Raw genomic sequence first — 72089 nt, 5'->3', positions numbered from 1 at the left:
ATAAATTGAGCTTAGCTTGAATGTCACTGACCACTCGCTGGCTCCGGTGGTCTTTCCCAACCACAAGCCTCTGGTCTCGGTGACAACAGCTCTGCAAAGTGTCAGAATCCAACACAGGCCTGCCAAATGACCCTGGGCAACCTGGAGGTGAGGGAGCCTCTTGCCAACCAGAGAGGGCTGCGCCCACAACGGTACGCTCCCCGAGGAGGAACATTCTGGAGCCTGGTCTCATTCACCCTGTTTTCCCTTACACTTGTTTGTCAACATGATGAATGAGAGGCAAATGGCAGGACCACAGTGTTTCAAACATCTGAATTGATTTTTTCCCTAGGCCTTTGGGTTCACTGACCAGAAGAAAAGACCTCAAATAAAACCGGGTGTTTTCATGAAGTGAACTTTAACTTTGCATATATTACACCCAATTATCAAATGAACAAAAGCTATGTACGGATTTATTTACTGTTTGGCAAACATGCGGTCACTCAATCATTAGTACCATGGAAAATGATCAAGTATAAAATAATCCTCTGGGACTGGCTCAAAGGATTTGTTTTTTCACAAGCAGACGGAAAGAGAAACACACTTGTTGAAAAAGAAAGTGTGAGTTTGGAAGGAACATTTTGGTCACTCAGAATCAACTCAATGACTGTCATTGAAATTTCACAAAAATCCTGGTTCTCAAGTGAATTGGAGACAACTCAAACAGGACAAGCTTGCCAAATTTGAGTTTTTCAATAGAAGCTACATTATTCTGAGGGTCTGAGCCCAGGGCTCTGATGCAAATGGGATTGAGAGGCTAATATTAGCCAGCAGGTTTTGTTGCCGTTCATTTTTGTGAGAAGAGCCTTATAAAGTCAGCAACCCAGAGGTGCTGGTCCAAATTCTGATTCTCACTGGCTGTCTAAGCCATATCACCCTCCCTTTCTGAGCCTTCATTTCTTAGCTCTAGAATAAAGAATCTGGACCATTAGTTCTCATCTGGGGACATGCAGCATGTCATGACTATGGGCACCTAGTCAATAGAGACCAGAGACGCTGCTCAACATCCTACAATGCACAGAAAAGCCCCTCAACAACAAAGAATTATCTGACCCAAAATTTCAATCATACTGAGAGTAAGAAACCCTGGTTTCACCTAGATTTACCTCATTTTCAACAAAGTAACATCCAGCTTAAACATCTTATGGTCCTACAGATAGTTCAGTGTATTTCTTTCATTCCAGATCCTTTATGAAATAAAGGATTTTTTATTTTATGAAATAAAAAAACAATTCATTCCAGATCCTTTATGAAATAAAAAAAAAATTTTATTTCATTTTGTTATTTTATTTTATTTTTTGCGACAGGGTCTCACTCTGTCACCCAGGCTGGAGTGCAATGGTGCAGTCAAGAGCTCACTGCAGCCTCAACCTCCTGGGGTCAAGCAATCCTCCCACCTCAGCCTCCCAAGTAGTTGGGACTACAGCTGTGAGTCACCATGCCCAATTAATTTTTTTTTTTATTTTTGTAGAGACAGGGTCTTACCACGTTGCCCAGGCATGACCTACCATGCCCAGCCTAATTTTTATACCTTACCAAAAATATGTGGATGGCACATAACATGGATATTTCTTTATCCATGTTAATGTATACAGGAAAACAAAAACAACAGAATAAAGCTTCCTAAGACATTGGGAACAAACTTCTCATAAATATTTACAATGGCAGTTGGCAATGATTCAAAGTCTTCCAGGTTATAACCTATATCCAAGCAGTAAAATTAACCTTTTGGGAAGCGACCTTAATAACTGTTTGCATGATGTTTGCTGAATAAATGATTCATCAGATAATACCTTTGGTGCTGAAAGGAAATACGTAAGTCACGAAAGCCTCATACTATGAGAAGTAGGGAGGCAAGGATGTCTGTACGACTGTGGGTTTAGGGCCTACACACAGATTTTAAAACAAAATAAAGCCAAAATGCTTTCCCCACAAAAATGCCCTTTCTCATTCATTTGTTCCAATAAGATCTTTGCTTAGAAGAACATGCATTTTCTTTGCTGACTTCCCCTTACTTCCCCTTAAGCCTGAGTCAGATGCCCCTCCTTGGGACTTCCATAAAACCTGCAATACTTGTACCATCGCACATCTTGTATTTTATTATAAATGTTGGTTAATTTGCTGTCTGGTCCTTTGGACTGTAAATTTCTTGGGGGAAAAGCCCATGCCTTGTTTATTTCTGTATCCTTAGTGTCTAGCCCCAGTGGGCATACAGTAGGTGCATTACAAATATTCATTGACACTGGTTAACATGTGAGACAGCAGACCTGGCTGCTCCTCCCACAGAGAAATGCTGAATAGAACCACTGTGGGAAAGAGAGCTCAAAAGCAAGAAAGGTGCTAGAGTCATAGAGTCATAGAAAGAAACTGAAATCAGAGAGGTGGCTCTTCAGTTTCAACATGATTTGAGCCCATGGGGTGCAGTGAATCCCTTGGCACTGGAGTTTAGTACTCAAGGAGAAACAGAATCTGTGGCCTCAAGCCTGTATGTGATGAGAAGCTGAAACTGAGTTCCCCAATTAAAGCTAAGAGTTGGGGGTAACTCACTCCCAGGAACACAAAAATAAGGGAATGTGAAAAATATTTTAAGTGGGTCTGTTTTCAGAGTTTGAACATATAAAGGAAGCATTTAATGTGTAATATAAGAGTGCAAAATTACATTTAAAAAGAGCAAGGAGATTGATTGAAAAAACACCATAAGTACAAATTCAGCCATTAAAATAAAATGCCACGGACAAGTTAGACTATAAGCCAAACACAACAGAAGGGAAAACTAGTGAGCTGAAACTACATCTGAGAACACAAAATAGACTTTGACCCAGAGAACTAAAGAGATAGAAAATACAGACAAAGTGAAAAGAAATGGAGAAAAGAATGAAAAGCTCCAACTTATTTATGGAAAGATTCCAGTTGAGAGAAAGTTGAGAGAATGGAGAAGAAACAATATTTGAAGGGAAAATCGGTAAAGAATTTTCCATAAGAAGGCTTACCAGACCTCTCTCTTACATCGATGGAGCTGTGTTTCTCTAATTAACCAGGTAGGTTTCATTGCTGACTGCATTACTATGATCTCAGAGACCTAACATCTAGGAGAGTCTAGGGGAGAGCTGCTTCCACGTGATTCTGCTCTGAGCTCTGTACTTTTTCTGATGAGACCAGAAGACCACACCCCCAAGCATGGTATCATAGGCTGTCATTCTTTGGGACTGCTTCCACCATCACAGTGTTAGATCTCTAGATAGAACTCTCCTCCCCATCTAATGCTGGTTTGGTTTCTTTGTATTGAGTAACTAAAGCTTATTGGTCACTTACCAGATGACTAGCTTGGGAGAGACTGAATATACACATGGACAATGGCCAGACTGTGTATAAAGTTAGAACTCTGCAATCAGCCCAAACTGGAGAGAGTGAACTAAGTGCTCTAGCCAACTACAGAGGATGGATGCACCACCGCTAGATAGCCCACTTCCTTCCAGCTTCCCCGGCCAGCAGCCTCCAGTCAGCACACACCTGACACCTTCCCTTTTCTGCTATGAAGCTTCCCCACTCCTCTGCCTGCCTATGAATCTCTGCCAGAACACACGTGATGGTAGTCACAGAGCAAGTTATAGCCCATCTGGGACAAAGTACAGATTCTTTTCTGGGTCAGTACTTGCCCCACTATACAGCAAGATGCTTACTGAACCCCTTTCAGCCCCAAAGCTGCCTATGGACTTTTATATCCCTAATTTAGGGACTAGAGAATCATTTGTATAACTTTAAAATCCAGTGGAATTTGGCTTTATTGTCCCCAATTTATAATGAGTTACTATTCCTATACCTCATTTGATTTTTTTGTCAAATAGCCTTCCATACTATGTAAATGAGTATGACAAGGTTCCCACTATGGACACCAAATCATTTTAGGGCTTTCAAAAATGTCAGCACATCCTATCTTTTTATTTTTCTTATTCTCAAGCTTTTTGTGATTCCATTCAACATTTCCTACTAAGGCATGCCACTACTCCTGAAAATTACTGTGGTTTTGTAATTCACAAAATCACTTCAAATGAGTATGGAGTGTGCATATATGTGGGAATGGCCCTCACTCCACACTGCATTGGAAGGTCTTTCCTTAATACAGAATTCAAACTTCTCATCAGGATAGGTTTGGGAACAAGGGAAGAAGGTGGATGGGAGTGAAGTGAACAATGATGAAAGAGGAAGGCTGAGGCCAGCGAGGCAGAGTGGGGTAGAGCGGGGCAGAGCGGGCCTGCACACTGCTGGAAGACCAAAGTCAGAGCAAGGTCCAGGAAATCGCTGGTGCATACATCATCCATGTCAGTCTAGGACCAATCCGTCACCATGCTTGTTTATCCCTCATCTCTCCCTTCCCGTTCCTTAATGAGGGGAGAGGCAACAAAAGGAAGGAGCGGAGCGAGCCAAGGAGGGTGTGTTTGGTTGGGCTCTGTCTTAATCTGTTTGAGCTGCTGTAACAAAATACCTTAAACTGGGCAATTCATAAACAACAGAAATGTGTTGCTCACAGTTCAGAAGGCTCAAAAGTCCTAGGTCAAGATGCCAGCAGATTAAGTATCTTCTGAGGGTTTCATAGATGGTGTCCTGTTGCTGCCTCTTCATATGGGAGTAAGGGCAAGGAAGCTCACTCAAGTGTCTTTATAAGGACACTAATCCCATTCACGAGGGTGGGGTCCTTGTGACTTAATCACTTCCCAGAGGCCCCACCTCTTAATACTATCACACTGAGCATCAGTTTCCAACATATGAATTTGGCGGGGGACACCAACATTCAGACTATAGCAGGCTTTGTCCCTAGGAATACAGGAGTGAGACTATGAGGGCCCGGAGATTTCAGCGGGAAGCCAATCAGCAAAGATGCTCCCCGCCTTGCTGTGAAGCACGTCACAGAATTACTACTAGATTCTGGAACCCCCTGCCATAGTTTTGTTGGCTTCTAGGGCTGCCGCGACAAAGGACCGCAAACTGGGTGGCTGAAACCAACAGAAATTTATTCTCCCATGGTTCTAGAGGCCAGAAGTCTGGTACCAAGGTGTCAGCAGGGCCATGCAGCCTCTGAAATCTGTAAGGGATAATGCTTCCTTGCCTCTCCCAGCTCCTGGGGTGGACGTGGATCCCTGGTGTTCCCTAGCTCACAGCTGCAGCGCTCCAGCCTCTGCCTGCGTCTCCACCGCCATGTGCATATGTCTCTTCTCCTTGTAAGGACGCCAGGCACATCGGACCAGTGGCCCACCTACCCCAGCAGGACCTCAAGTAATTACATCTGTAACAGCCCTGTCTCCAAACAGGGTCATATCTGAGGTGCTGGGGGTTAGGACTTCAACATATATTTTGGGGGAACCCAACAGTAACCTTCTGTCCTTTTTTTCCATGGTGATAGTGCTTAAAAGCCTTAAAAAGAAAATCCTGTGTGGAAGGAAGGACCCAGGGAGATGAAGTCCTTTGTGTCCATCAGGCTTGAACGAAGAGAATCCCAGGTTATCCCAGAAGAGGCTCTGCTACGTGGCAGGAAAACACAAGCAAACTGATTTCCCCTCGTATGCTCTCAGCACAGCACAGAACACTTCTGTGACCAGATGTCTGGGTTTTTCCCCACACATCAATTCTGACAGTATCTACTGGGAGTTGCCATCCACAGATTAAGGGCCCAGTCCCACAAAACTACCCGTATGATGGCAATTGCAAGGCTGGGCCTCCAGAACTTCCAATGGATCAGCTATAAATCAGGAGTTCCCATGGCTCCCGCCTCAGGTTTGATTCATTTGCTAAAAGCATCTATCTCATGGAACTCCGGGGAACAGTTGACTTACATTTACCAGTTTACTACTAATATCAAGGATATTGTAAAGGATACAGATGAGCACCAGATGGAGAGATACACAGGGTAGGGCACGGGGAAGGGGCACAGAGGGAACCTTCCCTCCCTCCAGGCACTCCCCCATGTCCACCAACCCAGAAGCTCTCCACACCCTGCAGTTCAAGGATTTTTATGGCAGCTTCATCACATATGTGTCATTGATTATTAACTCCATTGCCAGCCCCTCTTCTCTTCCCAGAGGAGATGGCTTGGTCTTTCTGGCGACCAGCCCCCATGCAGGATTCCACCAGGAATGGCTCCATTAGAACAAAAGACACTCCTGTCACCCAGGAAATTCCAGGGGTTAGGAGTTTTGTGTCAGGAACCAGAGTCAAAGACCAAACATCAGAATAAAAGATGCACTTAGCACCCCTATTGCTCAGGAAATTACAGGGTTTTAGGAGGTCTGCGCCAGGAACTGAGGGCAGAGACCAATAGATATTTCTTATTATAGTACAGTATCACAGTCCACCCCCTGTCTCTGGCCACAGATCTCTTAACAGCAAAATGATATACAACTCGAAAGATACTGTCACATGACTAGAATCCCATTCATTCGTTAATAGTTAGTCCAGTCCATCATCATATCTTATGGAAATGTCTCCCAGAGTGGGGTTACTCAGATTTGCAGGCTTCCACCCTGTCCTGTAGGTCTTCAAAAGCAGGAGTGGCCTCAGCAAACACATAGCTTTACCCTTCTGGGCATCTGGGATAATTGAGCTAAGAGGCAATGATATCTCTTGCTCTGAAGCATTTTCAGTGTTAATATAATACGAGACTTCCCTCATTATAGGAGCCTTTTATTCACTCCTTTACCCTCAGCTATGATTTCTCCTTCTCTTTGTTTAGACTCAAATGTTTCCACCCTTGGAAGGGACCGTCGGATAAGCCACTGTTCTGGTCTAGATTGCTGGGAGCATTACTGGTCTAGCAAGTGCCTCCCCCTGGGTCCACTCCATTCAGACCGGGTACAAAGCAGTGGGCTATATTTACCACCAAACAAGATAGCTTCATTCCGTGTTAACCCCAGTTTGCCAGATGGGGTGAAGGCACAACCCATCCCCGTCAGGCCCTTGTGAATTCTGACACAAGTTTTAAAAACATAGTGACAATCTCCTGCTTAGGAATCATCCCTGCTGTCAGCACTTATAATTGCAGCCCTGGGCCTATGACCCCTGCATCAGGTAGGGGAAAAAAAGTTAACGTGATGTGGAGAGGGAAGGAAAAAAAAAAATTGCAGTCATTGTACCTGTGTACTTCTCCCTTGGCAAGAACTGCATAGTCATACCAGCATCCTCTCACCCCTCTACCCCAGATCCGCCAGGAAACGGAGGAAAGTGTTGGGGGAACACGCCTTTAGCCCCACTCATGGTGAGTGTGCACTACACTTGTGAAGATGTGCAAGCCAGCCCTTCATGTCTTCATCTCCCCCCGTTTAGGACAACTAATGTTTGAATTGCCTGTTCTACTTTTCTATCAAACTATTACCCTGAGGAGGCTAGCTCTGCCCATTGTTGGACATTACAGGCTGTACAGTGTGTTCCTTGGTCTAAAGAAATGTGACTGGGCCATCCAAATTGGTGCAGTATCTTCTGTTCTGGCTTTTGAATGGCACGGTGAGCATTTGCATCTTCCACCGGGTAAGCAAAGCCCAGACCAGAGTCAGTGTCTATACAGAACATGTCTAGATTCAGCCCATCTCTGCACTGCTGCAGCTACCAACTTATTTCATGGACCCAACTGCCCACTTCAGGGGAGGACACAGGGATAACTGCTTGTTGACTCCAGTCACCTTTGGAATCTGGAAGGGAGTTCTGATGAGCATTGACTTGTTTTACTTTAATGCACCCTCAGATTTCCACAGGGCTGTGCTCCATGGGGTTTTCCTTTTAATAACCAGGTTTCCATGGCCCTCTTGCTGAGTGTATGGCCAGGCCACTGGTCACTGCCCGAGAGTCAATAAAATCCCAAACACAGAAGCTACAAAAGGGAGCTTCTACAACCCTTCAATTCTTCCGTCACTGTTAGATAACAGCATGCATTTCAGCCCACCAAGTTGATTTGTTTTAACCTGCTTTGATCAAAGTAGCCCTTCCAACAGGACTGTGTGTCTGTTCACCTTGGAACTGCCACCCACAAACCAAGCAACTCTTGGTGGGTCAGTTGAGAGAGGTTGACAGGGCTCTGTTCAACTGACGATAGAATCCAGAAGCTCCTCATGTAGCTCCAGATTCAGTCCTAGAGGAAAATGGGCTCCCTGCTCATATCGCCTCCTTGTATTCCCTAGGCAGCATGATCCTGTATAAACCACTTCCATTTTATTACAGGACTCTTCTAGGGTACTGCCATTCCCATTAGAGCATTTCTCTGATATCACCCAAGACAGCTGGGGTATTTCATGTTTTAAGATCATTTTATGTCCTTCAGTCATAAGAGTAGTTTCCACTAATGTCTGAGACCAAGTTCGTAAATGCCCCTTAAATGAGAATTCTCCAGTCCAAAGTCCCAGTAGTTGTCACTGGGAGATGCTCACAGGCTTTGATGTAAGCTCCGGTGCACACACCACACAGACCTAACACAGAGAGAATCTGGCCCTACCAACACTCCAGCTTCAACGCTCCCCTGTGGGCTCAGACGGTCTCACTGGTTCCCATTTAGCATGCCCAATTAATACTGCTTAAGGCAGGGTGCGGTGGCTCATGCCTGTAATCCCAGCACTTTGGAAGGCTGAGGCGGGTGGATCACCTGAGGTCAGGAGTTCAAGACCAGCTTGGCCAGCATGGTGAAACCCTGTCTCTACTGAAAATACAAAAATTAGTTGGGCATGGCAGCAGGCGCCTGTAATCCCGGCTAGTCAGGAGGCTGAGGCATGAGAATTGCTTGAACCCGGGAGGCGGAGGTTGCAGTGAGCCAAGATCATGCCACTGTATTCCAGCCTGGACAACAGAGTGAGACCCCATCTCTCTCTCTCTCTCTCTCTCTCTCTTTCTCTCTCCATTATATATATATTGCTTTACATGGGTAACAGGCATGTTTGCAGGTGAATATCACGGTCATCAAAAAGACAGTCCCACATGGCTTGCACGCAAAGCATGTCAGCCGCTTCATCTGGGGTGCTCCACTTCAGTCATAGGAGGAGACAACAGTCTCTCTTCTCAGGATAAACAAACCTTACAGTGAGTGTAACCAGTCCACCAGGCTGGCTGTTCCCTTGAGAATAACCTTCTGTGTGTCTGATCACTTAGAGCCACCTGTGATTGTTCCACAGCAAGCTGTGGGTACTGCATGAACCCAAACACGCTCTTCCACTCTGCAGCATTCCAAACCAAAGATATTCATCCTAAATTCGTTGCTGTCATAATCCATTTTTACTAAAGACTCCTCAGGAAGCTGATGATACTGATCTACAAAATGAACAATTCCTTCACACTACACCTCTGGTTTCAATAGTCTTCTGGTTTGGCCCTCTCCCCACATGGACTACCTTCTGGTGACCAGAGATCTTAGAGATACTTTCCGTTGTTCCTGCATAATTTTTCCCTGGAGGGTGGCTTTCAGGCCAGTGGCTGAAACTCAGACCCACTGAAATCTGAGCTTGGTCTACCATCAAAGTCTGAGCCAGCACCGCCTTTTAGTTTCATTTTGGCTGTTACATATAACAATAACCAAGGAATTGAACATTTCATCCTAGTTTGCATTTCTTTACACATCCAGTGAACCAGCTTCCAGGGAGTTGGAGCCATCTCTCAGTACCACTGATAACTTTCACTTTTAGTTACTGAGCACAGCACAACTGTGGCTCCACACATGGCTGAGCACGTGGCCACCAAGGAATCAAAGGTTCCCTCACCCCCCACGCTTTTATCCTTTCTCTTCCCAAACGATGTTTCCCAGAGCCATGGTCATTCTAGCAAATCCCACTTCGTTGACAGCAACTTGTACAGTAGGAAAAATGAGGCAGTAAAAAAGTAAAAGAACAAGTGGATGGATTTAGGAAGGTCTTTTGAAACTAATAAAGTAAGAAAGCCATTGAAAGCTGACCGAGGATGCCACCAGAGGCACAAGGATCAGAAGGCCCGAGATGGCTCATGGGTAACGTCCTTTTTCACAGTGACTACATTTTAGTAGCTTTAATTTTGACACTCTTGTTTTCTCCATCTGCATTCACTTTTATTAATAAAAAAGTATTTTAAAATAGAAGGCAATGTGCCATGTCACCCACAAATACTTCAGTATGATGTATTCTAATTAATTAGGCCTCCCTTTTTAAATCATGGCCAAGATGACCAGACCTAATAAAATTACAAATAATTCTTTAATATCATCTAATATCCAGCCCACATTCAAATGGTTTGAAAGATCTTTTTTCACGGTTGTATCCAAACACAGCCCACTCATTGGGTCTGGTTTTACATCTCTGGTCTCATGGATTCCTTGGAGAACCCAGGTCATTGGCAGAATGTTCTGAATCCTACATTTGTCTGATTGCTTCCTTCTATTGTCATTTAGCTTGTTACTTTGTCCCCAACACATGCTGTAAACTGACAGATTTAGAGGCTTGAGTGCATTCAGGTTTATGTTTTAGGTTGTATGCTGTGTGTTGTAACCGATTGTGTTACAACATGCAGCCCATAAAGTCAAGTTTTTCCACTTCTAGTGATGGTGTTAGCCTGACCCCTCCAATATGAAATTTCTCATCAGCATTTCATTTAATAAACTTAATGTCTATTGCAGATCAATGCTGAGACTCATTATTTCATGGGATTTTAAAAACATCATTATGAACTCATACTCATAGATTTTTAAGATATACTTCATGTATTTCAATCCGTTGCACTTAATTTTTGTTTGTTTGTTTGTTTTTTGCTTTTGACAGAGTCTCACTCTGTCACCCAGGCTAGAGTGCAGTGGCGCAATCTTGGCTCACTGCAACCTCCACCTCCTAGGTTCAAACAATTCTCCTGCCTCAGCCTCCCAAGTAACTGGGACTACAGCCACGTGCCACCACACCTGGCTAATTTTTATATTTATTTTTCAGTAGAGACGCAGTTTCAGCATGTTGGCCAGGCTGGTCTCGAACTCCTGGCCTCAAGCAATCCACCTGCTTCAGCCTCCCAAAGTGCTGGGATTACAGGTGTGAGCCACCACTCCTAGCCTGTTGCAGTTAATTTTTTTTATGTCCAAATTCCCCCACTTTAGGCCAATGGGAGCATTTTCAGATGGCCCCTTTTTCCTGTCAACATAGCCAATAGTCTCAGCTTTCTCGTTTTGTTTTGTTTTGGCCCAACAGAATGTCCCAGGCTCTTGGTGTTGCTTTCCTTCTTCTAATCTGAAATCAGCAATTTTTCTAAGAAGACAACTCTCTCTTTTATCCACTTTACCCTGCTCCAGGCTGAAGGAAGTCATAAAAAAACTAAAATGTAATGGACTTTCCTCTCTAGCCAGATTACAACAGTTACACTTCCAGTGGTGAGCCACAGCCTTGCTGTGAATTAAAAGACTTGCTTCAGACATCTATTTTTTAAGTCAGTTTAGATTCATGTTAACATAATATGTTCCCTTAACTCTAGCACACGCACCTGTGTTGAATCCCCTTATCATCTATGGTGGGAGGGCGGTATGCTCTGTTTTCCTTAATGCTCTGGATAAACAGTCTTAGGAAGTAATCACCTGGTCAAGGAGGAAATTGGTTGCTAACCCAAACTTTTAAAAAATGAAAGCAGAAAATTATGGCAATGAAAGTTTTAATGATTGTTCTCTTATCGTTCTCCATGAGGCTGCTGTGGGATACGTAAAGGACATCCTTTCTATCTCTACCGGATTCACTCTCTCTTTGAAGAAAGCAATGCAACCAAGAAGTGGACACACTCCTGGGTTTTTGGAGAGGATAAATGCCCAAGAAAACTCAAACTGTATTTGGATATTAATAAGGACTTTGCTTTGACAAACAAAACCATGTGAAGGTCCAGGGTTGCCAGACCCAAGAGCTCTGAGCAGTGGTCCTGTGGCATGTTTTTATTTTTTTATTTTTATTTTTTATTTTTTTAGGAATAGGGTCTCACTATGTTGCCCAGGCTGGTCTTGGACTACTGGGCTCAAGTGATCCTCCCACCTTGGCCTCCCAAAGCACTGGGATGATAGGCATGAGCCCCACACCTGACCCTGGTCCTGCAGCACATCCCAGCTGCACGCTTAACCTCATGGAAGAGGAAGGAGAAAACAGCTTTTCCTTGCCCATGGCTAGGTGCACAGCTGTGGCCCCTATTAACATGAGACAGATTAACAAAAGAAAATCATATACATTTACCCATATTTTACAAGACACCAGAGCCTTCAGAAGAGAAGGCCCAAAGGAACAGGGAAATCTGAATATTTTTAAGCTTAGGTTGGTGAAGAGTGGACAGTGTGGGGAAGTGTGATTGCACAAACAGGCTATGATCTAATGGCAATAAACCAGGGGAAACTTAGCAAGGGGTGTTTGTTCAGACTCTTCTCTGTGTCCTTATGTCTTCAGAGATAAGGACGTTTCTTTCCTCCAGGTATCAACAGGGCACGTCTCAAATGCAGGTCCTATGACTGACCTGCTTCAGGGGAGAAGAACAGGGAACATGAGAGATCTTTCTGCCTCTGCCTCTTTTCTCAAATGCCAGGGTTCTGAATTTTGGGGTGGCATGTCCTAAACCCCACCACTAACTTGGAAGCCCAGGGCCAAACCAAATACTTTGCACTTAATTTTACATAGAGTAATAATACAGCCTTTAAAAATGAGTATCTGAGAAAAAGAAAACTCAGTACTTACTTAACTGGGTCTTTTACAAAATGATTCCCTAGAGCTCTTCAAAATTACACCAATGAGGTCCACTGGGTCCTCTCTGTGGTTTTGTGTTAGACTCATGCTTTGCCTTCTAAAGAACAGGGTCCAGTCCTTTTGTGATTTCTAGAGCTACAGGCTTGGTGTGAAGGCTGGGAGTATAAGAGGAAAGTGGAGAGGGAACCACGGGAGGAGCGAGTTAGCCACCCTCACACCCCCTCCTCCCCCAGTGGATGCCTCCTCCTGTCATCACCAGGCTAATTCCAATTTCCTCCCTCAAAGGACATCAGCACAGAGCTATCATTTTGTAGGGAGAATAGAACCAATAAAGATAAATGAATAAAATCAGAACTACACTGATGAATAAAGCCCAAGGAGAGTTCTAGTCAGCCCTCCCAGAAGCCTCGCTCATCTGGATGGCAATAGAAGTGGTTTAGAGTTGCCTTCTGCACACTGAACTCACTGAGGGATGTTAGCCCCTGCTCTGCAGGAGGAGATAACCGCTGGCTCTACAGCGCACCCGGGGGACCCACCCAAGTGATGTGCCAGGCCCCAGACTCCTCTCCTATAGGCAGGAGATAAACCAAAACAGAGCTTAGGGCTGTCCCTGTTGGTGGTGAGAAGAGCATATTCACTATGTGGAGAGCTGGGAATATTTACTCTGAAAAGACAAGAGTCGGAGGTAAACGGAAGCTTCAAATATCCAAAGTTCTGTGTAGGAAGGTTTTAACTTAATCTACCTGACCCAAAAAGGGAGAATAGTATCCAAATGTGTGGAAAGTTCTGGAAGATGAATCCTGTTGTGCTATGAAGAAGATCTTTCCAGCAATCTGTAAAGTCCAACAACAGCCTGGGTTCAGCCAATACTGAAAGCATTTCCGTGTAACTACTTGGGACAGGTGTTGAGGAATTGAAGTGTCACATGGTGCTGCCTACTGTCCTCTAAGCTGCCTTCCCTCTGGGAGGCTCTGCGATCCAGAAGTCTGGGTCAATGCAAATCACCTGCTGCTGTACCTGGCCAGGAGCCCTACACCCAGCCCACCCTGCTGTGATGCAAGTGGGCAGCAGGAAGTTGAGGAAGGAGACCAAGGCATGTGACGGATGGATGGGGTGCACCGAGGAAGAAAACAAGGGAGGAATAGAGAGGGTGAAAGTGTCTCCGTGAATAACTTCCAACTATTGAAGCCACTGTGCTCAGTAATAGTCCTATGCGATCTCATCCGTCAGCTCTCTGACTTAGGGATAATGGCCCTGTTACAAAAGATATTAGAACTTGCCCTGGTGACACGGATACATTAGGGCCAGGCTGGGCTACAGTCCAGGCTCTGCTGCTCTGCTGACCCTCCCCTTTGCTCCCACTGCTTTTCCATCTTAGCTGCATAGAGGACAGATGGCACCCGTCACTGTGAGACAATCTATTTCTATCATTTTTGTCTCAGGTAGATGTCACCTTAGCCAAGCAGGTTGCATTGACCTCAATAGACCAGAAATTGATTTCTAAAATCATCCTGCTTAATAAATGACCCAAAAGCCTACGTTCCATTGAAGATGGGTCTCACTGCTTCTGCCGTGTCATCCTCTAAGTACCTGATGCCTGGCTTGCCATGGGATACGTAGGATTCATCCATTCTAACTTCCCACCCTAACTGCCCCCATGTCTTCTTGTGCAGGGGGCCCAGAAGGTTAGTCTGGGCACAACTGGCCTTCCTCAGTGCTGTAGAAAGGGTGGTACACTGGGGCAATATTTATTTACATTGCAGAGAAACCTGATAAGAGGTTGAGAAATACTTCTGACATTAATTATAATATATTACCAGATTATATGGATTAAATGATCAGATTACACTCCAGTCATGCTTCTGAATATGTAAGCACCCCCATAAAAGAAGTGACAATTTCCCAAGATACCTGGACTCAAACCATAGGGTGTCTACCCCTCCTTTCTGTGGTTTCTTTTCCTGAGTTGCTCACTGCCCATGTGGCTTCTCTGTAGGGTCTGTCACCTTATGGGATTGATTTTATGGCAGCTGTGCTGTGACTCGTGCATCCACGGAACAATGTTGAATGACTGTGTAAACACATTGCTGTAAGCAACCTGAGGTCTGAACTCCTCCTTATCTGATTGTTCCCTCTAAGTAATTTGTAGCGAATTTCAACATTGTTTCCCATTGGCCAGCAAAGCTCTTCTGGCCCTTACCTGGTGCCCCTTGCTCATGACGTGAAGATCTGATGTCTTGACATGTTAAGTGAGTCAAACCCAAGTGCACGTGTCTGCAAATTTCTTGTAAGAGGCAGTCAGGAGCATCTCTGTGCCCCTGGGGTGGAGTAAAGTTTGACAGCCTCTGTCACTTTTTAACTCTTTAACTCGCCCTCCTACAGCTCTTTGACGGGGAACAGGTGCAGACAGAGCAGCCTTGGCTTCCGGCTCACGCACTCACGATGCTGGCTGTGAATGGGAAGTCCCTAAACAGAACTGAGCCCCCTCATTCAGCTCAGAGCAAACGGGGCTGGCAGCAGCTCAGGGCACCATGAAGCAGAGTGCCTCTGTGTGCCCAACACAGCCGCAGTGGAGGTCAATGGATGTCCTTGCCGGCGCCCTGCTTTTTGCTTTTTTAAGAAAATTAGAAGCCTGCAGCTGCAGCAAGGAGAAAGACCCCGTGGGTAGCTCCTTTTAGACTACGCTACTACACCCACTGACTATTCAATAGAAAAAAGAAGGAGAAGAAGGAAAATTGGGTTAACTTTCTGGTATTTAGTTTGCAGATATGTCAGCAGGCCACCTTCTCTACTTGGCAGGATCACGATGTATTAAGAATCCTTTTGTCCACCAGGAAGACAAATTTCCTGTTTGTCTTGCATTTAGATGCAACAACATCATCCTAAAGAGATGCCCCTGACGTGTAAGAGCAGAAAGGAGTGATCCCTTTCTTCCTTATCCTAAGGCTCACGGCCAACACCCCTATAACAAAAGACAGGTTAACAAGAGAAAAGCATGACAAATTTATTTGATCACAGTTTTACATGACACAGGAGCCTTCAGAATGAAGACCCACAGATACAGGGAAAACTGGACAGCAGTATAGAACTGTGGTTGGACAAAAAGGGCAGCAACTCATGTTCGCAGGCTGAGGGGAAAACCCAGCAAGGCCTGTCTGTTCAGATCCGTGTTGGCCTCTCCGTGCAGTACTCCTTCCTCCAGGCATCGGGGACAGGACTCCTCTGGAATGCGGGTCTGGATTTCTTTACGGCCCACTGTTACACAGAAAGGCAGCGGGGAAGTTACAGTGGTATTTCTAGGCTTTCTGGCTGGCTTTGGGGAGAGAAGAGTCTGGTTTCCACGAGCTGCTTTGGGGAAGAAGGATTCTCACTTCTATGGCTTGCCCCCGGGGAGAATGATGGGTGACAGAAGAGACAGGAGGGCAGGAGAAGGTCAGAGAGAGAGACTTTGCTTCTGAGGCCTTCACCTTGGGGCATGGATTTCTGAGCCCCAACAGACCTGGACAGAAAAATCCAGGACACAAAGATAGTGGCTTGGACACAGCTGCCTGCATTTACACTTAACCTGTCTGCGATGTAAACACTTTCCTCTTTCCCTCCAGATGGGTCAAGGGGAAGGACACTTCAGGGTTGAAACGCAGGAATACCAGATTGGAGCAAACACTTTTAAAAAGCAGAGTTATAAAATCTGGACAACATCAAAACAAGCAGCCCCAGCATGCATCCCGACGGCTGTTGTTGTTGGTTGGAGAATGAGCCCAGCAGTCAGGCTTGCAACCCACTTCGAATATGGACCAGGGTTCTGACACAGATCCTGGTTCACATCACGCTGGGCCTTGTGGCCAAACACGTGTGTTTTCTCTATAGGGCCTTGAAGAAAGGCTGGCGGTGCGCATGAGATAGGAGTATATTAAGTTCCTGGCTGCTCGGGGCACTACGGGAAGATTACTGGGCTGTGATATGGGCCAGCACTCAGATTCCCTGCGGTGGGACACAGAGGGCGGGTTTGTGCTGCTGGCGTGGAGCACCGACAAGCCTGTGGAGAACCTGTTACAATAAACACGACAGGCATCCTGGGAGTAAGCTCAGGGCATTTGGGAAGTGCAGAAGGACACGCACCCCCGCTGGAGGGGTGCACCTTTGAAGTCAGCTGGATCAAGGAAAGGCCTGCCCTGAAGGCTGGTCACTTGCAGAGGTAAACTCCCCTCTTTGACTTCTGGCCAAGGTTTGTGCTGAGCTGGCTGCAGCCGCTCTCAGCCTCGCTCCGGGCAGGTCGGGCAGCCTCGGGCCCGCCTGCCTGCAGGATCATGCCCACCACCGTGGACGATGTCCTGGAGCATGGAGGGGAGTTTCATTTTTTCCAGAAGCAAATGTTTTTCCTCTTGGCTCTGCTCTCGGCTACCTTCACGCCCATCTACGTGGGCATCGTCTTCCTGGGCTTCACCCCTGACCACCGCTGCCGGAGCCCCGGAGTGGCTGAGCTGAGTCTGCGCTGCGGCTGGAGTCCTGCAGAGGAACTGAACTACACGGTGCCCGGCCCAGGACCTGCGGGCGAGGCCTCCCCAAGACAGTGTGGGCGCTACGAGGTGGACTGGAACCAGAGCGCCTTTGGCTGCGTGGACCCCCTGGCCAGCTTGGACACCAACAGGAGCCGCCTGCCACTGGGCCCCTGCCGGGAAGGCTGGGTGTACGAGACGCCTGGCTCCTCCATCGTCACCGAGGTAAGAGAGTGAGCTCAGAGCTCAGATGGAGAAGCAAATGGAGATTTTCTCAAGGAAGCAACCAGGGAAGGCCCGGCTCTTATAAACCCTGCCTGGACATGCTCTTTGGCCTGCATGTATCTTACAAAATCCTAGTTCCCAAATGAAAACATGCAGCTTCTAATTTGTCTGGAGAATAACTGGATTAGTTAAAACGTCTTCAGATGCTGACAATAATGATTCTAGTTTGTGCATGCCCCAGCAATAAGGAACAGGCCAAAGGATATTAGGACTCCTGGAAATGTTGCCAAGATAGGGAATATTGTGGATCCTCCTCTTTCTCTGGAAGCCTTGCCTCCCCCTCTATTCCTCCATCACACAGATGCCCACACGCACCTGAAAGCCTATGGAACTCACCTGAACTGTTCCTGACTGTGTGATAGGATGTGCTTTTCTCTCGATAACTATTTTTTCTCTTTAATTTCCTCGAAGTGTTCATATAAAATCATTTGGGGCTGGAGATCATGCTATGGCACTATTATTTTCTTAGAAACTACAGATGACATCAAAAGCTATTTGTGAAGCCTCATTCCAATAAATATAATAGAAAAAAAAGACAAAAAAATGGAGCTTGCTTTTATTGAAAGCAAAGCAAAATAGGGGAATTAAATTATCCTGAAAATACTGAGAGAGCCAGTTGCCTAGTTTAATTTAAAATGACTGCTTGGACAATAGGAAGATATTCTGTGTGAACAGATGGGTAGGTAGAGTCTAATTTGAAGGGTCTAAAGTGGTCAGATAGTTACAGGAAATGTGGCAGCTCATGGGCTTCACACCACAAACTCTCCAAGGCTCTCTCGCATGGCCAATCTCATTGCTTCCTACAGAGATGAGGAAACTGAGGCCCCAAACAGAGAAGAGTTTTTCCCCAGGCCACACAGTGAGTGACTTAGCAGGGTTAGCCCTAAAAGATGGGTCTCCTGACCTGGTCCAGCACCTGCTCCACCCGACCACCTCCTCTTATTCCAAATAAGAGCAAATGCAGCAGCCTTCAGCAGTCACTCCTAATCCCTTTTTTATTAAACAGACAGCAGGGAGATGCTAAATGGCCCAACCTCCTGGTGCCGGCATTGTATCATGTCCACACACCTATCTGCATGTTCATTGAAATTAGAAAGGAAAAAATAAATTTGTCTATAAGTAATTACCTAGTTTCAGCTGATTTAGCCAATGATATAGTTTTAGCTTAATGACAAATTGCCAGATGGAAGGGCAAGCCTTTTTGTTGTGTAAAGAAAACTGAGGCTGGGCACAGTGGCTCACACCTATAATGCCAGCATTTTGGGAGGCTGAGGTGTGAGGATCGCATGAGCCCAGGAGGTCGAGGCTGCAGTGAGCCATGATCACCACTGTACTCCAGCCTGGGTGATAGAGCAAGACCCTGACTCACAAAAAAAAAAGAGAGAGAGAGAAGAAGAAGAAAATTGGCATGATCAAGAAACAATGGCTTATTGCCACTTAACTACACAGTTCAATTCAAGGAATATTTAATGAGTACCCTAGCTGAGTTATGTCCAACAGGATTCTAACGGGATTTCATTTCCTTTCTCTCCCAACTTGGAACACATCTCCCCTGCTGGCAGTTTAACCTGGTATGTGCCAACTCCTGGATGTTGGACCTATTCCAGGCATCAGTGAATGTAGGATTCTTTTTCGGCTCTATGAGTATCGGCTACATAGCAGACAGGTAGGTTGAATCACCTGTGGTGGAATTTAAACAATCCCAAAGGTTTGGCAAACACTCAGATGCACCTGCCCCTGCTTGAATCCCATCCTTTCCCAAGCACACAGACCGCAATCTCCTGGCCTTCATGTTGGTGTTTTTACAATCTTAAATTTCTTCTGCTCCTTGGATAACCATGACCAATGTCTTTATTTTCAAATTCTCTGGGGTCATAGACAGATGTTTCAACATTACACGGGAAATCTTCCATGTGGGCTATGCAGAAGCTTCAAGTCAGAAGGGAGAGTAACAGATGATCTCATCCCTTTTGTAATTCCCAATTCAATTTTTGGCCTCATCACCATCCACCTGGCCATCAGCCGTCAGGGCCTCTGAGCTCAATCTTATCCTCTGCTTGTCTCACATATGCTAGGAGCCCCCAGCACCAGGCCTGATGTAGAATCTCCCTAATACCTGTGGGATTGCAAGAGTCCTGAATTGGGTTCCTGGGGCCATATGTGACTATATGTGTGGAAGCCATAACTTAAAGAAAGGGAAACAGGGTCTGTCTACAACAAGAGGGGTAAATGTCCACCTCTGCAATGTCATTGTCCCTGGAGAGATGACAAGAGGCCTCTCTGATGAGTCTGTGTCTTCAGCAATCTAGTAGTCAGTGTTTGTACGAATCAAGCTACTGCTATATCTCTTACTTATCCAGCATTTTGGAATCCCATGCTCACTGTGCTGCAAGTTTCTTACAACATGCAGCTTTGCTCTCTTGATGACCAATGAGACATTTTTAGAAGTCCTCAAAAGGAAAAGGAACCAAAAAGTTTGCTTCATAGTTGATAGACACTTTAGATAACTTGGCCATCAGGGCTAATTATTTAATATTCATAACACTGTTTATTGAGTGTTTTCCTTGGCCAGGCACTGTGTTCAACATTGTGGGTAATAGTATTCCCCTTAATCAGCAATCACCTAGTGAGACAGTGATACATAACTATAGATTATTATATATAATACACAAACATATAATTTTATCTAGATATAAATATATAATTATGAATTTACATGTAAAATATAAATAAGTAACTGAAATAAATGGTAAAGTCAATGCATTTTAGCTTGTTGCCCTCCCATGCCATCCCCAACTACATCTATGATATAATCCAAACCTGTGAGTATAATGTTAAATGCAAGTAGAACATTTTCTCTGATTATATTATATTTTTAGGCTGAATTAAAACTTGCAAATGTGTTAAAGATGAATAATGATGGCTTAATATATCACACCCCCAAGGCATAGGCACTTCACAGGGGCCTGGGGCCCAACTGGCAGCAGAAGGGAAGAGGGATAAAAGTGGAGGCACAGGCCACGTGCACCTCATCGATCACCCACGGTTATTCATTGTCTCCTCAGCTGCCCTGACAAGGCTCTTCCTGGGGCTTTCTGCGGGAGGCTTGCAAGGTGAAAGGGAAGGTCATTTGTTTTTATTTTTATTGCTGCAGAATTGAGGATGATTCTTTAAAGATGACCCATTAAGTCAGGAGAGACACATTAACAAGGGGAGGTCCAGAGTCCACCTCGCACCCCTGGGCAGCTCTGGCCCTGCAGGCATTCACTTTCTCTGCACTCCCTCCTCCACCATCAGGTAGAGGTGCTAACACTCACTCCCTGACAGGCTGTGAGTAAACAGGTGACTCAATCTTTAACCTTGCTCAGTGGGTTAAGAAATTAGTTAATTATTCGCATCCCACTCAACAAGTAGGAGATTGGTTATAAATCCCTATTGACAGTGCATTCCTGTGTTATAAGCCCCAGTCAATTATCCACCTTCTTAGATGATCTCATTATTTTGTTCCTATTGTTGAAATCCCCTCTGTCAAGGTAAGTACTCATTATTCTTCCCCCGAAGGCTGTCTCCATGCCTCAACTTCTTTTTCTTACACCATCTGAAGCTTGGCTGGTCATTGCCCTTCTTCTGTTCGGTGCCTGCATGCAGGAGTGAGAAGCCTAGCCTAAAGAAATGAGAAAGCAATTTGTTTTTTGCATAGTTAATGCCTACAATTTTCAGATTTTATACAATGGGACGAGAATGTCATGGATCCCCATTGTATTCACAGATTAAGCCAACTTTAAATAAAACACATTGTCTTCCATGAATAATTTAAAAAAAAAACAGTAAGGCATTATGAAAAGATTGTAAATAAGACTAAGAGTGGACCCAATAATATACCCGTAACTTCCTAATCAATAATTTTGAGTATCACCTGAGACAAAAAAGCAATTCCTCACTAATCCCAGGGTTTTTTAAATTCTAACAAGCAGCAATTATAAATACTATATTTTTTATTTTTTTTATTTTTTGAGACAGAGTCTCACTCTATCACCCAGGCGGGAGTGCAGTGGTGCAATCTCGGCTCACTGCAACCTCTGCCTCCTGGGTTCAAGCGATTCTCCTGCCTCAGCCTCCTGAGTAGCTGGGATTACAGGCGCCCACCACCATGCCCAACTAATTTTTGTATTTTTAGTAGAGACAGGGTTTCACCATGTTGGCCAGGTTGATCTCGAACTCCTGACCTTAGGTGATCTGCCCTCCTTGACCTCCCAAAGTGCTGGGATTACAGGCATGAACCACTGCACCTGGCCATAAGTGCTATATTTAGTGTGTCATGCTTGTAAATGCTTAACAACTAGTTCTCTGGGAGGGAAAGCCCCAGTTTGTAGTGTTTATTGATTGCTCTGGTGTAAATATACCCACTGTGGTTCACTTCAGCCTACAAAAATAACATCACAGGACATAGAGTTGGCTAGAATTGTGCACCATTACACAGCATTTCCACCATGCAGATAGAGTAGATGTAAATAACCTCACAAGCACAGATGGCCAAATATAGTAAAATCATTGGAAAGTGATGTTTTGCATATTACACTTGCTTTCAATATAATTTAGTTGTAAATGTATATAATTTAATTTTTAATAATGGTTATGCTAACAATTAGCTTGCAAATTTTCTGCAAGTCTGATCATTAGCTCTTAAGAACCAGCACCCTACTTTTATATGTTGCGATGGAACTAGATAGAAGTGAGCTAGGAGGAGGGACTTGACTCTGGAGGCAGGGCTTGGACACTGGACCAAATTGAGGACTAGCTAAAACAGGTCCCAGGCAGGAGCAGCTTTCCATAAGACATGCCCACCAGTGCACCATGTCAGTTTACTATTGCCATGGCAACATGGCAATCACCACCCCCTTTTAATGGCAATGACTCTACAACCCAGAAGTTACCACCCTTTTCTTAGAAATTTCTGCATAAGCCACCCCTTAATTTGCATACAATTAAAAGTGGGTTGCGTATAATTAAATTTATAATGTAAATTAATTTGTGTATAATTAAACATAAATATGAGTACAGAAGAGCCTCCTCTGACCTGCTATTCCAGATGCACTGCCTGTGGAATTGCCCTGCTCCACAAGGAGCAGAGGTGCTGCTGCTATACATTGCAGCTTCAATAAAAATGGCTATTTAACAACACCAGCTTGCCCTTGAATTCTTTCCTGGGCAAAGCCAAGAACCCTCCCAGGCTAAGCCCCAATTTTGTGCTTGCCTGTCCTGCATCAAAAGCAGAACTAAAGTCCCAGTGGGTTGCAGTCAAACTTACCCAACTACATGGGATCTTCCAAAACACGTTCACCAGTGATTACTGTGTGCTAGTCATTTTACTGGGCATCCTCATTTGTTATATTTCATTTAGGATCACAAAAGCCTTTTAAAGTAGATTTCATTATCGATAATTTACAATGGATGAAGAAACTGAGGCTCCATGAAATTAAAGCACTGCTTCCCAAATGTTAAGGTGCATATAAATCTCCTGGGGATCTTGTTAAAATTCAGATTCTAATCCAGCAGATCTGGGTGGGCCTGAAATTCTGTATTTCTAACTAGCTCCCAGGTGATGCTGTTCCCAAGCCCATGCTAATAGTCCTCAGCCACATTCTGAGTCACAAGTAGCTAAAAGACTTACCAAGCCAGCAGTATGGGGAGTCCACCCTTCCTCTCCTGTTTCTTCTGATTGTTTTTCATTTAACCATTTAAATAGCCCTGCTGAAGGGTAGGAGGAGTCTCAGACCTCTATCCCAGATTCCCCAAATTTATTCTAGCCATGCCTTATTATTGTTTTAAGTAGCATTGCTTCCCTATGTGGAACATGTCTCCAGTGAAGTTTTTCCACATCATGGATTTGATTTTCTTGCTCTGAGTTTCAAATGATGAATATTCCCTCTCATCACCTAAAAGATTTTGTCCATCTACATGGGGCACTACTGTGGTGTTCTATTGTGTGCCTGAAGCAGTTTTGAAAGTTGAAGAAGTACCATTTGAGTCAATGTTTATAGATTATATACTCTTTGAGGGTAAAGGAAGGGGTTTGGGTAGGAAAATGTGGGAAGAAATGCTAAAAAATTAAGTTGAGATATGACTTTGGAAGGCTTTGAATTAGAGGTCAAGAGGTTGTATATTTACAGTGGGGAGCCCTTGACTGAGAATTAAGAAATTACATGGTTACCTAGGTGATGGGTTGATAGGTACAGCAAACCACCATGGCACACATTTCCCTATGTGACAAACCTGCACATCCTGCACATGTACCCCAGAACTAAAAATAAAAATTTTTTTTAATGAAATTACATGGTCAAAACAGAGTTTTAAGACTTAAGAAATTTACTAGTTAATACTAATTACCAATGTGACTGCTTAACCTTTAAATTTCATATTTAAAATATTACCCTTCCAAAATAATTATTAATAATGTGGATTATTTTGAAATGGTTAGTATTTGACACCTTCACTAGAATATAGTTGCATAATAATAAAGCATCAATTAAACAATGTTTATCCACCATTAAAAGGAGCAATCCTGATAACAAAAAGCCATCCTTCCAATTGAAGTGGAAAAACAAAGATTAAATAAACATTGTTTTCTATGAAGAATTTTTTTAAATATCCACTAAGTGGATTAGGGTGTCTTTTACAAGAAAACCAGGACATGGTGAAAATAACAGTATTGGGCCCCAGGCCAACTCTCTGAGCTGAGCCAGGTTTGCAAACAGAAGGAAAAAAGGAAGGAAGGGGTCGGAGGCAGGCTGTGTGCCAAGCTCCTTACCTCTAATATCTCACTTAATCCTCTTTTCAGCTGGGTCAGATGGGTCTTTTCCAGATGAAGACACTGAATATGGTTGAATAGGTTGCCCAACATCACAGTAAGTAGGAAGGTCATGATTAAACCCAGGTTACCAATTGTTTTCCTCTATTCTGTGTACTGGGACAACTTTCCAAATCCCTAAACTGAATAAACCTGAGTCTCCCAAATCTGATGTGTGGAAGCTGTCTTCCCAGGATGCTCCAAACAGAGGCCCCCATAGGATAGTAACATGTGTGGCACCAAAGACAATTTTCACAAAGCCTAAAAGCACCGTTGAAAAAGAAAGGGGGTATATACTGAACATTGAATTTTGTTTTCAAAGTGAAAACATTCTTGGGTTGATAGTTGGTTGAAACCGTTAGTGCAAAGGCCGTGGCTCACATGGTGATGTAAGACCTAGATAGGACCATAGGTATTCAGCACGGGATGGCCTGGATGAATTACTCTTTCCCTGAATACCTGCCACAGTGTGGGACTGAGAAAGTACTTGAACCCTGGGGTGAATGGGGCTTCTCATGCTGAAAACTTACACATAGTGTGCTGATGAAAAGTGCTACCTGGACCTGGAAGCACAGATTCCCTTTGTGGCTATCAGTCTGTGCCTCTTGGATTTATAAAATTTAAAGTTAACCTCTAACTTTGTTTAGATTTCCATAACTTCCATGCATTTTCTAGAATTTTCACAAATCAAAATTAATTTGATTCCCTCTCTTTGTTTTTCTTCCTGCAGGTTTGGCCGTAAGCTCTGCCTCCTAACTACAGTCCTAATAAATGCTGCAGCTGGAGTTCTCATGGCCATTTCCCCAACCTATACATGGATGTTAATTTTTCGCTTAATCCAAGGACTGGTCAGCAAAGCAGGCTGGTTAATAGGCTACATCCTGAGTAAGAATGTTTGTGCTTGCAGCTGTGAGAACAAAGCAACCTCGCTGCCAAAATACAGTCAGGTGGGGGGTGGCATGCAGAAAAAGGGACCCAGCTTCAAGACAATATTGAGAGATTTTTTTATTGCTATAACAAAAGAATTTCTAAAAGCGTATCAACTCATTCAGCATTCCTCCTTATAAACTAAAAAAATGAAGGCAGAAACAAGGGTAAACATAATGCCACCCAGATTCTTATACAACTTTTTTGGAATTTTTGTTTTCTGTACCCTGGAGTATTGTGTGGAAAGAAAATTCATCCTACCAGACCTATTCATAAAGAAGAATCAGTGATGAGAGATATAGTAGATTTATAAAGGACTTTAATACTTTGCAAAAATCTATTCTAGTAAACTACAATTATCCTCAACTTAGACACAAGGAAACTGAAAACACACGTACTGTAGTCAACCTAGGTTACTCAGCCAGCCGTTTTTAGGACCAGGAATATAACTTACATCCTATTCCTTAGTAGCCAGAGTTACAGTTAAGTTGCATATACTATAAGAGAATATTTGACTTCTAACAGCATAGCATCTTTATAGCAATATTCTCACTATGGCTGATATCAATGGATTGAACCACCAGCTTGTAAAATTCCCCAGCATGTAAAACCAGTTCCTGCAAGCCAGCACTAGCTGATTCTAGCCCTCTGCTAAGTTACCAAGTCATTTATACAAATGAACAAATAGGACTTGCAAGATAAATGTTAAACCCATGTAAGAGAACAAGTTATACTCAGGTGTTCATTTACATAAAAATCATCTACGGTCTAAATTTAATGTTTGATTCATTTGTTCAGGTCTTGAGTTACTACTCTAGGTCAAAATCTTGCATGTATCTGAAATACAATTGCATCATGAAAATTATAAATCAAATGTGTTTGCTTATGTTGGCAGGCCTTTCATCCCATCTACAATGGGACTATAAGATTTATTAATTGGTAAAACAGCAATAGTTATAACAAAATGAAAACCAAAAAACACTTAAAAATATTCAGAGAGTTGTATAGAATATTCTAGAATTTGTCTATATTTTTGAGGTTGGCATTCTAGTTTCCTGATAGCTGGACAGCCAACTCATTATTGTATTGAATTGCATTAACCATTTGAATTCTCTCTGCAGTTACAGAATTTGTTGGGCGGAGATATCGGAGAACAGTGGGGATTTTTTACCAAGTTGCCTATACAGTTGGGCTCCTGGTGCTAGCTGGGGTGGCTTACGCACTTCCTCACTGGAGGTGGTTGCAGTTCACAGTTACTCTGCCCAACTTCTTCTTCTTGCTCTATTACTGGTAAGTCCATTCGGAATAAAAAGGAAATAAATCAAAGTATGTTATTTTGCTAAGAAGTCTACCTTCCTTAATGCACACTATCTTTCTGATTCTGAGATTGCTTTCACTCTCCAGACCCATTTCACAAAGAGCCCAATTCCATGTTTCAGGAATAAAAACCACAAGCTTCACCTCTCTGTCTGTAAATCAAGTGTCCTTTCTCTTTGGGCTTAAAGTTTTTGTGACTTGGATCTTATATTTCCACATTATTTATATGGTGTTTAAATTAGCTTCTAGCAGCTGTTGTACAATTTGGACGGTAGACCCTTTGAAGAGACTGAAAATATCACTATTACTATTCTCTCCCCACTCAGAGGAACCTTTAGGGTGGAGAAAGCAGAGCATGGCACTTGTGTCACCATTTCCCAATACTCATGCCCAAGGCAGACATCCCCAGTGAATCACAGTGTTCTTCATCACAGATAAGGCCAACACGACACTCCAGACAGACCATACCAATCAAAAAGAGTTACCAAGGCAAGTAAAATATATTTGTCATCCCTGCCCAAGGGAAACACATAGGAAATACCAGAAACTATTAGAAACCCCTAATGTGAGATTATCTGAAATAAAGCAAAGGGGATACTGGATTATCAGACCAAATCTCTCTCCCATGCCACAATCCATTTATTTAGTTTCTCCTGGATTTACCCACTTGTTCTTCCCATGGCTGTCTTGCCTAAGAATTAAACATCTCAACTCTTTCCCGGAAGCCTGTTTCTTATCCAAAAGCCAATAAAACTCTGTGTTTTACCAGCTCAGACTGCAGTGACAAAATACCATGTACCGGGTACTTAAAAACATATTTCCCATAGTTCTGGAGGCTGGGAAGTCTAAGATCCAGGTGCTGGCAGATTTGTTCCTGATGGGAGCCCACTTCCTGGCTTGCAGACATCCCACTTGTGGGCCCTCACATGGTGGAGAAAAAATAACACTCTAGTCTCTCTTCCTTTTCTTATAAGGACATCTGGGGGCCCCACTCTCCAGACCTCAGCTAAACTTAATTACCTCCCACAGGCCCCAACTCCAAACTGCACACTGGGGGTGAGGGCATCAGTGCATGCGCTTCAGCGGGGACAGAAACATTGAGTCCATTATACCCTGAGAGTGACCCTTCCTGCTCTCTCCATTATACTTCCACAAAAACATCCATTCCAAATTCCTTTTAAGCCCTGCCTCTTAGAGCAACTTCTCTCCCAGAGTGATGATCTCAACTGGGGCCTTCCTACATTTACACCACAACTGCCACAACAGCAGCCCTATCACCTCCTTTCTCCAGTTTCTCCTCCTGCTGAACCTCCACCCTGAACTCATTCACCCTGAACCCAGCTGCTCAGAGTTCCCTCCAGACACAGAGTCAATAGTTCTAGTCTTGTTCAAAAACTTGCAAGAGTTCCCCGAGTCCTGCTACATCAAGCTCAAACTATGAAGTCTGGCTTTTCAGTTACCTCACCCTCTGACCTCAAATGCTTATCTCATTCCTTTGGGAAATTGAGCATAACACATATACATACTTGCTCCCCACCCCCACAATGGTTTGCATACTCCAGCCTCCAGTCCTTGACCCCTCTGCCAGTTCTCAGGCCTTTGCAAAGCCCAGGGTCACCCTGAGGGACCTGCCTCTCCTCCTTGCAACAAGAGCTGGATGTTCAGCCGCACCCTGCTTTGCAGCTTGCTTCCTGTGTTTCTGCTTAGAAATCCCTGAGGAGGGATTTAGCATTTGAGGGAGGAAAGAACCACATATCCCCCTACACAAGTGTTATTTTTTTTGGAGATCCAACTGTATTAACATCCTCAGAGAAATCTGATTATTAAAAAATGGGGGATGGGGTAAGGAGGATTCAGTAAGATTTGCCCTCCGCTCACCTTGTACCCTAGGTGCATACCTGAGTCTCCCAGGTGGCTGATCTCCCAGAATAAGAATGCTGAAGCCATGAGAATAATTAAGCACATCGCAAAGAAAAATGGAAAATCTCTACCCGCCTCCCTTCAGGTGAGCCAGGGCCTTAAGTATCAAATCAGGGGACGGAGAAAAGGGAGGCTCTGGTAAGATTCATGCATGCCAGTGATCTCAGCGGGGAACCATGGAAGCACCCACCCCCTTGCATTTTGGCTTACCTGTAGCAGAACGCAACAGAGAATTTTATGTACTAAGATTTGTGGTTCTGTGGGAGAATATTTCAAACAGGTGGAAACCATCAAACTAAAAGAGAACCAGAAATCATTTAAAGGTCAGGTGAGGAGCTTCTGTCTTGTGCAACTTAAGCCTTCACCAGTCTCCTATGCCCAGGTGCCCAGCACCCCCATCATCTGCATATTCACCATCCTCAGGTCAGATTCTTAGATCAGTAAAGCAGTTCTTTAAACACACATGATTTCTTAGAATTGTAAACACTTTGGATAGAAATTGTCCAAAAAACTCTTTTTTTTTTTTTTTTTTTTTGAGATGGAATCTTGCTCTGTCGCCCGGGTTGGAGTGCAGTGGCGTGATCTCGGCTCACTACAACCTCCACTTCCCAGTTTCAAGCAATTCTCCTGCCTCAGCCTCCCTAGTAGCCAGAATTACAGATGAGTGCCACCATGCCAAGCTAATTTTTGTATTTTTAGTAGAGACAGAGTTTCGCCATGTTGGCTAGACTGGTCTCAAACTCCTGACCTCAGGTGATCCACCCACCTCGGCCTCCCAAAGTGCTGGGATTACAGGCATGAGCCACTGCACCAGGCTGAAAAGCTTTTAAGCAATCCCCCGCCTTCTTAAATAGAATCCAGTTACAGAGGTGTTCATTACCTGTGTTTATTGTTTGCCTTTAGTAGATCTCACCACGTTGACCTCAAACCTTTTCATTCCACAGGGGGTAGAAAAGAGAAAATTTAGCTCATTCGAAAATAGGCCAGGTGCGGTGGCTCATGCCTGTGATGCCATCACTTTGGGAGGTGGAGGCAGGTAGATCACCTGAGGTTGGGAGCTCGAGACCAGCCTGGCCAACATGGCAAAACCCCATCTCTACTAAAAATACAAAAATTGGTCAGGCGCAGTGGCTATGCCTGTAATCCCAGCACTTTAAGGGGCCAAGGCGGGCGGATCACTACCTCAGGAGTTCGAGACCAGCCTGGCCAACATGGTGAAACCCTGTCTCTACTAAAAATACAAAAATTAGCTGGGTATGGTGGTGGGTGCCTGTAATCCCAGCTACTCAGGAGGCTGAGGCAGAAGAATTGTTTGAACCCAGGAGGCAGAGGTTGCAGTGAGCCGAGATCTCACCACTGCACTCCAGCCTGGGCAATAGAGCAAGACTCTGTCTCGGGAAAAAAAAAAAAAAAAGCTGGGCATTGTGGTGCATGCCTGTAATCCCAGCTACTAGGGAGGCTGAGACAGAGGATTGCTTGAACCCAGGAGATGGAGGTTGCAGTGAGCTGAGATTGTGCCACTGCACTCAAGCCTGGGTGACAGAGTAAGATTCCATCTCAAAAAAAAAAAAAAAAAGATGAAATGAGACACAGTATGGAAAGTGCTTGCTCTAATGCTGGGCATGAGACGGGCGCTCAGGATGGGTAAGGAATTATTGTTATTACCTATGTGACCCAGGGACACTAGCATTAAATATATAAAGCCATCCTTTCTATTCCTTTTCTTAGTGCCTGAGACTTGAAGAGGAAACTGGCGAGAAATTGAACCCTTCATTTCTTGACTTGGTCAGAACTCCTCAGATACGGAAACATACTATGATATTGATGTACAACTGGTAAGGAATATTTTTCACTTTGAAATGCCTCCAGATTCTTTTAATCACAGTCATCCATAGTAAGGAAGGGAAGAAAAAATGACCTCATCCCAGTATTAGCGCTGACGGTGGTCAGCGATGTGGGTTGTGTCTGCTAGGTTTTCCTGATCGTGTTTTTCTTGGGCAAATATTAAGATTGGTGTAGTCCCTAAGCACAGATCAAGGCAATGGCAACCTCGGCTTCACATTGGAATCACCTGGGAGCTTACAAAATACCAAAGCCAAAACCCCCAGAAATACTGATTTAATTGTTCTAGGGTAGGGCTTGGAAACCAATAGTTTTTTAATACTCCAGGTGATTCTAATGCATGGCCCAAATAGAGAACAATTGGTATAACTTAATGATGATGAATGTAGATCTCTATTGTAGTACAGAGCTGGCAAAAAACAAACAAACAAACAAAAAGCAGGGTTGTGGGGGGATTGCCTTTTCTTTCCTTTTTTCTTTTCTACCTGGAGAAAAAATAAATTTCTGAACAAGAATAATTCCAGTGGCTTCACAGCCCAGTGACTTGATCTTTATTGTGTTTGCTGTCTACAGGCTGCTCTCAGAGCTTCAAGCCATGCTTTCTGTAGTAGGGAATGCATCTTTTCAGGGCACATTGGATCTCCACCCAGGCAAATGGAGATTTACAATCACTGACAAAAGCAAAGCTCATCAGGAATTAATTTAGCAACCTTTACAATAGTGCACAGGAGAGGCAGCTTTAAAATTCGGCCTCATTATCCTTCTTTCCTTTTCTGAGTAATTGTGACTTTTGTTGATTATCCTCATATTTTCCATTACATATAATGACCATGTTTAGTTAATAAACTAGAAACATTGTCTAAATGTTGTTCATAACAGGCCAGAAGAGAGGTCATCAAGAAGGGAGGCTGTACTCACTTGGTCTTCTGGTTTCCTAAAATTCGAATTAAGTAGTCAGTTCTTTCCATCCCAATTGCACTAGAATACCCCAAAGAGAGAAATAATTCACAACCACTAATAACTTGATATAGTATTAATAAATAAATCATTCCATTGGCCAGGCACAGTGGCTCACACCTGTAATCCCATCATTTTGGGAGGCCAAGGCAGGCAGATCACATGAAGCCAGGAGTTCAAGACCAGCCTGGCTAACATGGTGAAACCCCATGTCTACTAAAAGCACAAAAATTAGCAGGTGGTGCACATCTGTAATCCCAACTACTGGGGAGGCTGAGGCAGGGGAATAACTTGAATCTGAAAGGTAGAGTTTGCAGTGAGCCGAGATCGCACCACTGCATTCCAGCCTGGGCAACAGAGTGACTCTGTCTCAAAAAATAAATATATTAAAAAAAAAAAAAATAAATCATTCCATTAAGACATTTTTCTTGGCTTTCAATTTGTCTAGGAAACATTATTGTAATTTCTAATTATTTCTAACTATTCCAATTTCTTCCCTTCTGCTGGTACTTGGAAACTACCCAGCCACAGCCAGCCAGTGAAGTGGATCAGAGATTATAAAAGCAGTGGGATGGGGGACTAGCAAGGAGATGATCACAGGGAAAGGTGACCTACAATCCACATTATTTTTCCAGAAGCCTCTCTTTTTTGGTGCCCTGTTTGGTGCTTGACTTGACCTGAACTCTCCTGTTTGCTCAGGTTCACGAGCTCTGTGCTCTACCAGGGCCTCATCATGCACATGGGCCTTGCAGGGGACAATATCTACCTGGATTTCTTCTACTCTGCCCTGGTTGAATTCCCAGCTGCCTTCATGATCATCCTCACCATCGACCGCATCGGCCGCCATTACCCTTGGGCTGCATCAAATATGGTTGCAGGGGCAGCCTGTCTGGCCTCAGTTTTTATCCCTGGTGGTAAGTTTCAGGTGAAGTTGGAGTCTTATCTCCAAGACCCTGGAGAAAGGGAGTGTCATGGCCCATTGATAGGAAAACCATGTAATTTGTCATCCAAATCAATTTGAAAAGACAAATTGGAGGGCAGTATCTGGGACCCTTCTGAGCAAATTCATATGGCCAGCCTCCCTTTAGGAAAAATTGCACCCAATTTTTCCTTGATGTGATGTAACAAGAGAGACTTTAGATCCCCATGCTACAGGCCATCAAGATGACCTGAAGCAGAGAGCATGGGCCTTGGGGTAAAGCAAGCCCAGGTCAAGGTCTCACTCCAGCCCTTCCTGGGTGTTAATTAGGGGACTCTCTTGACCTCCCTGCATCAATCTGCAGAATAAGTGAGAAAAATGTAAGTAAATGCCATCCATAAACAACTATTCAGTTCCTTTTTTTCCTTTTAAAATGCTTACTCAATGAAGGGGAACAAATACCTGTATAAGAGAATCCTTTCAGCAATATGGAGCTTCGTTTGAATCCTTTTGTTATCAGCAGTTGTTTAAATGTGCCCATATTTTACTCTTTCTTTGACTTCTTTTTTGTTTGTTTGTTTGTTTGTTTGTTTTGAGATGGAGTCTCGTGCTGTCGCCCAGGCTGGAGTGCAGTGGCACAGTCTCGGCTCACTGCAAGCTCCACCTCACGGGTTCACGCCATTCTCCTGTCTCAGCCTCACAAGTAGCTGGGACTACAGGCGCCTGCCACCACGTCTGGCTAATTTTTTGTATTTTTAGTAGAGACGGGGTTGCACCATGTTAGCCAGGATGGTCTCAATCTCCTGACCTCGTGATCCGCCTGCCTCAGTCTCCCAAAGTGCTGGGATTACAGGCATGAGCCACCACGCCCGGCCGCCTTTGACTTCTATAGACTAAAGTTGGCCCAGCTTTGGAAACTGGTATAACTCCGTTGTCATTAACAACTGAGGTCTAAAGTTAAGAGAACACAGAGGATTTTTAGGGCAGTGAAATTATTCCATATGATACTAAAATAGTGGATACAGGTCATTATGCATTTATCCAAACCCACAGGAGGTATACCACCAAGAGTGAACCCTAATGCCACCTATGGATTTGGGGTGATTATCGTTGCCACTGAAGGTTCATCAAGTAACAAACATACCACTCTGTGGAGAATGTCGATGATGGGCGGTGGGGGGTGGAATGCATGTGTGGGGGCAGAGGTTATGTGGGAAATCTCTGTACCTTCCTCTCCATTTTGCTATGAACCTAAAACTGCTCTAAAAAAAAATAACGTCTTTTTTTAAAAAAGAGAGAATTTGCATTGTGTCTGAGGTTAAGATGAACAAACGTGAGAATCTGCTGACATTAACATGAGCCTATAGAAGAAGTCATTTTTCTTTCTTGTCCCATTCTGGGATGGGGAATTTCTCCTTACAGTCCCACTCTGGAGCACTGTCTGAAGATGAGGAATCATCTGTGTATGGATAAGTACTGTGCTTTTCCCTCTTAGATCTACAATGGCTAAAAATTATTATCTCATGCTTGGGAAGAATGGGGATCACAATGGCCTATGAGATAGTGTGCCTGGTCAATGCTGAGCTGTACCCCACATTCATTAGGTGAGTGCATTTTCCTTAGAATGAAGAGGGTGGGTGAGACATTTGTTCATTGGCTGGAACCACCACAAGTGCAGACAAAGGACATCTTACCTTCAAAATACAGTGTAAGGGAAGGTGAGAACACGTAAAAGTCCAGCCAGGCCCAGCAGTTCACCTCTCACACTTATAGGCTGGGTAAAATACAGAGGCCAGGGTGAGAACAGAAAATTGAATTGCAAGACAGGGATTACCCAATGGCTACAGGGTAGATTGTTGTGGAACAGCACAAACAGGACTATAGAAACAGCTTAGGGAAGCCAGGTGATGGAAGTAAAAAGAAACAATTGCTCCTCCCATCATTAAAAAAATCTTAAAGTTTATACAAAACAAGAATGACAGAATGTGAATGGAATTATGTATATATATATATAATATATAAAATATTGTGCATTGAAAATAATGTGAATTTTTTTAAACTCTTGAATATTTTATTTTTGTTTTTTTTAATTTCAATAGGTTTTTGGGGAACAGGTGGTATATGGTTATATGAATAAGTTCTTCAGTGGTGATTTCTGAGATTTTGGTGCACCCATCACCTGAGCAGTGCACACTATAGCTCTTGAACATTTTAATGATTTGAGGAAGTGTTTATTCAGGGGTGGATGGGAGATAACTACTGCACTGTGATAAGTTAACAAGTTAAATCAGTTTCCTGCATTCTAGGAATCTTGGCGTCCACATCTGTTCCTCAATGTGTGACATTGGTGGCATCATCACGCCATTCCTGGTCTACCGGCTCACTAACATCTGGCTTGAGCTCCCGCTAATGGTTTTTGGTAAGAAATCTTCATAGATGTCTTTAAATGAAAACTTATTTTTCTAGAGACCTTCACTTCTCTTCTACTTCATTCAAAACAGGTGTGTCATGCCTATTAGTAACTACAAACTACTACTCGTAGTAGTAATGATGTGTCTGTGGCTTGCGTTCTTCCTGGACATGCCTAGTAATCAGTAATATTATTAGTATTAGTAATACTAATCAATAATACTAGTTCAGTATTCATCATATTATCAGTCACTACTAATACTCAAGTATGGGACTCCTGCCATAGAGGCAGAGTGTTGAAGAGAAGAATGAGAAGGAACAAAGTTTCCCAGCAGCAGGCCCCTAACTCTCTCTCTGCTGATTTCCACCCTTCCTGAGGTCTCTGTCAAAGAGTTAACTCCTCCATGCCCAGAGGTGGTAAAACACAAAGCCCTTTTACTTCTTACTTCAAAGAAGGGGGTTAAAATTTTGCAAAAGGCAATTTCAAAACCCAGAGGAAATAAAGACCCACATTAAGAAAATGCATCAGCATGATGGAGCACCTGTATCGATGCACCTGGAGTGATTAGATTTCAGGAGCGTCACATAGCACTTCCCTTCTGCTACTGCCAGCAGGAACACACCAGCACCAAGCCTTGTCTGGTTAACTGGAACACCTCAATGCACCCATTTCAGGCTCCTTTGACACCCATTCTGAGCTGCTTTTAATTTGAATATGTGATGCTTTTTCCCATTGGCATATAGCACTCAATTTAGGGGAAGAGAAGAAGAAGAGATTTCACTCTCAGATGTACATGAGGGTGTAAAGGGAAAGGAAATTTAAAAATCTCAGGACCCCCAAAATCCTTATGCAAAAGGGAAGACTAAGCCTGGAGGCTGAGTCATGCAACACCCTCTTCCAGATGAATAGCTGTTACAAGCATTATACATCATGCCTCAGTTATCTACAAAGGACCACCCCTGCAGATCATTCATAAGTAAATTCTTTGTTGCCCTCCTGTAGACAAGAATTTTGGGTCTACAATCTAAAACTAAAGTCTGCTGATTCCACACTGATAATGTTGATTGCAAGTTTATTTCCCAATGTACAGAATGAAGACAAGATCAGTCTATTCCTCCACCTACTCAGGCCTGCATAATTGATTCTTTTTTTACTCCCATTTTCTCTTTAAACATTCACCTTATCATATGTAAAATGTACACTTAACTGGGCACTAGTTAAAGTCTCACAAGAATGGAACCATTCCTTTACGGCCTACCTGCCCCTCTCCCTACCTGCCTCCCTACTTTAAGGAAATGTATAAATACCAATCTCCTGAAAGCCTCTTTGTAAAAACAGCCACAGATGTGTCTGTGGCTCATCGTTTTTCAGGGACATGCCCTAAAGCTGACTTAATAAACCTCGACTGATTGGGACATTTTCCTCAGTCACTCATTTCGGTTATCAGGGGAAGCTCCCACCACTTCACTCCTAAGGCTGCACAATGCCCCACACAGCTACCCTGCTCATTCCTTTTCTTCCCCTTCTCATGGAATTTGTGAGGGGGAAAATTTTCCACTGCTCTAGATCTGCCAGCAAAAGTTCCAAACCACTAATAGAACTTACCTGCAAAACAAATCCAATGAATTCCTCCATGATCCAGTTTAATAGCAATAAGATGGCCAAAGTTGACAGAGCACAAGCTCTTTCTCCTGAGATAACTTGGCCACAGAGTAGCTGGTGCTACTCCTGAGACATATGTGAACCCTATTTCTTTCTTCCCCGACACTGGCTAAGGAACCTGTCCTCAGAACCCTGTTTTCATCGTGAGGAGGTGCCCATCAAACCCTCTGTCCTCCTTCCTGCCGTGGAGGAAGTTAGAGACCACTCAATCTTGGCCCCTCCCTTAGGTGGACAGTGGGTGACTAATGGGTCAGCAGGACATTTCTGGAATAGCAGATGGTTACTTCATTACTGGAAAGGGTTCCTGACCCAGACCCCAAGAGGGGGTTCTTGGATCTTGCACAAGAAAGAATTCGATGTCAATCCATAGAGTAAGTTGAAAGCAAGTTTATTAAGAAAGTAAAGGAATAAAGAATGGCTACTCCATAGGCAGAACAGCAGCATGGGCTGCTCGACTGAGTAACTTATAGTTACTTCTGGATTATATGCTAAACAAGGAGTGGATTATTCGTGAGTTTTCCAGGAAAGGGATGGGCAGTTCCTGGAACTGAGGGTTCCTCCCCTTTTCAGACTATATAGGGTGACTTCCGGACATTACCATGGCATCTGGCATCTGTAAACTGTCATGGTGCTGGTGGGAGTGTCTTTTAACATGCTAATGCATTATAATTAATGTATAATGAGTAGTGAGGATGACCAGAGGTCACTTCCATCGCCATCTTGGTTTTGGTGGGTTTGGGCCGGCTTCTTTACCACTTCCTGTTTTATCACCAAGGTCTTTGTGACCTGTGTCTTTTGCTGACCTCCTATCATCCTGTGACTAAGAATGCCTAACCTCTTGGGAATGCAGCCCAGTAGGTCTCAGCACCATTTTACCCAGCCCCTATCCAAGATGGAGTCACTCTGGTTCAAACACCTTTGACAACTTCATGTTTCTCTAAGTACTATTTAACAAATAGTACTTTATTGACCCTTATTCCTGCCTGACACCTTCCTGCAGGAAAGATAAAGGATTATAACTACATTTCAATATTTAAAGTAAACTCAAAGACAATTCCAATTTTATTCTTGAAAGTAATTTCATATTCTTCCCTCACCAACCTTTAGTATGAGTAGCTAGTGGAAAGAAAACCTAATAGTTTTTCATTTTAACTTCTTTCCCTTTCTTTTCCACACAATAATGGTGTGCTAATTGTGGTCTTGAAATAGCCATAAAATGATAATCAAAGAAGACTGAAAGTCAACACATTGGAAAATCCTAGCTGAAAGAGCACTGGAAAAATCAATAAGGATTATTCTGGTTAACTAGGCCTGTCTTCACAAATATAAAATGCCAAATGAAAGGTAATTTTATTTATCAGTTGTATTCATCATGATTCACTCACTTCAGAGATTCAAATGCCAGCTGAATGTGTTTCTTGTTTGCATTACTTGCAATACAATAACCAAGTGAATCTTGGGAGGCTTGGAGAGATTTTGAGAGGTTAATTATTTAATAGGCACTTCCACTGTACATACCATGAGCCAGGCACTATTCTAAGCCTTTGACAATATTAATTCATTTCAGCCTCATAACAAGCCTGTCTCTGTTACCAGAAAGGGGTCCCAATCCAGACCCCAAGAGAGGGTTATTGGATCTCACACAGGAAGGAATTCAGGGTGAGTTCATAGAGTGATGTGAAAGCAAGTTTATTAAGAAAGTAAAGGAATAAAGAATGGCTGCTCCATAGGCAGGGCAGCCCTGAGGGCTGCTTATTGCCCATTTTTATGGTTATTTCTTAATTATATGCTAAACAAAGGGTAGATTATTTATGAGTTTCCCATTTTTAGACCATATAGGGTAACTTCCTGATGTTGCCATGGCATTTGTAAACTCTCATGGCACTGGTGGGAGTGTAGCAGTGAGGACAAACAGTGGTCACTCTCATTGCCATCTTGGTTTTGGTGGGTTGTAGCCAGCTTCTGTATTGCAGACTGTTTGATCAGCAAGGTCTTTATGACTTGTATCTTGTGCCAACTTCCTATCTCATCCTGTGACTTAGAATGCCTAACTGTCTAGGAATGCAGCCCTGTAAGTCTCAGACTTATTTTACCCAGCCCCTCTTCAAGATAAATTTGCTCTGGTTCAAACACCTCTGAGATTTCCCCATTCCCTTTTGTAAGAGAACTCTTCATCTTAATGGTTGCAGAGAAACAAAGATCCATCTTCTGTAACTTTTTCATTCTGATTAAGGGTGATGATATTTCTGATTAACTATTAGGGTCTGTTGTATTCAGAGTTGAGAGGAGTTCAGTCAGAAAGCATCAGTATGGTGAGGGCCATTCATAACTCTGAGTTCTGACAAAAAGTGATATCTGAAAGATTAATAAGAGTTTAATTTAAGAAAACATTTGGTAAGCTTATCCTACACAACCCTTTGTGTATTCCTACACAAAGAGTACAACAGCAATATATTCCACAACAGTAAAGAAAAATAAGCAAAATTATCCCAAGCAAACTAAATTAGAAGGCTTTCCATGAACCTGACAGTTGTTGAAACCATGCTGATATGGGGTCACTACCTGATTCCAATGTGCCCAGAATTAGAATATAGATCCAGATTTTTATATTACTCATCCCTCTTGTTTCTTCTGAGCTGCAGGAATCATTGGTTGGAATGAGCAGGGTCAGTCTAAAGTGCAGGAAAAAAAGCTTAAAACAACTGATGAGACTAGAATATAATAACAGGTATACCATTGTTCTTGAAACATAATTTTTCTCTCTCCAGTTTCCCATTTTTACTAAAGACAAATCATGGTAGGACTGATTTGCTTTATTGTACTTGGCCTGATTATTTGTATAAAGTGCAGCAAAAATAATTATTTTTCACATAGGCTTTTTAAATTGGCTTTGACAAAACTTTGTTCCATAAAAGGAATCTCAGATAAGATTTTTTTTTCAAAGCCAAGCCCAGCCATGGGTTTGTACCCTCTAATACCAATAAGTTGAGTAAATTCCTCTCCTCTTGAGGTCCCCAGATAACTCGGGCTCCTGGGTCTGTCAGAAAGTGACATTGTTTACTTACCACAGGTCAGGAACCCTGTACAGGGACTATGTAGACAAGGTATGATGTCAGTTTTCCCAGGGGGCTTTTATTGGCTCTACCAGTTAAGTTGGATTTCTTAAAGGAAAGCACAACATTCCAGTCAAAGCCTTGGTAAAAATAACCAGTTTCTTCAACTGCGTCCTGTTGCAAAAGAAAACAGATTCTTATTGCACTTATGCAAATAGCTATATTGCCATAAGTTAAGAGTACTCACAAATAATTTTCAAATTCTGGAGAAATCAGGTAGAGAGAAACAAATGTACTCCAGAGTTTTTCACAGGAATATACTTGACTTAATTGCTAAAAGCTGTAAATATTAATAGCTCAAAAGAAAACTTTCCTTGACTCTGAAAAACAAAACAAAGGATCAGCAATGTTTTAAGCAAAAAGTTAAAAAAGATTACTTTGGTCTTTTATTAGTTCAGTCCATGCAGTTAACTCCTGCTTTGTTTGATATACATGAACATTTCACCTCCCCATGAGAGTCCTGAAAGTATTTTCCTCTATTCTAATGTCACAGTCTCCAAAGTTATCAGAAACCTGCATTCGAGAATACCTGTTAAAGTCCTATAGTTGATTATAAAACCACCTTTTGAAGAGGATCAACACAAGACAACAATTGTCTGTGGATGGTCAAGTCTTAGGGCAGCCACAGTCAAAAACACAATTGACAAAGAAATATGTTACTTCTGTGGCACACATTAATTTAACATAGCAATTACAATTATTACTGATAATGTACACTAGGTCCTATCAGAATTATAGGAGTTTCACATACTTTTGGAACACATACCATTAATATATTTATATGAATAGAGCCCAAAGACAGCCAAACACCATTTTATATTTGACAATGCTTCCTGTATGATTTTTATACTACATAAGTCAAATTTCACTTTTACATTAGTGTACTATTAATGTTAAACCTTCATAGACATATCTACCCAATTTTAATGTTTGACCATAAGGTAGGATTCTCATAAACCTTTTATAACTCTTTACAAACTTTTTATTAAAGAGCAGGTCAGTGCTCTAAGAAAAACCTATTGTGTTTTTATTCTAATGTTCAATTTATGGAAAAACTGAATGATACCCCTTTAACTTTAGCCAGTATATTCACACAAAGAATTTCTTTTACATGATTAATTTTTCACAAATCTTCCACAACTTGTTGAAACCTTCAGCTTTATCTTATTTAACTTTAAATAATCCTTTAACCCTTTAATCTAGGCAGAAAAAGCCATATTTCTATGACTTCTTATAATCTTTTACCAAAAATACGTTTCACTTTTTTTACACACCTAGCATGTACAACTGTTTTTATTTCCCAAAGATTACTTAAGTCACATGAACTAAAAAGCATTACACTTTTTACTTTTCTGCCAAGAATATTTGACTTAAGCTCTTATTATTTTTAAACCTATTAATCAAAACTCTTTCATATCATACACACAGCGCATATAAATTCACAGACAGAAGAAGAGTCAGTACTTGTAAGATTTTTCATTTGCTACTCTAAGTTTCTCTTCAAAGTATGCAGCTTCTAGGGTCTATTAAGCAGGCACAGCTGAAAAGCAAAAACAGACTCCCCGAAATTAAGGGTCTCATTTTTATACCATATCCTCTATCCCAAAAAGAGGAAATCAGCCCATTTCCTATAAGAATCTTATCTCTCAGTGAGGAATGGGGACATTTTCATAACTTCTAGGTGGCCAAGAGTATGCTTTTCTGATGTAAACTTGCAAAGAGCTAAGGATCTCCCCATAACTGCTATTAGCTATCCCCAAAACTATATTTCCTACTCAGTCACACATCAAAGCTCTCTCATAATGTGTAGTAATTTCTGATACCCTCCAAGTCAAAAACATCAGATAATGCAATTAAAAACAGAACAGAGCCTTAGATTTTGAGAGGGATCTATCCATTTTAATTCCTCAGGTTTTATGAGGAAAACAGGTTTTTCCAAAAGAGGGTCTGTGACATCTCCTTTGTTTTTCCCAAGGAGTTCCAGGCTGTTCGTTGAACAAACTGACTTTTAACCGTAGCACTCAAATCCTTTTAAATATCTTACTACCCGACTTTAGCCATGCCAAACAGCCAATATTTTTGTGCTCAGAGAAAGGAAAGTTCAAGATGGTTCGTGGAGAGGAAGAGAATTAACCAGTGGTAAAGGTTATACAGATTGTAAACCAGAAAGGATTCATTCCATAAGCCAGGATTGAACCCTGGGCCACCATTGTAAAATGATGAAGCCTTAGCTATTGAGCTACAGCATTGGCTGGTTTCCATTGTTCTTCCCAGAAGGATTTTAGAGCAGCCAATTCTGAGCTTGCAAAGGCTTTTAACTGTTCAAGACAATTTTTAGGGATAAGTATGACATGAACCCCCAAATTCCTATCTGTTGGATGGTGGAAACCAAGAGAAAGAACTGCCATGTGGTTACAAGTTCAAGCTCCCAAGGACATTTTTCAACATGTGGTCTCTGGGCACAAAGAAAGAGCAGACAGTTACCCTGAGTAACAGAAAAAATAGAAAAGAGAAAGGAGAGAAAGGGAGAAAAGCATTGCCTGGTGGGGTGGCAGGGGCAGCTCCTCCTGTGGCAGGGGGGGAATGACAGGTGCTCAGGGAGGCCAGAGAAAGACCCACCCATTACAGCAATACTGTTCAGGTGACCACTTGTCGGTAGGGAAGGGATCTTTTCCAGCAGTCCTATCAGCTCTTAAGTGTCCCTCTTAGGAAGAAATAACTTTCACTTGTGTCCATGTGAAAAGCCCACCAAACAGGCTTTGTGTGAGTAACAAGGCTGTTTATTTCACCTGGGTGCAGGCAGGCTGAGTCCGAAAAGAGAGTCAGCGAAGGGAGTTAGGGTGGGGCCGTTTTATAGGATTTGGGTAGGTAAAGGAAAATTACAGTCAAAGGGGATAGTTCTCTGGCAGGAAGGGGTGGGGGAGCTTTTGAGCCAGGGTGAGCCAGGAGAAGGAATTTCACAAGGTAATGTCATCAGTTAAGGCAGGAACAGGCCATTTTCACTTCTTTTGTGATTCTTCAGCTATTTCAGGCTGTCTGGATGTATACATGCAGGTCACAGGGGATATGATGGCTTAGCTTGGGCTCAGAGGCCTGACATTCCTGTCTCCTTATATTAATAAGAAAAATAACAAAAAATGAAATATTGGTAAAGTGTTGGGGTGGTGAAAATTTTTGGGGGTGGTATGGAGAGATGATGGGCGATGTTTCTCAGGGCTGGTTTGAGTGGAATTAGGGGCAGTGTGGGAATCTAGAGTAGGAGAGATTAAGCTGAAGGAAGATTTTGTGGTAAGGTTGTTAGAAGGAGCATTTGTCATATAGAATGATTGGTGATGGCCTGGATGCAGTTTTGTATGAATTGAGAAACTAAACAGAAGACACAAGGTCCAAATAAAAGAAGGAGAAAAATAAGTATTAAAGGACTAAGAATTGAGAGGAACCAGGACATCCAATTAGAGAGTGTCCAAGGAGGTTCAGTGTAATTACTTGTTTGGTTGGTGAGTTTTTGGGCTCTATTCTTGACCGAGTCCTTTTTTAAAGTTGGAGGCTGAGCTTGGTGAGGTGCGTTTTTAAAAGACCATTAGTCCGTTTTACCTTTCCTGAAGATTGAGGACGATAAGGGATATGAAGGTTCCGCTGAGTACTAAGAGCCTGAGAAACTGCTTGGGTGATTTAACTAATAAAGGCTGTTCTGTTATCAGACTGTATAGAGGTGGGAAGGCCAAAATGAGGAATTATGTCTGACAGAAGGGAAGAAATGACCGCAGTGGCCTTCTCAGACCCTGTGGGAAAGGCCTCTACCCATCCAGTGAAAATGTCTACCCAGACCAAGAGGTATTTTAGTTTCCTGACTCGGGGCATGTGAGTAAAGTTAATTTGCCAGTCCTGGGCAGGGGCAAATCCCCAAGCTTGATGTGTAGAGAAGGGAGAGGGCCTGAGAAATTCCTGAGGAGTAGTAGAATAGCAGATGGAACACTGAGAAGTGATTTCCTTAAGGATAGATTTCCAGGATGGAAAGGAAATGAGACGTTCTAAGAGGCGGGCTAGTGGCTTGTAACCTACGTGGAAGAGACTATGAAATGACAACAGAATAGAATGGGCCTGTGAGGCTGGAAGGAGATCCTTGGTCCAAGAACCATTTGCCTTGTGTGAGAAAAGATTGATAGGTGGAAGTTTCAGTGGGGGAGTAGGTGGGAGTGGCCAGATGAGAAGGAGAAAAACTGCCGTGAGGGATAGAAGTTGGAATGCTAGCTGCTTTTTTAGCTACCTTATCAGCATAAGCATTGTCCTGAGCTATGGGATCTGATGCCTTTTGATGGCTGCTTTTTTAGCTACCTTATGAGCATAAGCATTGTCCTGAGCGATGGGGTCTGGTGTCTTTTGATGGCCTTTGCAGTGAATGACTCCAGCTTCCTTTGGAAGTAAAGCAGCTTTGAGAAGCGTTTTTTTTTAAAGAGGCATTAATGATGGAGGACCCTTGCATAGTGAGGAAATTTCTTTCTGCCCATATGGTGGTGCAGGATATGGAAGGCATATTTAGATTCAGTATTAATATTGATTTGTAGTCCCTTTGCAAGAGTGAGGGCCCAAGTTAAGGCAATGAGTTCAGCTTGCTGAGAGATAGTGGAGGGGCAGAGCAGTAGCCTCAATGATAGATGTGGAAGATACTGTAGCATAGCCTGCCTTTGCTGGTGTGTGGCGATTAAGCCTGGTGGAACTGCCATTAATAAACCAAGTGGGATCAGAGTGAGGAATGGGAAAGAAGGAAATATGGGGAAATGGTGTGAATGTCAGGTGGATCAGAGAGATACAGTCATGGGGGTCAGGTGTGGTATCGGGAATAATGTGGGAGGCCAGATTGAAGTCCAGGCCGGGAACAATGGTAATTGTGGGAGACTCAACTAAGAGTGAGTACAGCTGAAGGAGCCAGGTGAGAGGAAGTTATGAGAACTGTAGAGAGTGAGTTGAGCATAGTTTGTGATTTTGAGGGCCTCTAAGAGCATTAATGCAGTAGTAGCCGCCACACACAGACATGAGGGCTAGGCTAACATAGTAAAGTCAAGTTGTTTGGATAAAAGGGCTACAGGGCATGGTCCTGGTCCTTGTATAAGAGTTCCGACCGCAAAGCCCTGCACTTCAGCTGTATGTAATGAAAAGTGAGTGATGAGTTACGGAGAGCCAGTGTAGGAGCAGCTTTTAGGGCTGTTTTTTAAGGAATGGAAAAGGGGAGTAGAGAAAGGATTTAGGATTTATGGGGTCAGCTAGGTTTATCTAGAACAGAATAATGGGTTGTGGAGGGAGGTATTAAGGAGAGGAGAGTAATGGGTTTGGCACCTCAGGGTGGATAGGCAAAACAACTTGGTTGATAAGGCACAGATCCTGAACTAACCTGTAAGGCTTGTCTGGCTTTAGGACAGGTAAAATGGGGGAATTGCAAGCAGAGTTTATAGGTTTTAGAAGCCCATGCTGTAGCAGGCGAGTGATAACAGGCTTTAATCCTTTTAAAGAGTGCTGCAGGATGAGATATTGGCGTTGAGCAGGGTAACGGTGATTAGATTTTAATGGGATAGTAATGTGCATGTGATAGGTTGCCAGGGAGGGAGTAGAGGTATTCCATATTTGTGGGTTAAGGTGGGCAGGATACAAAAGGAAGATGCAAAGGAGGCTTTGGGTTGGGAAGAAGGATGGCAATGAGATGTGGCTGTAGTCCAGGAATAGTCAGGGAAGCAGATAATTTGGTTAAAATGTCTTGGCTTAATAAGGGAACTGGGCAGGTGGGGATAACTGAAAAAAAAGTGCATGAAAGAATGTTGTCCAAGTTGGCACCAGAGTGGGGGAATTTTAAGGGGTTTTGAAGCCTGGCCGTCAATACCTACAACAGTTATGGAGGCAAGGGAAATAGGCCCTTGGAAAGAAGGTAATGTGGAGTGGGTAGCCTCCATATTGATTAAGAAGGGGACGGACTTACCCTCCACCATAAGAGTTACCCAAAGCTCAGTGTCCGTGATGGTCCAGGGGGCTTCCGAGGTGATCAGTCAGCATCAGTCTTCAGCCACTAAGCTGAGCAGATATGGGGAGGAGTCAGTCAGAGAGCCTTGGGCTAGAGCTTTAGGGGCCCTAGGAGTGGCTGTGGGGCAAGTTGGACAGTCCGATTTCCAGTGGGGTCCTGCATAGATGGGACATGGCTTAGGAGGAATCCCAGGCTGTGGGCATTCCTTGGCCCAGTGGCCAGATTTCTGGCACTTGTAGCAAGCTCCTGGGGGAGGAGGTTCTGGAGGAACCCCTGGCAGCTGCAGTTGAGGTGTTTGGAGTTCTTGTGTGCTGGAGATGTGGCTGGGGTTTGTCTCACAATGGAGGCAAGGAATTGCAATTCAGAAATACATTGCTACTTGGCTGCCTCTATTATTGTACACCTTGAAGGTGAGGTTAATTAAGTCCTGTTGTGGGGTTTGAGGGCTGGAATTTAATTTTTGGAGCTTTATTCTAATGTCAGGAGCTGACTGGGTAATAAAATGCATATTTACAATGAGACAGCCTTCTGACCCTTCAGGGTCTAGGGCTGTAAAGAGTCTAAGCGTTGCTGCCAAAAGGGCCATGGACTGGGCTGGGTTTTTATATTTGATGAAAAAGAGCCTAAATGCTAACTGATTTGGGAGAGGCCAGATAAAGAAAAAGAAGCATTAACTTTGACTACGCCTTTAGCTCCAGCCACCTTTTTAAGAGGAAATTGCTGGGCAAGTGGGGGAGGGCTAGTTGCAGAACGAAACTGTAAGCTGGACCGGGTGTGAGGAGGGGAGGTGAAAAAAGGATTATAGGGTCAGGGAGTGGAGGTTGAGGAAGAATTGGGACCTAGCTCAGCCTGGCAAGGAGTAGCCTGGGGAGGAGGGGAGAGGTCAGATGGGTCTGTAGAAAAGGAAGATTGGAAAGACTCAGTGATGCTTGGGGTTGGGACTGAGGGGACAGGTGGGAGGGAAAGAAGCAAGATTTGGGATGAGTTGCATTGGGAACAGAGACTAGGGAGGGACCAATGTGTAAAAGAATGCCTGGATGTCAGGCACCTCAGACCATTTGCCCATTTTATGACAAGAATTATCTAGATTTTGTAGGATGGAAAAATCAAAAGTGCCATTTTCTGGCTATTTGGAACCACTGTCAAGTTTGTATTGGGGTCAAGCAGTGTTGCAGAAGAAAATAAGATGCTTAGATTTTAGGTCAGGTGAGAGTTGAAGAGGTTTTAAGTTTTTGAGAACACAGGCTAAGGGAGAAGAAGGAGGAATGGAAGGTGGAAGGTTGCCCATAATGAAGGAGGCAAGCCCAGAGAAAAGAGACAGGAGAGACATAGGGAGAAGGAGTAGGGGTTGCTTGCCCCCCAGAAAAGTGGAAAAGGGGTGGGAGGTGCTTGTCCCCCAGGAAAGTGGAGAAGGGGTGGGTACATGGAGAGAAGGGGTTGGGTGAGCAGCCCTGGGCTGCAATGTGGGTGAGCAGCCAAAGCAGGCATCTCCACAATTGAATTGCCACGAAGGAATGTGGGTGAATGACCAAGGCAAGCATCCCCATGGTGATCAGACACCAATGAAATGTGGGTGAATAATCAGGCAGGCATCCCCACATGATTAAACACCAAGGGACGACTGTCTTCCCAAGTCCGCGACCAGTGCTGGAGTTTTGGGTCCACAGATAAAATGCATCATCTCTGTCTCTACCAGAAAAGGAAAGGAACTGAAATTAAGAGAAGGGAGAGACTGAAGTGTGGCACCAAGATTGAAAGGAGAAGGAGGTTGAGGGATAGTGAGAGAGGTTGGAGAAGAGTGTAAAGAGAGGCCGCTTACCGGATTTAAAATTGGTGAGATGTTCCTTGGGCTGGTTAGTCTGAGGACCAAAGGTCGTAGGTGGATCTTTCTCACAGAGCAAAGAGCAGGAGGACAGGGGATTGATCTCCCAAGAGAGGCCCCCCGATCCAAGTCACGGAACCAAATTTCACTGGTGTCCATGTGAAGAGACCACCAAACAGGCTTTCTGTGAGCAACAAGGCTGTTTATTTCACCTGGGTGCAGGTGGGCTGAGTCCAAAAAGAGAGTCAGTGAGGGGAGATAGGGGTGGGGACGTTTTATAGGATTTGGGTAGGTAATGGAAAATTACAGTCAAAGGGTGTTGTTCTCTGGTGGGCAGGGGCAGGGGACACAAGGTGCTCAGTAGGGGAGCTTTTGAGCCAGGATGAGCCAGGAGAAGGAATTTCACAAGGTAATGTCATCAGTTAAGTCAGGAACAGGCCATTTTCACTTCTTTTGTGATTCTTCAGTTACTTCAGGCCATCTGGATATATACGTGCAGGTCACAGGGGATATGATGGCTTAGCTTGGGCTCAGAGGCCTGACAATTACTACCCATGTTCCATTATCCTGTATATGCCTAATCCTGTCACCCATAGACATCAGCAGAGTGCAAGGGAAATTAATTCAAAGAAAATAGCCGTTAACATCCCATAGTGCCAAACTAGTTCTTAGCTGAGAGGGACTTTACTGAGAGGGACCTCTAATCCCCTCAGTCTTAGAAAGGACTCTAACCTTCCTAAGTTAGTCCTCAAACCCAAGTTCAGTCAAGTGTCTTTACCTTTTATTAAGAGGGACTTTTAACCCTCTCTGTCTTAGAAGAGACTCTAACTCCCCTAAATTGGGCCTCTAACCCAATCACGTCCTTTACCTGGGTACGCCAGCACTTACCCAAAGTTAATTAATCAGTGCTGCAGTCTGTTTCCTTTGGGCTGGTGGGGGGAGGTCTCCTCAGTATCCTCCCTTCAGGGTTCACCAGAAAGATGTTATTGGAAAGGGGTCCCGATCCAGACCCCAAGAGAGGGTTCTTGGATCTCACACAAGAAAGAATTTGGGGCAAGTCCATAGAGTAATGTGAAAGCAACTTTATTAAGGAAGTCAAGGAATAAAGAATGGCTACTCCACAGGCAGAGCAGCCCTGAGGGCTCCTAGTTGCCCATTTTTATAGTTATTTCTTGATTATATGCTAAACAAAAGGTGGATTATTAATGAGTTTCCCCTTTTTTGACCATATAGGGTAACTTCCTGATGTTGCCATGGCATTTGTAAACTGTCATGGCACTGGTGGGAGTGTAGCAATGAAGATGACCAGAGGTCCCTCTCATTGCCATCTTGGTTTTTAGTGGGTTATACCCGGCTTTACTGCAGCCTGTTTGACCAGCAATGTCTTTATGAGCTGTATCTTGTGCTGACCTCCTATCTCATCCTGTGACTTAGAGTGCCTAACTGTCTGGGAATGCAACCCTGTAAGTCTCAGCCTTATTTTACCCAGTCCCTATTCAAGATAAAGTTGTTGTGTTTCAAACGCCTCTGACATGTCGAGGAAAAAAGCTAAATTCTGTAAAATATTTAAAGAGTTTATTCTGAGCCAAATATGAGTGACCATATTCTGACCAAATATGAGTGACTTGCCTGAGGCACAGTCTCAAGAGGTCCTGAGAACATGTATCCAAGGTAGTTGGATTACAGCTTGGTTTTATATGTATTAAGCAGACAAAAGACATCCATCAATACATGTGAGGTATCCATTGGTTTGGTCCAGAAAAGCAAGACAACACAAAGCAGGGGCTTCCAGGTCATAGGTGGATTCAAAGATTTTCTGATTGACAATTGCTTGAAAGAGTTAAGTTATTATCTGAAGATCTGGAATCAATAGAAAAGAGTGCCTGAGTTAAGATAAGTGGTTATGGAAACCAAGGCTCTTATTATGTAGATGAAGTCTCATAGGTGGTACCCTTTGAGACAATCAATGGCAAATGTTTCCTATACAGACCTTTAAAAGGTGCTAGACTCTCAGTTAATCTCTTCAGGATTGGGAGGGTCTGGAAAGGGAAAGATCTAGTTATGTTAACAGAGATTCTTTACAGATGCAAATTCTCTCCACAAAAGATGGCTTTGCCAGGCCATTTCAAAATAGGGCAAAGAAATATATTTTGGGGTAAAATATTTTAATTTTTTTTGTCATGTGGTATTATTCTATGGTCAGCTTGGAATTTGCTATCTCATTGCTACAAAGAATCTGTTGTGTCAGTCTTAAGGTATGTTTTAATGTTAACACTGGTGAGTTGTGCTTGAACTCCAAAATGGAGAGGGTATAATGAGATATGTCTGACTCCCACCCCTTTCCATCAGGGCTTGAATGGGGAGGGGTGGGGGTGAAAAACCTTGAAGTTTTTCAGTTCAATTCAATCAGTTGGGGATCTCCGAATTTTATTTTTGGTTTACATTTGTGAGGTGGTATTGTTAAAGAAAAACTTCTGCTGAATTAAATTTACAAGAGTTTAATTAAGCAAAGAATGATTTGAGAATCAGGCAGCCTCCTGAGCCAGAGTAGGCTCAGAGATTCCAACACAACCACACGGTGAAAGATTTATGGACAGAAAAAGGAAAGCCACGTACACAAATCGGAAGTGAGGTACAGAAATAATGGGATTGGTTACAGCTTGGTGTTTGCCTTATTTGAACATGGTTTGAACAGTTGGCTGCATTTGACTGGCTAAAACTTGGGGATTTTGTAACCACCCAAGGGGTTCACCTTGCCTGCTGCCTAGACAGAGTCAATTTCTTAAGACAGGGGAATTGCAATAGAGAATGAGTAATTCACACAGAGCCAGCTGTGTGGGAGACTGGAGTTTTATTATTACTCAAATCAGTCTCCTGAGCATTTGGGAAGCAAAGTTTTTAAGGATAACTTTGTGGGTGGGGGAAGCCAGTGAGCCGGCAGTGCTGATTGGTCAGGGATGAAATCATAGGGGGTCAAAGTTGTCTTCTTGCGCTGAGTCAGTTCTTGCTGGGGGCCACAAGATCAGATAAGCCAGTTTATCAGTTTGGGTGATGTCAGCTGATCCCTCGAGTGCAGGGTCTGCAAAATACCTCAAGCACTGATTTTAGCAGCAGTTTAGAAAGGGTCAGAATCTTGTAGACTCCAACTGCAGGACTCCTAAACCATGATTTCTTATGTTGTGGCTAATGTTAGTCCTACAAAGGCAACCTAGTCCCCAGGTAACAAAGAGGTCTCCTTTGGCTGTTGTCATCTTTGTTTTAATCTATAAACTAAGTTTCTCCCAAAGTTAGTTCAGCCTATACCCAAGAATGACAAGAACAGCTTGGAGGTTAGAAGCAAGATGAAGTCGATTAAGTTAGACCTTTTTCACTGTCTCAGTCATAATTTTGCAAAGGTGGTTTTAACTGGCACAAGAGTAGGCTGTAGTGTGTTTACCGTTCCATCTAGGTTATAGTTCACAATGTATAGAGAAACCTTTAGGCCAAACTTAAAATATGTAACGAGGCAGCTGTAGGCTAAACTTGACTTGACAGTACGTTATCCCAATTTATATAGGAATGTCTGGAGCATCAGAAAGATTACAGAACTTCCCAAGGCCTTGAGACCAGTATGTGAGGGGCCAGAGTTGGAGCCCAGGCCCTCAGAGCTTGGGATCTGTGCCCTGCAGCTTCTAATTCAGCCATTTTCCGAGGGTGTAAAAATAGAGACTGGCATGCAGTGTTTTGAGACCTCAAAACTAGTAAAGAACCCACATCCTATTTTCTGTATTCTATTATTGTGAAACACATATAAATACAACTTTAAAAGATCAAAACTTTTATCAGAATCTGAAGAAACAAAAACATGTAAGTGTTTATTATTAAAGATTATAGCTAGAGACAAAGAAAAAAAGGAATAACGGGAATTTAATGAACACCTGAATTTAAACTAAAATCCTGGCTATACTTTTTAGTGCTCTTACATAGTAATAAATACATAATTCATTACTTTTATTTGCTAGAAATGATCCAAGTTTCTGACTTATTTTCCTTACTAAGTGATTTAAACTGGCAGGGTTATGGTCCTCCTTTTCATAGTTAATTTTTTGCAGAGTTATTTTCTAACTCCAAAGTATCTTAATATGGTGGCAATGTCCTCTACCCTAGAATAACCTTGACTCAAAATGTTAAGTATTTCATTTCCCTATTAGGAATAGTAATTCAATTGAGTTTGGAACTTGTATAATATTTATAATGGAAAATACAGCAGTCAGAGATGGCAAAGGAATCTGTAAATAAGTATAGAAAAACACCAAAAAAAGTTTTAAACAAAAATAAGGGAAACTCTAATTATAGACCTTCAGTTTTTCAGTTCTTAATGTGATATTCATCTGTTTGGCTTTCAGGCGTGCTTGGCTTGGTTGCTGGAGGTCTGGTGCTGTTGCTTCCAGAAACTAAAGGGAAGGCTTTGCCTGAGACCATCGAGGAAGCCGAAAATATGCAAAGGTAGGCAGTTGAAAGTTCTAAATGAATTGTTCTATAAAGGTTTTAAGACAACCCTGTAGCCATTTGGAAAGAATTAAATTGACTTCATACGTCACACCATACACTGAGATAAATTCAAACTAAATCAAAGACTTGAAAGCATTAAAAAAAATTAGTAAAATTACAAAGACACTATACGAGAATTTCTTTAAACTTTCACGTGGAGAAGATCTTTCTAAATATGACCCAAAAAATCCAGAATCCATAGAAGAAAGGTCAATATGTTTGCTTTCATAAAAATAAAATATTCTGCATTCAACAACTACCATAAGCTAAAAATAAAATTATAAACTTGAAGAAAATATTTACTACTCTACATTGGGCTACTTTTCCTAACAATTCCATAACAGCAACCACCAAATAGAAAAAAAAAATAGGCAACAGATTTGAGCAAATAATTCAATGAAAAGGAAATAAAAACAGCTCTTAAATATATGAAAATATGCTCAACTTCCTTCATAATAAGAGAAGTTCAAATTAACACTGTACTAATAACTACTTGGATTGTCAAAAATAAAATTACTTGGTAATACACTATGTTGGGGAAGAATGGGGAGAAATGCAGTCTCCCGTGTTGCTGGTAGGAGAGTTAGATGCCTCTATAATGGACAATGCAATAGTAGTATAAAAATTACAAACATGGGCTGGGTGCAGTGGCTCGTGCTTCTAATCCCAGCACTTTGGGATGCCAAGGGGGGCGGATCACAAGGTCAGGAGATGGAGATCATCCTGGCTAACATGGTGAAACCCCGTCTCTACTGAAAAAAAAAACACACAAAATATTAGCTGGATGTGGTGGTGCGCGCCTGTAATCCCAGCCACTGGGGAGGCCGAGGCAGGAGAATTGCTTGAACCTGGGAGGCAGAGGTTGCAGTGGGCTGAGATTGTGCCACTGCACTCCAGCCTGGGCGACAAAGCAAGACTCTGTCTCAAAAAAATAAAAATAAATTAAATAAAAATTATAAACATGTATATCCTTTAACCTAGTAATTCTACACCTCTAGAAGTTTACGTGTACAAAGTGATATATGTACAGGACTGGTCATTAAGGCAATTTTTTATAACAAGTGTTTGGAAACAACCTAAATGACCATGAATTAGAACACCAGTTAAATAAATGATATGCCATTCTGTAAAATTATACAGCCATTAAAAAGAATGAGGCCGCTTCACATACACTGACAAGGAAAGTTGTCCAAGATATATTGCTAATGGGAGAAAAAGCAAAACATAGAAATGTATATATTCTATCATTTGTGTAAAAATAGTGAAAGACATATATATAAATACTTGTATCTCTGGAAAAATGTACAAGAACCATAACACTGGTTGTCTATGGAATTGAGTGACTGTGAGATACAGGTAGAAGGGAGACTTCAATGCTTAACTTTTTGTAATTTTGAATTTTGGACCATATGAACCCATTCAAACAGTACATTAAAAAAAATCTAGATAAAGACAAACCTATCTGACACTCTCCCCACAAGTTTGTTTATACAGTATGTTTAGATATTTTTATTTATTTTCTTCTTACTCCACTTTTGGCTTGCTGATACCACAAACAACTGATTTTTATTCATTTTACCAAACCTTCATGTTTAACATTTTCAGTACTTGGGCAAAATGCTGGTAAATCACAGTGGTCTGAGGCTTTTCCTAGAACTTGAGTCTTAGAGTTGGAAGAGGCCTTTGAATCCGGCCAGAGGTCACACACTCGCAGCCTACAGACCACCAAGTTCTCCAGTGCTTTCTTTGGCCTACACAGTATTTTTTTAAAGTGGGAAATTCCACATAAACTGAATTTCCAGGATCTGTTTTAAAAAAGCAGAAGATTTGGTAACACTGAGAAGATATTTCCTCTTGTTGGCAATTTGTAGGAGCTGAATGATGGCTTGGCTTTCTCAAAGGCACGCCCTCTGTAGGAGGCCACAGTCCCCACTGTTTCCTATTGTCTTTCGTACATTGTATGATCTGCCTGGTGCATGCAGACATTTGAGTTGGAGACCTTTCATCTAAACTAACCACCTCCAACCCCGTACCCCTCTCCCCATGCAACTTCCCACACACATGGGCACCTCCCGTCAAAGACAGTCTAAATCCTGTTTACTGTTGTATCGCTGGAACTCAGCACGGTGCCAGGCATACACAGAGCAGGAGCTTACCAATTATTTGTGGAATAAATGCTGAAGTTCTTTCTACAGCATCCCTAATTGAAGTTTCTTTCTCTAGCCAGCGCCAGTGCCAGGCAGGCAGTAATATGTGTGGTGAAGAGCAAGACCTGTAGAGCCTGAGCCCTGCCATCACATTTTCCATGTGTGTGGCTTTATTGCCTTAATGCCTCAAAGCCTCAGTTTCCTCATCTGTAAATGGGGACAACAGTACCTACTCACTGGATTAAAGAAGAAAATATGTGTAAAGTGCCTGACACTAATTAAGTGTCAATTGGTTCCTAATTAAATTGTTATGGTTCCTAAGGGCATTAAACCTGTCCTAGTTACAAATATAACCTGTGAACTTATACCTAATACCTTATCTCACTTCTTAAGCCTGTTTTCCTTTCTGTAAAATGAGGATAACAATAGCTAACATTTACTAAGTGCTCTCACCCAGTGCTTTCCAATTGACACTCACCAAGTGTCAATAAAGTGCCTGACGCTAATTAATTAATGTCTACAAGCCACTGCTATTATTCATAGAAGCTTTTGTAGCTGTTCTATAAAACAGGAAAATATATGCCTAGACTATTTATTGGAAATCAAATTTAAAATACATTCTGAGTTGTTGTTGTAAGATGGAGAAGTGTGGCTCAGCGACACACACATACGTATGCTTGTCAGAGTTGTTCATTTTCATCAGTCTGGTTCAAAGCAGGCTAAAGAGATATTTCAAAAGACCATTCCTGTTGTTATTTTATATTCTTTCCATTTATGTGATCTACAAATACTCCTATGAAGATTTGCACTGTTCTTGTTTCTGTATTACATAACCCAGTTCACCACACACTGAGAGATATGTGTAAGACTTGGAGAACTGCAGAAGAGCAGGAGTGGTGAGGGCTGAGACAGAGCCAGAGAACAGTGCGCCTACAGAGGGAGGGGTGGGAGGTGTGGCCTGCAGGAGGCAGGGATGTCTGGGAGCAGGAGGGCAGACCACAGCTGGTACTGAAAACTGACTCCAAGAACAGTGTCACATGTGCTGAGGAGAGCCAGCAGAAACAGGACAGGGCAAGAGTCCCTCCCTCACCAACCAAGTCATTTGGTTCCTAAGGGCACTAAACCTGTCATAGTTACAAATATAGCCTGTATGGACTTATACCCTATTCTTTATCTCACTTCTCACTTTTTTTGTCTCTCTATTTTTGAGACAGGGACTCCCACCAGTTACACTGGCTGGAGTGCAGTGGCTCAATCTCAGCTCATTGCAGCCTCAACCTCCTGGGCTCAGGTCATTCTCCCACCTCAGCTTCCCAAGTAGCTATGACTGCAGGCATGTGCCACCATGCCCAGCTAATTTTTTGTATTTTTTTAGTAGAGACAGGTTTCACCATGTTGCCCAGGGTGGTCTTGAACTGTAGAGCTCAAGTTATCCGCCCACCTTGGTCTCCCAAATTGCTGGGATTACAGGTGAGCCACCATGCCCTGCCCTTTATCTCACTTCTTAAGCTGGTTTTCCTTGCTGTAAAATGAGGATAACAATAGCTAACCTTTACTAAGAGCTCTACCCAGTGCTTTCCATGCCCTTCCCATGCACCTTCTTTTATTGCACTTCATTTTAATGTGTTTTGCAGATATTGCATTTTTTAACAGATTGAAGGTATACAGCAACCTTACATTAAGCAAGTTTATTTGCAGCATTTTTCCAACAGTGAGTGCTCACTTCATGTCACTGTGGCATGTTTTGGTAATTCTCACAATATTTCAAACTTTTCCATTATTATCAGATCTGTGATGGTGATGTGCAATCAGTAATCTTTGATACTACTATTGTAATTGTTTTAGGGCACCACAAACCATGTCTGTGTAAAACAGCAAACTTAATTGATAAATGTGTGTGATCTGACTGTTCCACACACTGAGCGTTCCCCCATCTCTCTCCCTCCCCTTGGGCCTTCCTATTGCCCAAGACACAACCATATTGAAATTAGGCCAATTAATAGCTCTACAATGCCCTCTAGGTGTTAAATGAAAGGAAGAGTTGCAAGTCTCAACTTTAAAGCAAAAGGCAGAAATGATTAAGCTCAATGAGGAAGTCACGTTGAAAGCCAGCATAAGCCAAAAAGCGAGGCCTCTTGCACCAGTTAGCCAAGTTGAGGATGCACAGGAAAAGTTCTTGAAGGAAGTTTAAAAATGCTACTCCAGTGAACACACAAATGAGAAAATGAAACAGCCTTATTGATGATATGGAGAAAGCTTGACTGGTCTGGATAGAAGATCAAACCAGTCAGCTGGGTGCAGTGGCTCACACCTGTAATCCCAGCACTTTGGGAGGCCGAGGTGGGTGGATCACGAGGTCAGGAGATCAAGACCATCCTGGCTAACACAGTGAAACCCCGTCTCTACTAAAAATACAAAAAATTAGCCAAGCTTGGTGGCGGGCACCTGTAGTCCCAGCTACTTCGGAGGCTGAGACCGGAGAATGGCATGAACCCTGGAGGCAGAGCTTGCAGTGAGCCGAGATAGGCCACTGCAGTACCGCCTGGGTGAAAGAGCAAGACTCCGTCTCAAAAAAAAAAAAGATCAAACCAGTCACAACATTCCCTTAAGCCAAAGCCTAATCCAGAGCAAGGCCCTAACTCTCTTAAATTATATGAAGGCTGAGACAGGTGAAGAAGTAGCGGAAGAAAAATTCGAAGTTAGTAAGTTTGGTTCATAAGGCTTAAGGAAAGAAGCCATCTCCATAACATGAAAATGCAAGGTGAAGCAGCAAGTGCTGATGTAGAAGCTGCAGCAAGTTATCCAGATCTAACAAAGATCACTGATAAATGTGGTCACACTAAACAACAGATTTGCAATATAGACACAACAGCCTTCTATTGGAAGAAGATGCCATTTAGGACTTTCATGAAGAGATAGGAAAAAATCAACATCTGGTTTCAAAGCTCAAAGGACAGGTTGACTCTCTTGTGAAGGGTGAATGCAGCTGGTGACTAGAAGGTGAAGCCAGTGTTCATTTACCATTAAAACCCTAGGGTCCCTCAGAATTATGCTAAATCTACTCTGCTTGTGCTCATGGAATAGCAAAGCCTGTGTACAGATAACAGTACATCTGTTTACAGCATGGTTTATTGAATATTTTAAGCCTACTGTTTAGACCTACTGCTTAGAAAAGAAGATTGCTTTCAAAAGATTACTGCTCATTGATAATACATACACCTGGTCACCCAAGAGCTCTGATGGAGATGTACCTTAAGATTAATGTTGTTTTAATGCCTGCTAACACAACATCCATTCTGCAGCCCATGGATCAAGGAGTAGTTTTGACATTCAGGTATTATTATTTAAGAAACATACTTTATAAGGCTATAGCTACCGTAGATGGTAATTCCTCTGATTGTTCTAGGCAAAGTACATTGAAAAACCTTCTGGAAAGCTTTCACCATTGTAGATGCCACTAAGAACATTTGTGAATCATTAGAGGAGGTCTAAATATGAACGTTAATGGGAGTTTTGAAGAAGTTGATTACAGCCCTCATGGATAACTTCGAAGAGCTCAAGACTTCAGCATAAAAAGTGTCTGCAGATACGATAGAAATAGCAAGAGAAGTAGAATTAGAAGTAGAGCCTGAAGATGTGACTGAATTGCTTCAACCTCATGATAAAACTTGAACAGATGAGGAGTTGCTTCTTACAGATGAGCTTAGAAAGTGGTTTCTTGAGATGGAATCTACTCCTGGTGGAGATCCTGTGAACATTATTGAAATGACAACAAAGGATTTAGAATATTACATAAACTTAGTTGACAAAACAGCATCAGGGTTTGAGAGGACTGACTCCAATTTTTAAATAAGCTCTACTGTGGGTAAAATGCTATGAAATAGCATTGCATGCTATAGAGAAATCTTTCATGAAGGGAAGAGTCAATCAACATTGAAAACTTCATATTCTTGTTTTAAGAAGTTTTAACAGCCACTTCAACCTTCAGCAACCACTGTCTTGATCAGTCAGCAGCCATCAACGTAGAGGCAAGAGCTTCCACCAGCAAGATTACCACTAATTGAAGGTTCAGATGATTGTTAGCATTTTTAAAAAATAAAGTATTTTTAAATTACATTGTTTTCTTAGACATAATATTGCACATTTAATAGACTACAGTATAGTGTAACCATAACTTTTATATGAACTGGGAAACCAACAAAAATGTATGACTCACTTTATGGTAAAATTTACTTTATTGTGGTAGTCTGGAACTGAATACCCAATATCTCTGAGGTATGCCTGTATTCCCTCATTGAATCCTTGCAGCAACCCTATGAAATAGGCATTATTATTATTGACCCCACTGACAACTGGAAAAAAAAACAGGCCAGAGAAAGTAAAGGACTTGCTCAAAACCACACAGCCAATAAGCGACAAAGCCAAAGTTTCAATCCTGGCAGCTAGATTTTGTGGACCATGAACTTGTCTCACCATCAGAGGGTTGGGCTCATGAATGGGACAATGCAATGAAGCACCCATCACAGTGCTTGGTATTTAGTTAGGAGTCACTCACCAGTGGCTGATGTTGTTGCTGCTGCTGCTGTTGTTGCTGCTGCTATTGTCATTTTTATTGTTGCTGTTGTTGCTATTGCTGTTGTTATTGTTACTGCTGCTATTGTTTTTGCTGTTGCTATTACTGTTGTTATTGCTATTGTACTTATTTCTACTGTTCTTACTGTTGCTGCTGCTGTTATAATTATTGCTGCTGTTCCTACTGATGCTACTGTTGTTGCTACTGTTGTTGCTGCTGTTGTTGCTGATGTTGCTGCTGCTGTTGTTACTGCTGGTGTTCCTACTGCTGTTGTTGCTGCTGCTATTGCTTCTGTTGCTATTGCTGTGGCTATTGTTGCTGCTGTTGCTGTTGTTGACTGTGATGCTGTAGCTATTGTTGCCAATGCTTCCATTGTTATTGCTGCTGCTATTGTTGCTACTACTGTTACTGCTGCTGTTACTGTTGTTGCCACTGTTAGTGTTGTGGCTGCTGCTATTGCTGCTACTGTTACTGTTGCTGCTGTTACTATTGCTGTTGTTGTTTTTGTCACTGCTGTTGCTGCTGTTGTTGCTTTTGTTATTGCTGCAGCTACTGTTGTTGCTGCTTTGTTGCTGTTGCTGATGGTTTTGCTGTGGTTGTTGTTTTTGTTGCTGCTGTTGCTGTTCACTTTTGTTATTGTTACAGCTACTGTTGTTGCTGCTCTTGCTGCTGCTGCTGTTGTTGATGTTGTTGCTGCTTCTGCTATTGCTGTTGCTGTTTTTGCTGACATTGCTATTGTTGCTGCTGTTATAATTATTGCTGCTGCTGTTGTTGCTGCTGTTGCTTTTGTTATTGTTGCAGCTACTTTTGTTGCTCCTCTTGTTGTTGCTGCTATTGCTGCTGTTGTTGCTTTTGTTATTGTTGCTGCTGCTACTGTTGCTGACTTTGCTGTTGCTGCTGCAGTTGTTGCTGCTACTGCTATTGTTGCTGTTTCTATTATTATTGCTGTTGTTGACTATGATGCTGTTGCTGTTGCTGCTGCTGCTGTTGCTGAAATTGTTGCTGTTGTTGTTAATGCTGTTGTCATTGCTACTACTATGGCTGCTGCTGCTGTTGTTGCCACTATTGCTACTGCAGCTGCTGTTGTTGCTACTGCTGATGTTGCTGCTACTGTTACTGTTGTGGTTGCTGCTACTATTGCTGCTATTGTTGCTTCTGTTGTTGTTGCTGCTTCTGTTGTTATTGCCATTGTTGATTATGATGTTGTTGCTATTGCTGTCACTGCTGCTACTGTTGCTGACACTGTTGTTGCTGCTACTGTTGCTGATGTTGTCACTGCTGCTATTGTTAATGCTGTTGCTGCTGCTGCTGCTGTTGCTGTTATGATTGCTTCTGCTATTGCTGTTCTTATTGTTGCTTTTATTGTTGTTGCTGCTCTTACTGCTGTTGTTGCTGGTATTGCTGCTATTGTTGTAATTATTGCTGCTGCTGCTGCTGCTGCTGCTGTTATTACTGCTATTTCTGTTGCTACTGCTGCTGTTGCTGTTGCTGTGGCTATTGTTGCTGTTGTTAATTGTGATGCTATTGCTGTTGCTGATGTTTCTGTTGCTGTTGCTGTTGCTGTTGCTGATACTGTTGCTATTGTTGCTTTTGTTATTGTTGCTGTTGTTGCTGCTGCTGCTACTGTTGCTGTTGCTGCTGCTGCTATTACTGTTGCTGCTGCTGTTGCTGTTGTCACTGCTGCTATTGTTGCTCTTATTGTTGCTGATGCTGCTACTGTTGCTATTGCTGTTGCTGCTACTATTACTGTTGCTATTGCTGCTACTACTGCTGCTGGTGTTGCTGCTACTGTTGCTGCTACTATGGTAATGATTGCTGCTGCTGCTGCTACTGTTATTACTGCTATTTCTGTTGCTACTGCTGCTGTTGCTGTTGCTGTGGCTATTGTTGCTGTTGTTAATTGTGATGGTATTGCTGTTGCTGATGCTTTTGTTGCTATTGCTGTTGCTGTTGCTGATACTGTTGCTATTGTTGCTTTTGTTATTGTTGCTGTTGTTGCTGCTGCTGCTACTGTTACTGTTGCTGCTGCTGCTATTATTGTTGCTGCTGCTGTTGCTGTTGTTACTGCTGCTATTGTTGCTGTTGTTGTTGCTGATGCTGCTACTGCTGCTATTGCTGTTGCTGATACTGTTGCTATTGTTGCTTTTGTTATTGCTGCTGCTGCTGCTGCTACTGTTGCTATTGCTGTTGCTGATACTGTTGCTATTGTTGCTTTTGTTATTGTTGCTGTTGCTGCTGCTGCTATTATTGTTGCTGCTGTTGTTGCTGTTGTTACTGCTGCTATTGTTGCTGTTGTTGCTGATGCTGCTACTGCTGCTATTGCTGTTGCTGATACTGTTGCTATTGTTGCTTTTGTTATTGTTGCTGTTGTTGCTGCTGCTACTGTTGCTGTTGCTGCTGCTGCTATTATTGTTGCTGCTGCTGTTGCTGTTGTTACTGCTGCTATTGTTGCTGTTGTTGTTGCTGATGCTGCTACTGCTGCTATTGCTGTTGCTGATACTGTTGCTATTGATGCTTTTGTTATTGTTGCTGTTGTTGCTGCTACTACTGCTGCTGGTGTTGCTGCTACTGTTGTTGCTACTATGGTAATGATTGCTGCTACTGCTGCTGCTGCTGTTGCTGCTATTACTACTGCTACTTCTGTTGCTGCTGCTGCTGCTGTTATTGCTGTGACTTCTGTTGTTGCTACTGCTGCTTTTGCTATTTCTGTGGCTATTGTTGCTGCTGTTGTTGCTCTTAATTGTGATGCTGTTGATTCTGTTGCTATTGTTGCTGCTATTGCTACAATTGTTACTGCTGTTGTTGCTATTGTTGCTTTTGTTGTTACTGTTTCTGTTGCTTTTGTTATTGTTGCTGCTGCTGTTGCTGCTGCTGCTGATGCTGTTACTGTTACTATTGCTATTACTGATACTATTGTTGCTGCTGCTGTTGCTCATGTTGCTATTGTTACTATTGCTGTTACTACTGAGGCTGCTATTGTTGCTATTGCTGTTGCTGCTGATGGTATTACTGTTGCCATATTTGTTGCTGCTACTGTTACTGTTGCTGTTGCTATTACTATTGTCGCTGCTGTTGCTTTTGTTGTTGTTACTGCTGCTGTTGTTGCTGATGCTTCTACTGTTGCTATTGCAGTTGCTGCTGTTATTACTGTTGTTGCTGCTGTTGCTACTATTGCTGCTACTGTTGCTGCTGTTGTTGCTTTTGTTGTTCCTCCTGCTGCTTCTATTGCTGCTATTTCTACGGTTGTTGTTTCTGCTGCTGTAGTTGTTGTTATTGTTGTTGGCAGAGAGACCAGAGGAGCTCAACTGACTTGATTGTACTTCTCCATCTGGAGTTTTAGAGAATTCCAAAACCATAGGGTGATTTGGGTAAGCTTCTGCCATCCCTGGTCTCAGATTGGATTGGTCCAGAAAATGAGACAAGACTAACCAACTCCAGGTGGGGGAAATTCTGTGAGATGCTGGGTGGCTGGGAGCAGCCCACACCTGATTCAATATTGCTATAAATAGGAATAGGTCCAAAGGGCATGGCTTGGAACAACAAAATGAAGAAAGCAGCATTTCTACGATGAATATCAGCAATGTCCTGGCATTCACAAAGACAAGATGATTGAGAAAACTTGCAATTTGAACAAATGTTTTAATTGCATTCTTCATTTATCAAGCTGTTGAAAAGTAAATACACTTTGAAAAAATAATTTTTCACATTCTATTTGCATAACTAATGATAATAATGTCTAGATTTTGCAATCTTCATCATTAACTGATATAAGATTAAGTTTAGACTTTACCCACATTCTCTATTACAGAGAAAGGTGAACACCCTAAAAAAGGAACTTATTTAGGCCAGTTCCAATTCAATAAGATAATTTTAGGAACAACTCTCTCGACATGAGTTATCAACAAGTTCCGTCCATTTTGTTTGTGAGAACCACCACTCAGAACACATTGCAAGACTAATCCTGAACAAAGTTTACAATTATTTGTTGTTCCTCTCATTTATTACCCACTTTGTTTTGGTTTTCAGCCTCCTCATAATTTCTTTCTCCCCTCCCCATTTTTATTTCTTATTGCAGACCAAGAAAAAATAAAGAAAAGATGATTTACCTCCAAGTTCAGAAACTAGACATTCCATTGAACTAAGAAGAGAGACTGTTGCTGCTGTCATGACCTAGCTTTGATGGCAGCAAGACCAAAAGTAGAAATCCCTGCACTCATCACAAAGCCCATACAACTCACCCAAACTTACCCCTGAGCCCTATCAACCTAGGTCTACAGCCAGTGGAGTCTATTGGACACTGTGGAAAAATACCTATGGGGCCAGATCCTGCCAAGTTCTTCCAGCTCACTTTATTCTCAGCATTCCTAGGACATTGCACATTCGTTTTCTGGAGGGTTTTTTTTTCCATCTTTGTATTTTTTTAAATTTGATTCTTTTCTCTGCAATGCCATCTAACCAGAATACATAGGGGAACTGTGGGCCAGGGAAACAAAATAGAAAAAAGTGTGAAAAACAGTAAAGTTGGGAGAGGAGCATCTACTTTCTTAAAGAAATAAAACACCCAAAACAATATAAAGTTGTCCAGAATGTATGTCAAGAACTTTAGATATGCCTTTCAGTAACATAGGTGAAGACATTTTTTTAAATACATTGATTATTATCTAGGTTAGACTTAAAGTGAATCTCAAATAAAATAATCAGGAATACAACTTAAGTAATCATGAAGTCCTTCCATATTTAGACTAGGTAAGCATGAATGTGTATTTTCTACAAAAGACCTTGAGAAGAGTTCAATAAAAAATGTTAGCATTATAAAACCATTGATGATCATTTTTTAGTCTGGTAAAAATGTCTCAAAATTTGTGGATTTTAAAATACATGTTAATATTTTATAAAAGTAATATTATAAATACATTTTTAAAAGCTAAATATCATAAGGCTTATAATGAAAACAAAATTTCCTTGCCTTATTTCACCTCTACTAATTTCTCAGAGAAAATTTTCAACTATTTTAGGTGAATTTTCCCCCTGAGATTCATCTCCATATGTATAAATAACTTCTTTATATTGATATTTCTTGATTTTTCAGTTTAAATATTATCTATTTACTTTTTAATATAAAAGATACAAATGTAACTCTCTTCATCTCTCCCTTCATCCCAACACACAGCTTTTCTGTTCCCTTTAAACTTTGTCACATTTTTATTAAATCAAATACTGAACTTTCATGTCATTATGGCTATTAACACTGAGTCATTTCGTGTACTGTGATTATGCTTCCTTTCTTTTACAGTATCTTGCTTTTCCTAAACACTGGTTTTTATTGTTTTGTTTTCTACATATTCATCATTAATTTTCCTCCAAGCTGTCTGATAGAATAACAGCTCTCCCCTCAATGTATTCAAATACATCACACATTGGTTTCTCTTCTTTTCTTTTGTTTTGAGAGACCTCCCACATGGAGCCCCCAGCCCTCCTGCTCCACTTTCGCCTGGTGGATCTCTAGGTCTGCAGCAGAGCTGTTGCCCTGGGCTCTCTTTCCCCACCTTCCTGAGTGTTCCTTTTGTTTCTTGTCTCCTAGATGCCATCTCCTTCTTGATTTTTGTCACATTTTAAAGAAGCATAACTTCCAATAGCTTCCTGAGAAAGCAGGCATGCCTGTCCTCCCACACTCTCTTCTGTGGCATCAACTGTTGAAACCTGAAAATGACATTTCTCAGACCCTTCACCACCTGGCTTCCTATACAGCTCTACCAGTGGGTCACACTGGCGAGAGATGGGAAGGAAGGAGCAAGAGAAAAGAGAAACATTGATATAGGCTGTAGAATTGCACCATAGGCTGAATTCATACCCTCATCAGGTCTCTTAAACAAAAGTTACAAAATGGGTAAGAAAGAGGGAATCTCAGAACTGGAATGGAGACACTGACTGAACTCAAATGAATCTGAAGATCTTGAACCCCCATGATATAGTTAGGCTTTGTGTCCCCACCCAAATCTCACCTTGAATTGTAATAATCCCCACATGTCATGGGAGGTATCGAATGCAACGTAATTAAATCATGGGGGCAGGTTTTTCCTGTGCTGTTCTTGTGATAGTGAATAAGTCTCATGACATCTGATGGTTTCATAATAGGGAATCCCTCTTCACATGCCAGGACTCCTCTTGCCTCCTGTCATGTAAGACATGCCTTTGCTCCTCCTTTGCCTTCCACCACAATTGTGAGGCCTCCCCAGCCATGTGGAACTGTGAGCCAAACCTTTTTCCTTTATAAATTACCCAGTCTGGGGTATGTCTTTATTAGTATCATAAGAACAGAATAATACAATAAATTGGCACCAGTGTCAAAGAAAGGTGTCAAACTCTATAAAATATTTGAAGAGATTTATTCTGAGCCAAATATGAGTGACCATGGCTCATGACACAGCCCTCAGGAGGTCCTGAGAACATGTGCCCAAGGTGGTCGGGGTACAGCTTGGTTTTATACATTTCAGAGAGGCATGAGGCATCAATCAAATGCATTTAAGAAATACATTGGTTTGGTCCAGAAAGGCAGGACAACTCAAAGTGAGGAGGGCATGGCAGAGGCTTCCAGGCTATAGGTGAAGTTAAAACATTTTCTGGTTGACAATTGGTTGGGTTTGTCTAAAGATCTGGAATTGATAGAAAGGAATGTTCAGGTTAAGATAAAGATTGTGGAGGTCTGTTCCAAGATGACCAAATAGAAACGGCTCCAGTCTGCAGCTCCCAGCGTGATCAATGCAGAAGACAGGTGATTTCTGCATTTCCAACTGAGGTACCTGGTTCACCTCATTGGGACTGGTTGGACAGTGGGTGCAGCCCATGGAGGGCAAGCTGAAAAAGGGTGGGGTGTTGCCTCACCCAGGAAGCACAAGAGGTCAGGGGATTTCCCTTTCCTAGCCAAGGGAAGCCAAGACAGATTGTACCTGGAAAAACAGGACACTCCTGCTCAAATACTGCTCTTTTCCAACAGTCTTAGCAAACTGCACAACAGGAGATTATATCCCACACCTGGCTCGGTGGGTCCCATGCCCATAGAGCCTTGCTCACTGCTAGTGCAGCAGTCTGAGATCGACCTATGAGGCAACAGCCTGGCAGGGGGAGGGGCATCCACCATTGCTGAGGCTTGAGTAGGTAAACAAAGCTGCCAGAAAGCTCAAATGGGGCGGAGCCCACTGCAGTGCTGCGAGGCTTGCTGCCTCTATAGACTCCACCTCTGGAGGCAGGGCATAGCTGAACAAAAGGCAGCAGAAACTTCTGCAGACTTAAATGTCCCTGTCTGACAGCTCTGAAGAGAGCAGTGGTTCTCCCAGCACAGTTTTTGAGCTCTGAGAATGGACAGACTGCCTCCTCAAGTGGGTCCCTGACCCCCATGTAGCCTAACTGGGAGACACCTCCTAGTAGAAGCTGACTGACACCTCATATAGGCGGGTGCCCCTCTGGGACAAAGCTTCCAGAGGAAGGATCAGGCTGCAATATTTGCTGTTCTACAGCCTCTACTGGTGATACCCAGGCAAACAGGGTCTGGAGTGGACCTCCAGCAAACTCCAACAGACCTACAGCTGAGGGACATGACTGTTAGAAGGAAAACTAACAAACATACAGGAATAGCATCAACATCAACAAAAAGGACATCCACATCGAAACCCCATCTGTAGGTCACCAACATCAAAGACCAAAGGTAGATAAAACTACACAGACGGGGATAAACCAGAGCAGAAAAGCCAAAAATTTTAAAAGCCAGAGCACCTCTTCTCCTCCAAAGGATCGCAGCTCCTCACCAGCAGCAGAACAAAGCTGGACGGAGAATGACTTTAACGAGTTGACAGAAGTAGGCTTCAGAAGGTCGGTAATAACAAACTTCTCTGAGCTAAAGGAAGGTGTTTGAACCCATCGCAAGGAAGCTAAAAACCTTGAAAAAAGATGAATGGCTAACTAGAATAAACAGTGTAGAGAAGACCTTAAATGACCTAATGGAGCTGAAAACCATGGCACGAGAACTACATGATATATGCACAAGCTTCAGTAGCTGATTCCATCAAGTGGAAGAAAGGGTATCAGTGATTGAAGATCAAATAAGTGAAATAAAGCAAGAAGAGAAGTTTAGAGAAAAAACTGTAAAAAGAAATGAACAAAGCCTCCAAGAAATATGGGACTATGTGAAAAGACCAAATCTATGATTGATTGGTGTACCTGAAAGTGACAGGGAGAATAAAACCAAGTTGGAAAACACTTTTCAGGATATTATCCAGGAGAACTTGCCCAACCTAGCAAGACAGGCCAACATTCAAATTCAGGAAATACAGAGAACACTGCAAAGATACTCCTCGAGAAGAGAGCAACCCCAAGTCACATAATTGTCAGATTCACCAAGGCTGAAATGAAGGAAAAAATGTTAAGGGCAGCCAGTGAGAAAGGTCAGGTTACCCACAAAGGGAAGCCCATCAGACTAACAGCGAATCTCTCAGCAGAAACTCTACAAGCCAGAAGAGAGTGGGGGCCAATATTAAACATTCTTAAAGAAAAGAATTTTCAACCTAGAATTTCGTATCCAGCCAAACTAAGCTTCATAAGTGAGAGAGAAATAACATCCTTTACAGACAAGCAAATGCTGAGAGATTTTGTCACCACCAGGCCTGCCTTACAAGAGCTCCTGAAGGAAGCACTAAACATGGAAAGAAAAAACCAGTACCAGCCACTGCAAAAACATGCCAAATTGTAAAGACCATCGATGCTAGGAAGAAACTGTATCAATTAACAGGCAAAATAATCAGTGAACATCATAATGACAGGATCAAATTCACACATAACAATATTAACCTTAAATGTAAATGAGCTAAATGTGCCAATTAAAAGACACAGACTGGCAAATTGGATAAAGAGTCAAGACCCATCAGTCTGCTGTATTCAGGAGACCCATCTCATGTGCAAAGACACACATAGGCTTGAAATAAAGGGATGGAGGAAGATCTACCAAGCAAATGGAAAACAAAACAAAACAAACAGGGGTTGCAATCCTAGTCTCTGATAAAACAGGCTTTAAACCAGCAAAGATCAAAAGAGACAAAGAAGGCCATTACATAATGGTAAAGGGATCCATTCAAAAAGAAGAGCTAACTATCCTAAATATATATGCACCCAATACAGGAGCAACCAGATTCATAAAGCAAGTCCTTAGAGACCTACAAAGAGACTTAGGCTCCCACACAATAATAATGGGAGTCCACTGTCAATATTAGACAGATAAACGAGACAGAAGGTTAACAAGGATATCCAGGACTTGAACTCAGCTCGGCACCAAGCAGACCTAATAGACATCTACAGAACTCTCCACCCCAAATCAACAGAATACACATTCTTCTCAGCCCCATGTCACACTTATTCCAAAATTGACCACATAGTTGGAAGTAAAGCACCCCTCAGCAAATGTAAAAGAACAGAAATCACAACAAACTGTCTCTCAGACCACAATGCAATCAAATTAAAACTCAGGATTATAAACTCACTCAAAACCACACAACTACATGGAAACTGAACAACCTGCTCCTGAATGACTACTGGGTAAACGATGAAATGAAGGCAGAAACAAAGATATTCTTTGAAACCAGTGAGAACAAAGACACAACATACCAGAATCTCTGGGACACATTTAAAGCAGTGTGTAAAGGGAAATTTATGGCACTAAATGCCAAAAAAGAAAGCAGGAAAGATCTAAAATTGAGACCCTAACATCACAATTAAAAGAACTAGAGAAGCAACAGCAAACAAATTCGAAAGCTAGCAGAAGGCAAGAAATAACTAAAATCAGAGCAGAACTGAAGGAGATAGAGACACACAAAAAAACCCTTCAAAAAATCAATGAATCCAGGAGCTGGTTTTTTGAAAAGATCAACAAAATTGATAGACTGCTAGCAAGACTAATGAAGAAGAAAAGAGAGAAGAATCAAATAGATGCAATAGAAAATGATAAAGGGGATATCACCACCGATCCCACAGAAATACAAACTACCATCAGAGAATACTATAAACTCCTCTGTGCAAACAAACTAGAAAATCTAGAAGAAATTGATGAATTCCTGGACACATACACCCTCATAAGACTAAACCAAGAAGAAGTGGAATCTCTGAATCGAACAATAACAGGCTCTGAAATTGAGGCAATAATTAATAGCCTACCAACCAAAAAAAGTCCAGGACCAGACAGATTCACAGCCGAATTCTACTAGAGGTACAAAGAGGAGCACTAGTACCATTCCTTCTGAAACTATTCCAGTCAATAGAAAAAGAGGGAATCCTCCCTAACTCATTTTATGAGGCCCGCATCATCCTGATACCAAAGCCTGGTGGAGACACAACAAAAAAAGAGAATTTTAGACCAATATCCCTGATGAAAATTGATGCAAAAATCCTCAATAAAATACTGGCAAACCAAATCCAGCAGCACATCAAAAAGCTTACCCAGCACGATCAAATTGGCTTCATCCCTGGGATGCAAGGCTGGTTCAACATACCCAAATCAATAAATGTAATCCATCACATAAACAGAACCAAAGACAAAAACCACATGATTATGTCAATAGATGCAGAAAAGGCATTTGGCAAAATTCAACAGTGCTTCATGCTAAAAACTCTCAATAAACTAGGTATTGATGGAACGTATCTCAAAATAGTAAGAGCTATTTATCACAAACCCACAGCCAATATCATATTGAATGGGCAAAAACCGGAAGCATTCCCTTTGAAAACTAGCACAAGATAGGGATGCCCTCTCTCACCACTCCTATTCAACATAGTGTTGAAAGTTCTGGCCAGGGCAGTCAGGCAAAAGAAAGAAATAAAGGCTATTCAATTAGGAAAAGAGGAAGTCAAATTGTCCCTGTTTGCAGATGACATGATTGTATATTTAGAAAACCCCATCTCAGCCCAAAATCTCCTTAAGCTGATAAGAAACTTCAGCAAAGTCTCAGGATACAAAGTCAATATGCAAAAATCACGAGCATTCCTATATACCATTAACAGACAAACAGCCAAATCATGAGTGAATTCTCATTCACAATTGCTACAAACAGAATAAAATACTTAGAAATACAACTTACAAGGGATGTGAGGGACCTCTTCAAGGAGAGATACAAACCATGGCTCAACGAAATAAAAGAGGACACAAACAAATGGAAGAACATTCCATGCTCATGGATAGGAAGAATCAATATCGTGAAAATGGCCATACTGCCCATGGTAATTTATAGATTCAATGCCATCCCTGTCAAGCTACCAATGACTTTCTTCATAGAATTGAAAAAAAACTACTTTAAAGTTAATATGGAACCAAAAAAGAACCCGCATTGGTGAGACAATCCTAAGCCAAAAGAACAAAGCTGAAGACATCATGCTACCTGACTTCAAACTATACTACAAGGCTACAGTAACCAAAACAGCATGGTACTGGTACCAAAACAGATATATAGACCAATGGAACAGAACAGAGGCCTCAGAAATAACACCACACATCTACAACCATCTAATCTTTGACAAACCTGACAAAAACAAGAAATGGGGAAAGGATTCCCTGCTTAATAAATGGTGCTGGGAAAATTGGCTAGCCATGTTTAGAAAGCTGAAACTAGATCCCTTCCTTACACCTTATACAAAAATTAATTTCAGATGGATTAAAAACTTAAATTTTAGGCCTGAAACCATAAAAACCCTAGAAGAAAACCTAAGCAATACCATTCAGGACATAGGCATGGGCAAGGACTTCATGACTAAAACACCAAAAGCAGTAGCAACAAAAGCCAAAATAGACAAATGGGATCTAATTAAAGAGCTTCTGCACAGCAAAAGAAACTACCATCAGAGTGAACAGGCAACCTACAGAATGGGAGAAAACTTTTGCAATCTACCCATCTGACAAAGGGCTAATATCCAGAATCTACAATGAGCTCAAACAAATTTACAAGAAAAAAACAACCCCATCAAAAAGTGGGCAAAGGATATGGACAGACACTTCTCAGAAGAGGACATTTATGCAGCCAACAGACAAATGAAAAATGCTCATCAACACTGGTCATCAGAGAAATGCAAATCAAAACCACAATGAGATACCATCTCACACAAGTTAGAATGGCAATCATTAAAAAGTCAGGAAACAACAGATGCTGAAGAGGATGTGGAGAACTAGGAATGCTTTTACACTGTTGGTGGGAGTGTAAATTAGTTCAACCATTGTGGAAGACAGTGTGGCATTTCCTCAATGATCTAGAACTAGAAATACCATCTGACCCAGTGATCCCATTACTGGGTATATACCCAAAGGATTATAAATCTTGCTACTATAAAGACACATGTACACATATGTTTATTGCATCACTATTCACATTAGCAAAGACTTGGAACCAACCCAAATGTCCAAAAATGATAGACTGGAATAAGAAAATGTGGCACATATACACCATGGAAACTATGCAGCCAAAAAAAAGGATGAGTTCATATCCTTTGCAGGGACATGGATGAAGCTGGAAACCATCATTCTGAGCAAACTTCATAAGGACAAAAAACCAAATACCGCATGTTCTCACTTATAGGTGGGAATTGAACAATGAGAACACTTGGTCACAGGGAGGAAACATCACACACCAGGGCCTGTCATGGGTTGGGGGGCTGAGGGAGGGATAGCATTAGGAGAAATACCCAGTGTAAATGATGAATTAATGGGTGCAGCAAACCAACATGGCATATGTATACCTATGTATCAAACCTGCACGTTGTGCACATGTACTCTAGAACTTAAAGTATAATTTAAAAAAAAAAAAGATAAAGATTGTGGAGACCAAAGTTCTTTTGAAGTCTTATGGTGGCTGCCCTTAGAGAGAATAGATGACAAATGTTTCCTATTCAGATCTTAGTTAATCTCTTTAGGATTGGGAGGGTCTGGAAGACAAAGATCTAGCTATGTTAATAGAGATTCTTTACAGATGCAAATTTTCCCCCACAAAGAACAGCTTTGCAGGATCATTTCAAAATATGCAAAGAAACATGTTTTGGGGTAAAATATTTTTATTTTATTCCTTGTCTTGTAATGTTATGCCAGAGTCAGGTTGGAAAGTAAGTCATGATATATAGGGTTAAATAAAACTTATCTGATGAGAATTTATATGTAGGGTATGACTCCCCTGGCCCCTTAGATAGGAATTTGGTCAAAATTTAAAAATAAAATCAGAATTCAGTCCTTACCAGGTAGTGGGGTGCTGCTGTAGAGATACCTGAAAATGTGGAAGTGACTTTGTAACTAGGTAACAGGCAGAGGTTGGAACAGTTTGGAGAGCTCAGAAGAAGACAGGAAGATGTGGGACAGTTTGGAACTTCCTAGATACTTGTTGAATGACTGATAGTGACATGAACAATGAAGTCCAGGCTTAGGTGGTCTCAGATGGAGATGAGAAACTTGTTGAGAACTGGAGCAGAGGTGACTCTTGTTATGCTTTAGCAAAGAGACTGGTGGCATTTTGCCCCTGCCGTAGAGATTTGTGGAACTTTGAGCTTGAGAGAGAAGATTCAGGGCATCGGGTGGAA

The 72089-nt window shown here is 42.3% G+C and overlaps 1 protein-coding gene across 1 annotated transcript; it reads left to right on the top strand.

The window, feature by feature from the left end:
* The first annotated feature begins 16073 nt into the window (after nucleotides 1–16073).
* SLC22A2 (solute carrier family 22 member 2) lies at nucleotides 16074–63196 on the top strand. The gene is made up of 11 exons (XM_054493121.2): nucleotides 16074–17443; nucleotides 19066–19169; nucleotides 25081–25235; nucleotides 26399–26567; nucleotides 28485–28599; nucleotides 30243–30349; nucleotides 32013–32227; nucleotides 33728–33836; nucleotides 34539–34651; nucleotides 51635–51734; nucleotides 62575–63196. Exons 1-11 carry the CDS (start codon nucleotides 17030–17032, stop codon nucleotides 62639–62641), a joined length of 1668 nt encoding a protein of 555 aa, XP_054349096.2. The 5' UTR covers nucleotides 16074–17029; the 3' UTR covers nucleotides 62642–63196.
* Nucleotides 63197–72089: the final 8893 nt, after the last annotated feature.

Source organism: Pongo pygmaeus, chromosome 5 (genome assembly GCF_028885625.2).
Source record: "Pongo pygmaeus isolate AG05252 chromosome 5, NHGRI_mPonPyg2-v2.0_pri, whole genome shotgun sequence".
Taxonomy (NCBI): domain Eukaryota; kingdom Metazoa; phylum Chordata; class Mammalia; order Primates; family Hominidae; genus Pongo; species Pongo pygmaeus.
The sequence above is the reverse complement of the archived record's forward strand: the minus strand, read 5'-3'. Positions and strand labels throughout refer to the sequence as shown.

Excerpts from the sequence above, each read along its gene's own strand:
- SLC22A2 (XM_054493121.2), top strand. The coding sequence starts at position 17,030 with ATGCCCACCACCGTGGACGATGTCCTGGAGCATGGAGGGGAGTTTCAT. Across the intron at positions 32,228-33,727 it reads CTCAGTTTTTATCCCTGGTG|ATCTACAATGGCTAAAAATT; the intron begins GTAAGTTTCAGG and ends TTTCCCTCTTAG. Across the intron at positions 33,837-34,538 it reads CTGTACCCCACATTCATTAG|GAATCTTGGCGTCCACATCT; the intron begins GTGAGTGCATTT and ends CCTGCATTCTAG.